The sequence below is a fragment of the Astatotilapia calliptera genome, chromosome 10 (assembly GCF_900246225.1).
Source record: "Astatotilapia calliptera chromosome 10, fAstCal1.2, whole genome shotgun sequence".
NCBI lineage: Eukaryota > Metazoa > Chordata > Actinopteri > Cichliformes > Cichlidae > Astatotilapia > Astatotilapia calliptera.
In genome coordinates, this window is record NC_039311.1 from 16,914,620 (window position 1) to 16,986,550 (window position 71,931).

Consider the following 71,931-nt stretch of genomic DNA (forward strand, 5'->3'; position numbering starts at 1 on the left):
ACCTACGCCCTGCCCGTGATCGGATACCCTGCTGGGGTAATAGGCTGGCCAAAGGAGGAGATAGAAGCCACTGACATAAAGACAAGAAAGCTCCTTACCATGCATGGAGGATTTCACCCCAAGTCCAGCACCCTGGGGCTGTACGCTAAGCGGAAGGAAGGGGGCCGGGGACTGGTGAGTGTCAGCACCACAGTCCAGGATGAGACAACGAACATCCAAGAATACATTGGGAAGATGGCCCCAACTGACCGAGTGCTCAGTGAATACCTCAGGCAGCAGAAACCCAAGAAAGAGGAGGGAGACGAGGAACCATCATGGAAGGACAGGCCCCTGCACGGTATGTACCACCGGCAGATAGAGGAGGTGGCTAATATCCAGAAATCCTACCAGTGGCTGGACAAAGCTGGACTGAAAGACAGCACAGAGGCACTAATCATGGCAGCACAAGAACAAGCTCTGAGTACAAGATCCATAGAGGCTGGGGTCTATCACACCAGGCAAGACCCCAGGTGCAGGCTGTGTAAAGATGCCCCAGAGACAATCCAGCACATAACAGCAGGGTGCAAGATGCTAGCAGGCAAGGCATACATGGAACGCCATAACCAAGTGGCCGGCATAGTGTACAGGAACATCTGTGCCGAGTATAACCTGGAAGTCCCGAGGTCAAAATGGGAGATGCCCCCAAGGGTGGTGGAGAATGACCGAGCTAAGATCCTGTGGGACTTCCAGATACAGACAGACAAAATGGTGGTGGCTAACCAACCGGATGTAGTGGTGGTAGACAAACAGAAGAAGACGGCCGTAGTGATCGATGTAGCGGTTCCAAATGACAGCAATATCAGGAAGAAGGAACACGAGAAGCTGGAGAAATACCAAGGGCTCAGAGAAGAGCTCGAGAGGATGTGGAGGGTGAAGGTAACAGTGGTCCCCGTGGTAATCGGAGCGCTAGGTGCGGTGACTCCCAAGCTAGGAGAGTGGCTCCAGCAGATCTAGAGGACCCGAGCTTGAAGGATAAACCGCCCGCAGTGGCGTGCTGGGTGTTTTTTTTATATTTATTTATATATATATATATATATATATATATATATATTGCATTTGTTATAATTCCTTTGTTATGATTCAGTGTAACACATTTAATATTGAAAGTTAGATAGAGGAAGATCAAACTTTGCATACACAAAAGAGCATAATAAATTAACAAAAAACAAAATCAGCCCTGAATAATTGCAAAGTAATAAAACTGATTATTTAATTTAATAATTTAATGAGGCAATGTTTCTCTTAATCTTAATCTGGTTCTTATGTTAATTCATCATCCATAATAAATCAGCCCCAAAATGTGTTTTTTTTAATTGCTTGATTAGCAAAGATATATCATCGTTATTACTTTTGTGCCACATGCACTGCTCCCTGCATTGATCCCTGTACAATTTTTTTCCATCATGTAGACAAATTCTGGCCAAAGTTTTATGTACTGAAACTGCGCTATATCTTCTGGGCTCTGACCCAAAGGATCCGTACACTCTTCCCCATCAATGCCAGACAGCTCTGCTGTTGATGCTCCAACTTTAAATTAAAACCAGCTGACCATAGCTGCAGATCTAAAATTTATGGAACTCAAGGATAGTCTGCAGAGACAAACAGCAAAGTGGCATCCAGGATTCACTTTAAGATTAATGTACTGTGACATCTAGCATTTACAAATGACTCCAAATATGTCACTGCTACTAATCATACTATGTGATTTCTTTCTGCTGTTACATATTACATACAAAGACTACTATGCTACATTAAAGTAAAGTGTTTACAGGTGGTATCTTTAACAAATGAGGAGTCAAACCAGAACTTGAAAAATTTAAATTAAGAAAACATCAAAAGGAAATGTCTTCACTTTTATGGCATAAACATCATAGATTGGTAGTAGAGGAGATATGAAATGTCATAACATTGGATATGTATAAGGTTGCCATATTATATGTGAATAGCAAATAAGTATAAAATGCATACAGTACATCTGTACTGTACACTGTGCAAACAGATCATCAGGAATATCTTTGATTGTGAAAATTTATCATGGTGCAAATAAATATAGAAGAGTAAAAACTGAGTCTTCCAAAGCATCTAAAAGATACATGTTTTTCGTGTACCCAAGAATATCAGGCCAAAAATGAAATACCCAGCCCCAACTGTAATTCAAACAAAAAATGAATTTAAACTATAATCATTTAAAGAAAACAACACTGAGTAGAGAAACATTTCCAGTCATAAACACTGCAGGTGCTGCAGCATTAAACCACATGATCCAGCAGATTTTGGAGAATGGATGCTGTGGTCTGTCTGGGAGAATTCCACATCACTGAAGGATGGCTATGACTGCCAAGACTCAACAGACAGTAACATGTGCAAGCTTCAAACTTAAGTAAAGCAGAATTTCCTGTGCAGAATCACTGGAGCCATTTGTGCTCCTGGCCAGTAGTTCCTCCATAGAGGGTGAAATTAATGTGATTGGTGTGACTGTGGAGAGGATGATGTCAGGCCTTGGAGATGCCCTTTGAGAGCACAAGCCAAAGAGGCTCTCTCTGTGTGTGAGCTGAGTGACAAGACAGGGAACGGAAACTTGAAACTCTCATGGACGTGTTTGTTGTTGTTTTTTATTTTGAGAGAAAGAGATAGTTAAATATATATATTTAGATGGATATTGATATAGATATATTGAAAACTTCCTTATAATTTGGCAATTTTCTCATTTAAATCTACCTTTACTGTGTAGAATGAAAGTTTATTTGATCTTACATCTAAGCCTTGACTAGCCTCTAACACAGAACATGCACAGTGAGCTCATCCATTACCAGCCATGCTCACAAGAACAATTTTCCAAGGAATCACAAGGGAGTTGGGCAGGAAAAGTGCAACAGATTGTGTAAGTATTATGAGGACACAGAGGAAAGAAGGAAGGAAGGTTGGGTGCTGGCTATCTCAGTTGCTAATAGCAGTGGCAATACAGAGACATGCACAGCACCTGTTTTATGTACGCATGTGAGCCGTTCCCACATGCACACATAAAACATAAAACACACGCATTTGTAAAAGTGTTATTCATTATGTATGGAATAACTGACGTGTTCCTTTTACCAAAATTATGTGGAAAACCACCATGGACTGTATAAAATGTAAATATTGAGGTAATAGACATTACCCATGGATTTTGGATGTTTTGAAATCATTCATTATTAGCATTTCCCATAAGTGGGCAAATTTGGATTAGAGGTTGAAGGCTGATTTATGTCATCACTTCAAAAATAGTTTCCTTAGCATAAACAAGAGTACTCAGAGAGTGCAACTCCCCCCTAAGGGCAAGGGCTATACTGAAACTGTGATGTTTTAGAATGTTGTTATGACAACATGCTGACGTCAGCCTGCTTTTATAACAATTTCCGGATGCCAAACCTATAACCTATGACCTTGAAGCATTACATAATAATTTTTTATCTTTACACATACAAGTGGAGGAGAATTCCCTGAAATCATTGGCTTTTATAAGCCGTTACAACATCAGATTTTAAGATATATTCATGCAGCATGCAATTTTGCAAAGCTTTGTGCTGTAATTGTAACACTGTCGGGCTTCATATTGAAAAAAATTACACTTGTGTGTACAGCTTTCTCTGTCCCCTTTCATGAGATATATTACTCTATATGGTTTCTAGAAGTTTTTTTCAAGGTCAACTTTAACCTTGGCAGCTAACAATGAGGATCAAGGAAAAATGCGAACCGACGCGATGTTCACCTAAATTAAATCAACTCAAGTTGTTATTGGTATCTACTGTTGCATAAAATTAGAACATCGTATCTTGAAAATTGTAGACACTGTATTTGCAGAAGAACAATACGGGTGCAATGCATAGACATAATGCTAAGCAACAGACTTTCATTCACTACAACAGCAAACGGCAAAAACGCGATGGAGTGATTCACTCCAGTGACTCCAGTCTACAGTCGTGAGGGCTAGGAGGCATTAATCAGCTACAGGCCCTCTGTTGGGACACCTTTCAATCAAAGCTGCCATATTCCTAACTCCAGTATCCAGATGGATGAGTTATAAAAAGAAATAAAATCCAAATAAGGGGGGCCACAATTTTTTTGGCATTTCATGTTGGCCTGGTTTTTCAGGAACTGTTCCAGTGCGAGCTGGAGGTTTTTCAGATCCAGAGGTTTCTTAAAAGGGAGGCCTCACAATTTCTACCTGTATATGTTGCTGGAGAAATTGAAACTAGATTAGCATTTTTTTCACATTTTCATTTTATTAGAATGGTATTAACTTTATTTGCCATTGTTGCACACTGTGTAATCTGCAACTGTTTTATTTAGTTGTATTTATTGGTTTAGCCTGTATCACCATCCATCCATTTTCTTCCACTTATCCAATTCAGGGTTGGCCGAAGCCTGCCCCCACCTGTAATAGGACAAGAGGTGGGATACAAACCTGAGTCACATTCACACCTAAAGAATCACCCACTAACATGCATGTCTTTATACTTTGAGAGGAAGCCAGTGCACCCTGAGAGACCCGAAACTGGGGTAGGTCTAGCATGGAAACTGCACACAGAAGGGTGCCAGGTAGGCAGCAGGTTTGAACCCAGGACCTTCTTACTGTGAGACATAATATACCACCCTGCCTGTATCCCCATGTCATTAAAATACTGAAGAAACAATTGCATAAATTCCTTGTCTTTACTTCTTGATTACACAGTAGGTTAGGGGGCTCCGTTTTTCTGTATTTCTATTTGGCTAGTGAGCAAATGTAACTTGACACAGGCCTTAATTTGTGTTTTGTTTTTCATTTGATCAGAAAAAGTGGAAATCCCCTCTATCCCTTTATATGACAGTTTCATTGGGTAGATCTGCGATTATTTCTTTCTTTTCTCTCATACCTCAGCTGACTTTGAGTTACGTCAATTACTCGTTGATGTAACTCACTGAAATAATCAGTTGTGATACAACCTTCTCTATTTGGCTAATATGTTACAACTCTCAGAAAGCTGTGGTCATAATTGCTGATTATTTCAAGGCATCTGTTTTTGAACTGTTTAGGTAACAGTAATGGTTTTAATTAGCGCTGTCAGCGTTAATCTCGTTAAACGAGATAACGAGACGAGAGATTAACGCTGACAGCACTAGTTTTAATACACACTATTTTCTAAAATTATGGATTTTTTCCATCATCATCTTTTTAGGGGGTTTTCTGCACTGGTGGATAGAGAGGATAATGTAAGTTGAATTGATAAATAAAAAGAATAACAAACAGTGCATACCAGCTCTCCAGGTCTTTCATAAAAATTGTGTCACGGGTTGCCGGGGCAAGCGTGTGAATTAGTTAGGACCCAGGAAGCGGCAGCTCTGGTGCAAGTGAGTTTATTAAACAGCGGTGGATACAACAGGGATGACGCGGGTGAAACATGAAACTAAGAAAACCTAAACTGGAAAACTAACAGAACTAAACAGAAACCAAGATGCAGGGAGGTACGGGGAAATACACAGAAAGACGGACGGAGAGACGCAGACAAACCAGCAACGAGGACGAGGTAACACACACTATGGCTGTGTCCCAATTCAGGGTCTGCACGCATTAAGGACGCATTTTAAGTGCGATTACGTCACCGCCACGCGACGATGGCTGTCCTAATTCGAAGTGTACTTCAACTGCATACTCCAACTGCGCCGTCGAGTTCCCCAAATATCAAGCGTGGTCCGGTGCACGCTTCGTGGTCCCATATATCCCACAATTCATAGCGCGGTGGTGGGTGTGGATCATTTTGCCGCAAAATACGGCAGAAGGGACCGGCCGAAGAGTGAACTGTCAAAAGTAAGTACTGAATATGATGTCACTTATTTATGTGCGAATGTTTAATAACGAAGAACATTAAAACTTTACTGTTGGCCACATGTCGGCAAAGTTGTGTGACATTAGTGATGTTTGTACTTGCAGCGTTAACTTGGGTTTAAAGCCTCTACTTCAAAATATATATATAGTCGACCTTACTCTTACAGAGAATGTGATGATTTTGTGGATAATTAAAGTCAGTCATATATCCACAAACACAACAAGCTGAAAGTCAGTGATGCTGCTCGGTTTGCAGTCCTGAATATCACGGCACAAGCAGGATCCACTGCACTGTTAATGTTAGCTATGTTATATTGCTGCCTCTGTTCGGTGGTGTTGAGCCAAACGGACTTTAACGTGTGTTTGAACGAGCTGACGGGTCACTCGTTAAGCTGAAAGAAAGATGCTTTAATCACAGGAGTCACCCATGTGTCCACTGTACCATCTGGGAATTCTTCTTGTTTAGCACTCGTAATAACACACACACTAAATCCTCCTTCTTTTGTGCCGTTTTGTAGCAGTGTGTGCACCTGAGACTGTCACCTGTCTGTCTGTCCTGCACTCTCTCTCTCTTTTTCTTTCTCTCTGATTGTGTAATAAAAGTATGAACATGTATTTATAAGTTACACTTGTGTTTGAATCCTGCAGCTTATCACACATTTGATTTCCATGTGTGACAACTGCAAGTGTGTCTGTCCAGAGTGAGGACAGACTGAGGGACCCACTGCTGCACATCATCTGTGAGGCTTTGCACCCCTGATGATCCACAAGGACAAACTCAGCAGTGTGTGAGGAAGAGGAGGAGGAAGAGCCAGCAGCAGCTGACAGATGGAGAGAATAGACAGACTGTTCCCTGTTTGTAAAGGACTGCTAGAAAAGTTTAAAATAACTAATTGTCTGTCCTGAATCAGTCTTATTAGGTTATGTTCAAATCATTTTATCATTCCAGTGTTTGCAGTGTGGGAGAAAGTACTCAGGGCCTTCAAGTTACACACTATGAAAGGCAGCAACAAGTTTAATGTTCAGAAACCTAAAGTCTGTATCAGCAGCAGAATGGAGCTAAAAATAAATGTTTGTTCCACTTCTATGAAGCTTTGAGTATTTTGGATTAGTAGCACTGCTGTGTTTGTTGCATCATATTGCTGTAATTGTTTATATGTTTTATATATTCTGAGCTAAGTTGATCTATAGTGTTACATCATATTCTATAAGGATGTTATGTGTTTGTAGACTTTCTGCCCAGTTTGACCCATTTAGCAGAAGTCAGCCTGTTTAAGGCTCTGATATCTATTCTGTATGACTTAAAGCAGTTATGACATGGTCTGATTTTCTCACCCAATAAAGGAATATTTCATATATCAGTCTACTGTTCATTCTATCAGACAGTTATCACAGCTCGCACATTTTTTTTTTTTTTTTTGTTTTTACACATATATGTAAGCATTGAGCCAAATGTAATAATGCCAACATACTGAAGGAACAACATTTGTCTCTTATATATAATACATATATAATACACACTGTCAAAGATACTTGTGTGTCTTTGAGTGAAGATTTAAGGTGATAGGACATAAATAGCTGCAACTTGAATCTTTACTGAAGCTCAGTATTTGACACAGAGTTCACTCACATGTGCTGTACCAGTGTACCTGCACATGTAATGTGACAATAGAAGTGATTTGATTTGAGTTCAAACTCATTGCTGTAATAACTAATAATGATTAATATAATAACTATAATATTGGCCATATCATATTTACACTGACTCTAGTCTCATGAACAACATTAACTATTTGTTATTTACTAGCTAATCTTAAATGACTGTTCAGTACAGAAATGAAGCCCAACAATCATGTTTTACAGTCCTGTGGTCTCAGCCTCAGATACTTATTAAATCACACAAAGCTCATGTAGAAACAAACAAACGAACAAAATATGTTCTCCTTCATTTCTGTCAACCACACGTTTCCAGCTATCATGGTTGCTAGGCAACCTGGGCAGCGCGACAGAGGCTAGACTGTCCCATTTCACAAGCCTCACACTTCCGGCCTCAGCGGTCTTTGAGTACGCGGCCCTTGAAGACCGTTGAGGCTGCGTACTTTAAGGCTGCAGACCCTAAATTGGGATACAGCCCCTGAAATACACACACCAGGAATCAAGGGATGGGAAACAGGAGGGGAACACACCTGGAAGACATCACAGCTGACGAGGCAGGGGCAACGTAAACAGAACACACTGACATAAGACAGACCTTCAACGTAAAACAGGAAACACAGACTCAGAGACGCGGACTAAACACAGAGACCTACTACACTAAGGGGATACACAAGCAGGGAAACACCAAACAGAGGGAACACAACAATCATAATACAAAAACTATCAAAAGTAAAAGTACACAACCAAAAACACTGGGTCACTGACCCAGGACCATGACAAATTGGCTTTTACGGCATCCTGGCAGAATGAGTTACATGTGTTCTTGGTTTGTAATCAACTTGCCAGTTCTCACAATTTGATGTAATACAGGAGTCCTAAAGGAAACAATAAACTGTCTTTGATACTTAGACAACAAGTTACACAGAGGTGTTACATTACTTGCATTCATATCAAGTAGCTTTAATTATTTCATATTTGCAGGACTCTCAGGGCATCGTGTTCAGAGCTTTTAATTGTTCCCAGAATAACATCCCAGTGTGCTGAAAGTGCTTTCAGTTATTGTGATCCTGTACTTTGGAACAACCTGCCTGCAGACATGAGATCAATTAGGATCAATTACATATGTTTTAATGCCATCTTCCTCCATGTAGAGTAAATGAGATTTGTGTTATATAAATAAAATTGTCATTGTTATTATCATTACTAAAGACATTGCCAGTGTAACGCGGTTAAAGGACCAGGGCGCCTGACTGCAGCTTCATAGACAATGAGCTATCAAAATTCATTTCGACTATGGAGCCTGAGTGTGTGAATAAAACACAGGAAGCCAAAGTAGAGCTCAAAATATATATATTATGTTTGTTATGAGAAATGTATAGACGGATGTACAAAATAATAACCAAAATATGCATATATATCACAAACAAAAATAATGTTGACAATACAAAACAGCTTATTAGGTTCCAAAAGGAGGTGGGATGAGGTGTAGTCCAGTATGAGATTTAGTTCAGTTCCATGGACCTGTGATAGGTCATGTGTCAACAGTTTAATTCAGTCCATAGGTTTACGATTCCTACCGCAACGTAGCGGTGGTAGGGTGGCTCGCCATCTCGTGCTGATCAGGGCTGATCGTGGGTGAAAAAAAAAAAAAAAAAAAAAAAAAAAAAAAAAAAACCTGACCCAAACAAGGTCAAAAACATAAATTATCATTCACCGAAGAAAATGAAACAGCATTCTACTGCTGTGACAAAATAAATACATAAATAACAAAGACAAGTAACTAATGCCATGTTTCATACAACAATCAATAAACCATCATCTCTTATAATGAATTTCATTCAAAATACTATTATGGAAAAACATTCTCATGGGTCCCATCAAAGTATATCAGCAATAAAGCTAATAAACATTATCCAAAGTTAATCAAATATATTTACAAAACTCATTTAACCACATTTAACCACTAATTTCTAATTTGTGTTGTACAGTTATTTCATTTTCAACTTTAATTTATATATTTTATCTTATTCTTTCCCAGTTAAATTTACCCTTCCATTCTAATTTGTGTTGTACAGTTATTTCATTTTTAACCTTAATTTATATTTTATTCCTTCCTAGTTAAATATACCCTTTTTAATTTTTCATATTTATTTCCCATCTTATTCATAGCCTTTTCCTTTTTTGTTTTCTTTAGGTCACGAGCAGTTGTCCAAGCATTTCACTACATATCGTACTGTGCATGACTGTGTACGTGACAAATAAAATTTGAATTTGAGGTGTTGCGCAACAGATTCAATAATCTCAATGGAATTTAACTCAATGCAAAATCTTAAAGGCCGTTTTGGCATTTCATCAGAAAAGTAACAAAAAACATCCAAAGCAGACAAAACTGCAAAAATCAAATCACTCGCTCAACTCTAGATACGTTAAGTCAACATTCGGCCATAATGGAATAAACAAAAACCACAATATTCAATAAATAAAACTAGTAATTGCACTTACTGTCGCTAGCCTAGCATTAGCTTTCCGGCGTTTTAGCATGTGCGATGGCGGCTCCGCATTTTCATTAATTGTGACAAAACAAAACAAACAAATAACTCACCGTTGAGTCGATTGTGAGGTGGTGTAAAGATGAATGAATCGGCCGGGTTATTGTACGCTGCCAACTGGTATGTAGTGTAAAATTTGTCGATATCGGACAAGTACGCCAACAGCAGCCAGAGGAGCAGGAAACACGCAGTTGCTTGACCCGGAACTTATGCAGGTTCATTCCCGCCACAATAAAGGGATTGGCGGAAGTGGGGTCAGAAGTTTAGCAGTCTTGGGATCAGACTGCTAAAGTTACCAGACATTATTTTTAGTAAAAACACTAAAACTATTTTTTAAATGTTAAATTTTTTTTATTTATAAAGCACTTTATGAGAAAAGAACAAAATAAAATGTGATTTGGTCATTGTCTAACAGTCAGAGACTGATATTTTGGCATTAAAAATCACAGGATCTTGATTTTTAATGTATCATTAAATCTATATTTAATCACCAAATGTATATTTGACAATTCACTTAGTAAAAAACAACTGTCAAGTCATTTGTACCATATAAAAATTTGAGATAAGAATGGCTATATATATGTTTTTCTATAAAAACAGTGCTTTACATAACTCACTTTAGACTACAGTATTTCTAAACAAATATGGCCTTAATTAGCTTTGTTTAGCTTTTGCTTTTCTTCTTCTTCGGCAGCACAGAAATCTAACAAGAGCCACAATAGAATAGAGCAGAGCAGTGACCACAGACAGCAATATGAACAGTACATCTAAACAGTAGTAAGAGTACCAGGGCATCTTATAAGCCTCTGTACGCAGGTGACGAGCCCCTTTGTGGCGCATCACATATTCTACCCAGAAGACTGCCTTCTCCATGGGTGTTATTGGCTGATCTCTGTGCAAACGCGACATTCGTTGCATGTTCTGCCTGTAGCTCTCTTGATGGAGCAGTTGTTGAAGGACTTGCTCAAAACTGTGGCCATTAACATCAGACAGGTGGATGATCTTTCCAGCTCCTCTCTCCTGCAGTCGCAGAAGGTTGTCATACTGGTCGAAGAACAAGGGTATGCCAAGCACGGGGACCCCATAGTAAATGGCCTCCTGGACACCATTAGTTCCTCCATGAGCTACAAAGACTTTGGTCTGTGGATGACCCAGAAGATCTTTCTGTGGCATCCAGTCGACCATTAAAGTGTTGTTTCCCAGTGTAGAGGGACGGTTTCCTTTGTGCCTCCATATCACCTGGTTAGAAAACAAAAAAATAAAGACCATTAGTATGTAAGTACCCCTGAAACAGACAGTAATGATAAAAGCTTTTGTTTCTGGAAAGAACTTACTGACTTGTGAGTAGTCTTTGTGTGGTTTTCCTGTTTTATTTTTAAAGTATTGCTTTACATGTCATTTCCACTCCTTTGTTTGTCTGCCCTCTCTTCACAGTTCACCTGCTGGACTTGTCCTTAGTTGTTTTTTTAGACTTTGTGCTTATTTGGATTTACCCTTAAATGAACTCTCCTACTTACTTCATATACTCTTCAACTGCCATGTTTTTTCAGTTGTTCCTCCCTTTTTGTTATTAAAAATGTTTAAGTTCAACAAACCTTTGGTTCTTTCTCCCTACCTCTCAGTCTAAAGACTTTCTGTCTATCTTAAATTATAAAGATTTACACTACCTCTGGGTCAGACAGAAAGACAGCTGAAATTATATTGTTATATGATTATAATTGTTTCATTATTCTGCTTCAGTTAGGCAGTTATTTGTAACGCTATTAAGTACCTACAACTTTCAGATTATAAATTGTATTTACAATAATTTAGCTGATTGAAAATTAATGCAACACCTATAATGAACGTAACGTATCAGCTTTAAAATTGTAAATTATAGGGGCTCTCTCACCTTCTGAGGCATCTTGGCAAACACGCTGGCGATTTCATCTGCAATCTCTTTGGGCAAAGCATCAACTAAGGTTCCCAGAGTCATGATGATCACTCCATGCTGCCCAGCACTCTGAACAAACTCCTCCAGCTCTGCTGGCAGAGGCTGAGCTGGTTTGCACTGAAATCCTCCTATATAGACAACATTTGGCATAGTGGGGCGAGGGAACTCGAACACAAAATCTGACCTGAACAGCCAAATGTCTGCTTCCTGAAGAAGTGAGATGATGTCACATCCACCCTCAATATACTTATCACACATCTCATCATAGACTGGGCCCACCAAGAATTTCTGCTGGAACAGCGTAATGCCATGGAATAATATGTTTTTGATCCTCTGGATGAAATTCATTTTGTCTGTTAAGCCGGATCCTGGCACCGGGATGTAAGAGAGGGGTGAGGGAGCTAACACAAAGTGGCCTTCTCCACTGGTGATCCAGCGTACGTTGAGCACTAAGGGAAGCTTGAGATATTTGGCTAGAATGACCCCTGGGGCCATAGCTGGATCAGTTAGAACCAGATCATACTGGGAATCTCTTAATCTTTTGACCATAGTTTGATCATTCAAAATATGTTTGGCCATCTCAGATATCAGCACGTGAGCCTTATGAATCATAGAAAGGAAATCCTTGGTGAGTTTGAGAAAAGTCAGCAGTGAAGTCCCTTCTCTCTGTGCCTAAAAATAGTTAGAAAAAAACGTGTTATTCATAAATAAATGCATCCATCCATTTTCTGACACTTATTCAGGTCTGGGGCAGCAGTCTAAACAGAAATCCACTGACATCCCTCTCCCCAACCACCTTATCCAGCAGCAAAGAGATACAGGGTCCAGTCAAATGGTCATTTTCCATTATGGAGGTTCCTAAGTGAAGTCACACAAAGTATCTGCAGGGCAGCCATAGTAAGGGAGGGTGCTTCAGCACTTTTATTTATTATCTCCTTTACCATAAAACTCACTGAATTGAGGTAATATTGTTCCTCAGTTCTGATATTTATCACTCACCATTCATAAAACTATAAACACAACTGTGGTGCAGATCATGTAGATGTTTATTTACAGTGCGTTTTGCATATTATGCTATTCACACAAAGAATTTTCCACTCCTTCCTTCCCTCACTTGTGAACAAGATCCCAACATACTTTAACTTCTCCTCTTAGGCCAGCAACTTGTTCATGGAGTTAGCACATGCAACATTCCCTAACCTGAAGGTGCAGCGAAGCAACCCTCTCACCCACTGGGGAAAACTAGAAAGTGGAGGCACTGAGCAGGAAATACAAATCTTGGTGGGAATTCAAAGCTCTTGGGATCAGACTGCTAAAGCTTCCACCTTTGACCGCTGCCCGACTCACAATGCATCACACCGAAATAAATACATTAAATCCATAGTCACATACCCTCATATGCTCTTGAAGGTACACCTCGAAGAAGTTGTTTACATCTTCACCCAAATCAATTGTAATGGATGTGTAAATATCAGACTTCTCAGGGATAAATAAGGTGTTTGTGGCCCTGATCACAGTGAGGCTGTGACCCCTGGCATGAAGTTCTTCTAGAACGATCTTCATATTGATCCAGTGGCTGCCATCTACAGGGAAAACTAGGACGTTTCCTCCATTGCAATGTTGTGTTAATGAAATGAGGCAAACAGTGAGTATAACAAACAACCCCCACCCACGATGTGAAGCCATGGTTCCTATAATGTCAGAAGGAGACAGGGTCATATCAGTCAATGTACCACGTATAAGATATATATGACAAGTAAAGGTTAAAAAGTTTGACTAAATATATATACAGTACAATTCAAGATTATTTTATACATTTGTAAACAGTAGAAACTTTCAACAACTGTCAACAGGAGAAGGAAGTTGTATCTGAAATGAACTTACCCACAGTAAAAAGAGGCAACAGTAGTCCTGCTTGCCCAGGGACTTGCCCAGGGACTACCAATGCATCATTCCTTACATATGGGTTCAAACTCCAATGTTATACAAGAGCAGTTCTTTCTCTGGTAAATTAGTTACCTGTGACACGTGACAAGTCACTTTTTTTTAAATTTAATTTAGTGATATCAGAGAACTGATACTGTTTCACTGTGAGCACCTTTGTGACTGTTGCTGTTACATAAGTACAATGCTTATAGCAGACTAACGTGTCAAAAAAGACAAACTGACAAACTGATAATAAATACATAAGCTATCATGCTCTTATGGAATGTATTTAGTTTCCTCAGGGATTTGACCTAGAGGTTATTTGACCATATTTGAACATTAAATCTAGTTGAAAGGCCTGACATTCCTCTTACGATCCACTTAGGATCAGTCAAAGAAAGAATTTAGAACCTTTACTAAAACCTTGATGTTTCAAGCTACACTACTTTAAAAAGTATAATTAGGTATTGTCCAGTGGCGTAAATGACACAAGTAAAAGTACTTAATACATAAAAATGAGTTGTGTAACCATCAAGAATATTATTAGATTTTAATATGTATTTTATGTACACTGTATTTTCTTATTTTTATACGAATTAAGGCTTCTAAAAAAAGAAAGAGCAAATACCAAGAAGTAAAGGGGAAACAATCAAAGTTGCCTCCTATTGATCATTTGTCACAAGACCTTTTAAATATGTTAATATTTATAAGAAAATACATGCCCAGTAATCACTCTGAAGGACTATTTTATGTGTCTTACATGACTGTCCACGGAGCTGTGCCTGTAGATTGCAGTAAAGTTAGTAAACTTTGAAATCGTAGGGCGTCAGCTACAGGTCCTTAATGGCTGCTCATTACATCCAAAAAAGCAGGGGAAGCGCTTTAAAATTATACTTCATAATAGCTGCACCGATCATGGCTTTGTGTAAGCTAATCATTAGTGCCTCTACGATTTGCAGATAGATTTTCAAGACAGAGTGCAAACTTGTGAGTTAATTTTCATAATACCGTTTCACTTGGTGAACCCACTCTTGCTGCTTTGGTTTTACATGCCAGAGAAAAACAACCATCTCAATTTCCTCAGGAAGGAAAAAAATGCAGGTATTACTGATGTCTCTGCTGGGTCCTAACACCTGCCGCTTTCTAGTCCCTTTTGGATTTCATTCAGGACTTTTACAGAATAAAAATTATGCTTGGCAGGTGAACAGTGAGAGTGGTTTGTCGTATGTTTAGTTTAAAACAATGAAAGTTTAACAGACTCAGTGAGAAGATTTATTTTGGATTTTTTTTTTTAATTATCTTGAGATAATTGTTTGAGAGACATATGTGCTCATGAGGTTTAAAACATTAGCAAGCTGACTGATTGCAACAGAATTACTTTGAAATTCAAGGGAATTTAAGACATCCCTGGCACTGGTCCATATTAGCAGGCAAGATGACACACAGCATGAACATCTCTAAATGCTTCTTAAAAAAAACTATTTGTTTAATGTGTTTGCTCTTTATAGAAACACTATCACCAGTAATTTAAGGGCGGTTTTTGCCTGCCTCAAGTTGCAGTGTATAACAATTACTTTGTAAAATCCAGCTGCTACACTTCTACAGTAAAACTGTAACGTTTAAACAGAATGAAACCTACCAGAGCTTAACTTTAGTCCGGTTATCTGTATGGCACATTCGTGTCTGGCATTTGTAAGAAAGTAAATTCACTGACAATTACTGGAACTTATTGTGAGTTGCGGTGACTTTAAATCTGGATAGATTATCTGTTTAAACCTACTGCTTTAACCCTGTTAACCCTTTCTGCCTGAACGGGTATTATGGTTTATCAGCCACTAACACTGACACGTGATGACTCCTCCCATACTGCTTACTTCTTCTCTGTATTTTCTTCCTGGTTTTGTGTAAAACACATAAGGAGTGGTAGAGGTCTAGAGGTGCCACACCTGTACAGGGTTTGGTGTGCCGGTCTTTTTTCTTTCTTTTCTCACCAGCAACAGGAGATCATTTAGTTTCAGGGTTTTAAATGCCTTGTTTACCTTTTTTATGCATACACATTGACATACTTGCATTAATGATATACTCATTTTAAATTTCTCAAATAAAATGTTGGTTGCTTCAGTTCAAAGTGATCTAATTGTTTAAGATGTTACAGATACTAAGAATGACTGCAGTAAATGGGAAATTAAAGTTTCCAAAGAATTATAAACTAAAGAATAAGGACGATTTTGAGAAGTGCTATGATGTTAAAAAGGATCACCACTGAAACCCTAACTTTCATAGATAATATTGTTCAGGAGGTAGTGTATTTTCACAAATAACTGTAGCAGATACATTGTAGCATATTCTAAAAACAATTACCCTATTTTTTGGTTTTTTATTCAAATTTGAAATCTATTTCTTTGTATTTATTGATAAAATTTGTGACTTTATAGTGTTTTGGCTTACACGTTTGCCTAACAATCAAATGACTCATGTTTCCAGGATGAGACACAAATCCCCTTTTGGGTTGTACCAGGAAGAGCATCAACTGACATACCGCTCAGTACAGAATTTTCCTGTGTTTGAAAAGTACCTTTTTGTCCATCAACAACCTGTCTATAACAAGATAGATTGAATTTTCAGGTCACCCCTGTAGTCTGTGAATGTTCTTTCTGGCAGGCCCTCCCCAACATAACTCTCCTGATACGGAGCTGTTCAGCTGTCCTGCTGTCCAGCTGCATTTCCTAGCTTTGGGCACAGGCCTGCCACTTCTCTTTGGATTTTTCCTGTTTCTTGCCCCAAGACTCAATGATGGGACCTCTTTTATTTTCATTTTAATAGAAAAAGCAATATTGGTTAAATTTCCTTTCTATTTGCATAAATGCATCTTCTATACTTTGCAGTTGTCTCAAACAGCATTCTCTTATTTTGCACCTTATTTTGAAACTACAGAGCACACTATAGCTAAATGCTTTTTTCTCCATGGGAGAGTCCAGAGGTCTCATTAAGACTTCTGTAAGTGAAGAGTGCAATAAGTTGGATGTTTGTTAGGCTAACTCTGATTTGTTTTATTTGGTTTTATTAGTTTTGATGTTGAATAAAGATTTAATAAATTAATAAAAAATGTAAAAAACTTCCAGTAGAGTGTTTACATGAGTATAAGTCATTCAATATAATTTTAAAAGGCATTCCTGATCAAATATGATGGATAGCTATATATAGACCCTTATAAAGATTATTAGATTTTTTGTCAATGGTTTAAAATGTCAAGATTTTACTTAGCAGTTTTCTTAAAAAGTGGGTCCAATTGACTTTTCTTTGTATTTTTTATATGTATTTTTTGTAGCAAAATCAAAGTATCACGTTCTTAAGAAAATGTATTTTTATATGTATTTGTAACTTTGTAAACTACTGTTTTGCATTTTAGTGAAAATACAAGGTAATACAAGATTTTTTTTCTCATTTTAAAATGGGTCTCATTTAGCTTTGTTTACTTGTTTTTCTTTCTTACTTTTCTACAAAACAGAAATTTGAAAATAACAAAAATAGAGAGGAGCAGAGCAGTGACTGCAGACAGCATTAGGAGCATTACATCTAAACACTAGTAAGAGTACCAGGGCATCTTATAACCCTCTGCACGCAGGTGATGAGCTCCTTTGTGATGCATCACAAATTCTACCCAGAAGACAGCCTGCTCCATGGCTGTTATTGGATGATCTCTGTGCAAACGTGACATTCGTTAAATTTTTTGCCTGTAGCTCTCTTGATGGAGCAGTTGTTGAAGGACTTGCTCAAAACTGTGGCCATTAACATCAGACAGGTGGATGATCTTTCCAGCTCCTCTCTCCTGCAGTCGCAGAAGGTTGTCATACTGGTCGAAGAACAAGGGTATGCCAAGCACGGGGACCCCATAGTAAATGGCCTCCTGGACACCATTAGTTCCTCCATGAGCTACAAAGACTTTGGTCTGTGGATGACCCAGAAGATCTTTCTGTGGCATCCAGTCGACCATTAAAGTGTTGTTTCCCAGTGTAGAGGGACGGTTTCCTTTGTGCCTCCATATCACCTGGTTAGAAAACAAAAAAATAAAGACCATTAGTATGTAAGTACCCCTGAAACAGACAGTAATGATAAAAGCTTTTGTTTCTGGAAAGAACTTACTGACTTGTGAGTAGTCTTTGTGTGGTTTTCCTGTTTTATTTTTATACTCTTCAACTGCCATGTTTTTTCAGTTGTTCCTCCCTTTTTGTTATTAAAAATGTTTAAGTTCAACAAACCTTTGGTTCTTTCTCCCTACCTCTCAGTCTAAAGACTTTCTGTCTATCTTAAATTATAAAGATTTACACTACCTCTGGGTCAGACAGAAAGACAGCTGAAATTATATTGTTCTTGCAGGCCTTCCTCAAAACTGTGGCCATCAACATCAATCTGTACCCTCATACCATCAGAAATGCAGGCTTTATAAAGTGAGAGCTGAAGACAAGCTCAGCGAATGCAACGTCCATGTGAAATGTGTCACCAGCCCATGATTATGCACGATTTAAATAAGAGAAATTGTATTTGTAACTGTTAAATATGGAATCATAATTTCTGTGATTTTGCTGATAGTTTATGTTATACATGTAACCAACACAACAAAAAAGAAAATATAACAATGACTATAATTTCAGGCCTCTCACTGAGATTCTATTTGGAGTGGCTTGGTTGTGCAAAGATGTGTGCGTGTGAGTGTGTGTGTGTATGTGAGAGAGAGAAGAAAAGGAGGGGGGAGTAACAGAGACACGGAGGAGGCACTAATCTAAGAGGATCTCTGACTTTAACATGTATAATTTGAAAAAGAAACCTTTGAGTGTATTGTGACTAACGAACACAGAGTTGTGAAGAGAAAACGTATTCCTACAGGGATTTAAAAAGAGATGGAATCATAAAGAGTCATGATACTCATGTTAGACTGAGCTGATGATAAATCCTGTTGAAGTAAATTAGTAAAAACTAAATTAAGTCTTAAGAAAATTATATTCATATGTGATGGAGTTACTAACATCAAGTGATTGGATATCACAACAGGTGAGACTAGATGTCATCTCACTGATGTCCAGAAAGAGAGGGGGGAGAAAGGAGGACCAGGTATAAAAGTTTTGTGCAGAAGAGATCATTTATTCATCTGTGATATGAGCAGTACAGAAGAATCAACCTAGTTCAACGTTTTAGTAGAGATGCCAGAGCGATCAACTTGGTTATGTATTATTCAGCTTTTTCTCTGCTTATTTGTGCTGTGTTCATTATAAATCCAAGAGGATTTGGATTTCTTTTGTTTTTCTGCTGAATTACAACTTCCAAGATTTTAATGGTTTTCCTGTGGATAAGAACTTTAAGATTTGGATTTTCACTGCATACTTGGGGATTGAATTTCCAAGGCATGCTGTTTCCCTGTTGGACTTCAGGGGCATCTTCATTCTGGATGTGCCCAACCTCCTGTCTCTGCTCCAAGATCAGTATCACATATTAGCATTAGATCAGAGTAGGTTAATTAGGTAGGTATAATTAAAGTCACTTGAGTATATGATTATTTGATTTGGTTTCAGCTTTGCTCCTGCTAAATTGCATTAACCTACCCTGCATTCAGAACCTGTAAAATTGTAGACGTTTGTTTTTGGGGGTTTTTTCCTTTTGTGAAAGAGTAAAGGTAAAAACCACCATATTACTCTAACATCACTGAGAGCTCTTGTAGATTATTCTAGCCTTAAAAATGAACATATCCTTGGGGCCTACTTTTCCAGACCACTACATTGAAATCTAGTTAGTTATCAAGCACACAGATTTAAAGGAGAGCTGCTAATAACAGGTGTGCCTGAGTGGAGCGCTTAAGTAGTGGGCCCTGTGGACATGCGTTCAGAGAGAGCAGGATCAACATCCTGAGGGTTAAGAAGCAGTTAGAGCTGGCCAAGTCTCCTCCCCGGCTCCTTTTCAAGCAGAGAGCCTATCTCGGAGCTTCCTGTATTAGAAGTTACTGGTTGAAATTCCACAACAGTCAGTGATTTCTCAAAGTGTTCCCAGGCTTTTGTAATAACTTCCATGACAAAAATCATGCCCGTTTTTTGCCATCAAAGCCAAAAAAATATTTTTCCATGCAGTAGAAATTAGAGTTTAAACATCTGATGCATTTCTTCTCTCCTATTGTGAATAAAATATGGGTTTAAGGTTTACAAATCATTAGATTCCATTCTTATTTAAAAGCAACTTAATTTCTTTCCAAATTCAGTTTTAATGCACGCACACAATGTGTGTGAAATGTAGTTCTAGAGGTTTTTTTTATTTTTATTGTCACTTTACTTAAGAAAAAAATACAGAGTCATAATTAGCATGTTTTGCAGTGAAACTACAACACTAGGGACAATATTTGGAATGTCCCAGCAAAATTAGCTTTGTTTAGTTTTTATCTTTCTTTGTCTTTGGCAGCACAGAAATCTGAAAACAGCCACAATAGAGAGAAGCAGCACAGTGACCACAGACAGCAATATGAACAGTACATCTAAACAGTAGTAAGAGTACCAGGGCATCTTATAAGCTTCTGTACGCAGGTGACGAGCCCCTTTGTGGCGCATCACATATTCTACCCAGAAGACTGCCTTCTCCATGGGTGTTATTGGCTGATCTCTGTGCAAACGTGACAGTCTTTGAATGTTCTGCCTGTAGCTCTCTTGGTGGATCACTTCCTTAAGGCCTTGCTCAAAACTGTGGCCATTAACATCAGCCAGCTGAATAATCTTTCCAGCTCCTCTCTCCTGCAGTCGTAGAAGGTTGTCATACTGGTCGAAGAACAAGGGTATGCCGAGCACAGGGACCCATAAATGGTCTCCTGGACACCATTAGTTCCTCCATGGGCTACAAAGACTTTGGTCTGTGGATGACCCAGAAGATCTTTCTGTGGCATCCAGTCGACTATTAGTGTGTTGTTTCCCAGTGTAGAGGGTCGGTCTCCTTTATGCTTCCAGATCACCTGAACAGAAAAACAAAAAAAAAATACATTTCAGCTCACAATGTTGAGTAAGAGCACTTATCTTTCTACATGAAGAGGCAACTTGACAAGAAGAATCATTCTGTTACATAAGCATAGTGTTAACCTGTGCAATTAAGAGACAAAACAAAGCCTGCAGCATTTTTTACCTTCTGGGGCATCTCCACAAACACGCTGGCGATTTCATCTGTAACCTCTTTGGGCAAAGCATCGACATAAGTTCCCAGGCTCATGATGATGACTCCATGTTGCTCGGCACTCTGAACAAACTCCTCCAGCTCTGCTGGCAGAGGCTGAGCTGGTTTGCACTGAAATCCTGCTATATAGTCTATGTTTGGCATAGTGGGGCGAGGGAACTCGAACACAAAATCTGATCTGAACAACCAAATGTCTGCTTCCTGTAGTACTGAGATGACATCACATCCACCCTCAATATACTTATTACACATGTCATCATAGATTGGCAGAAAAATAAAGTTCTGCTGGAACAAGGTAAAGATATAGAAAAATATATTTTTGATCCTCTGAATAAAGCTCATTTGGTCTGTTAAACCAGATCCTAGCACCGGGATATACGAGAGTGGCGAAGGGGTCAACACAAAGTGGCCTTCCCCTCTAGGGATCCAGTGTACATAAAGTACTAATGGAAGTTTGAGATATTTGGCTAGAACAGCCCCTGATGGCATGGCAGGATCAGTTAGAAGCAGATCATACTGGGAAACTACTAATATTTTCACCATATTTTGATCATCAAGGATTTGATTTATGAACTCAGACCACAATGAATGGAATTGAAAAATCATAGAGAGGAATTTTTTTATACATTTGAAGGAATTCAGCAGTGAAGCTCGCTCTCTTTGCATCTAAAAATGGAAAGAGTGTTTAAAACATGTTTATCACACACAAATTACTTAATTTCCCCATCAAATGGAGCCAAAGATGTCACATACCCTGATGTATTCCTCTATGGACCCATCTAAAAAATGCTCAAGATCTTCATCCATTTCAATTGTAATGGATGTGTAAAGATCAGACTTTTCAGAGATGTACCAGCTGGTAGACGGCCTGATCACAGTGAGGTTGTGTCCACTGGCATGAAGTTCTTCGAGAAGGATTTTCAGATTGACCCAGTGGCTGCCATCTACAGGAACCACAAGAATGTTTCCTCCATTGCAATGTGGTGTAAATGAAATCAGGAAAAGACTGAGGAAAATGGGCATCCCACAGGCACAAAATGACGGCATCGCTTCTGTAACAGACCAAAGCAAATAATGATCCCCTTACTCATAACAGACTTCTCGCTGCCTGACGTTCAAGTACAGGTAGTCTTATATGTTCAAACATGGAATGATTTCATATACTTGTATGACAAACGACAGTATACATACTGCAGCAAGATTCCATTCAAATTTTTCCTTACCTATCGTCAGCAGTTTAACTAAAGGAATCCTTGCTCTCTACATAATGTAAATGAGTTACCTGATGTCTTTCTCCCCTCACCCCAAATGGAAAAAAAATGTATTTGTTGTAAGTCACTAATTTAAGAAGCACATTTCTGTAAAGCAGACAAGGATTTCAATTACCCAACAAAAGGTAATATAAAAGCTGATCATTTCTCAAACCAAGAATACCTTAAAAATACAAAGCTGCATAAAACAGCACACTGGACCACCGACACATATTCAGCGAACACAAGAATAGGCAGCCTAGAGTGCTGTGTTAGCTCTGTGGTTGAGCAGATGACCATATGTCGCATGGCCTGGACGGAGGCAGGGAGTGAGTGGATCAGTCAGACACATACATACATCTGGTCAGAAGTTTTAGAATGCCCCAATTTTGTCCCTGCGCCCCTTTTGCCTACTTAAAAACACTCCAAGGTATTGTCATGCTACCAATGATATGAGTTACATACAGCGCATTTAAATCTTAAATGGGCCAGACCACTATAGTATTGCTAGTAAAATTCCTACATAATCCATTTCCATACCATGAGGTCAGCATGTCTACGTGGTCTTTATACAAGTTATCCTTTTCTAGGATTATCATTCCTTTCCAGCAGAACAGTAACATACCTCCTTACCCCCATACATCCCAATTGCAAATTTCAGCTGCGGATCTTGACACTAGAGTTAAATCCAGCGCAGACTTTTCCCCTGAGTTGATATTAATGTTTGTTCCTTGTCCATCATTTGAACATCCAAATTCCTTCTCATCTATTTGTTCTTCCATTACCTCACCATTCCCATCAGTTCTTTCTCCTTCCTAGCGTGTGCTAAGAGCAATGAAATCCCCAAGTCATTTTTCACCATCTTGACATGTCATGCAGTTATAAGAGTAAGGACCCTTTAAAAAAAAAAAAAAAAAAAAAGGATTATAGATCATTGTAATGCCTCCTTCTGTTAGCGTTATAAGAGGATTAAATAAAGTTGTTTTATTATTTTTATACACACAGTGCAGTGTGCTCAAGTTGGCGTTCCATGTTTGAGGGTCAGAAGCTTCATCCAGTGGTATGACTGGGCTGAAATATTGAGATGACGTAGTAGCGCAGAGGGTTTTGCAGCATGCTTACACATTACACTTGATAATGGTTATAGGGGTCAAAGGGAGTCCGAACAAAATGTCCTGAACTAGATATTAGTATCAGTAATGTTAAAATGATCAAGGCTAGGCAGTGAGGTGTTTGTGTGTCCGTCTTTGTGATTCCAGGAAAAAGGGGCAGATAGGAGGTCGACGAAGAGCAGACGGAGAGGACATCGAATGGAGACGTCAGGATGGGTTCTGGAAGAAGACTGGCATAATAATCATTTCTTATTGACGCAGTATAAAACCTGTACAGCCCGATGAGGGTCATCCTTTCTGTGAAGACAGGTGGCTGCACTCAGAGAGGTCCAGCGCTTTAACCTGTAATTTCAGCTGCTGAAGCAAATTAAATCTTTTAAACGACACATTTTTCCTGTACTTCCTTCTGAAAAATTTTGAACAAGGCACTTCCCTAGCCATATTTCTATTGCAGAGTATTCTAGTTTATCTCTTTTTCTGCCCCTTAGTAAGTTATATTTTACTTAAATATTGCATATCCACCACTAGTAGAAAAAAATCCCTCGTGTCTGACCACCATGCACTTACATACAAAAAAAGGCCTTCTCAAGCCACCTGTACCACCACTATGTTTAAAGTTTTGCCCAGGTGTCTGTATGCCAATTCATACCATAGCAGTAGTAGGAAAGATTATGAAAATCAGGATTATATATCTGACTTAACTGTTCAACTGTAGTACTCAGTGGATCTCTCACATCTTATATCAGGGCTGTCATTCCCACATGCAGAGCAGGTGCTTTCACAATCATTTGGAGTTGTTCTGCTGCGTGCCTCAGTTCACATGTACCATTGATCACACCAGCTTCTTAGGATCTGTGTTTGTCAAGTTCTCATTCCTTATTTTATTTACTCTTATCCTCATGAGCATCCATGCTTTTTTACATGTGTCATCACTTAAGCCATCACTTGACCTTGCAAACTTTCTCAAACCTTCCTTTCATTTCAAATACTCTTCAAAGTAGTTTTAAAATGGCTAACTGATCATCTGCAGAGGAATGACTCATTCAAAGAGTTTCACTCAGGTTTCAGTAAAGGTTACATATGTGCATATTAAACAAATATGTAAGACTGCTTTCTTGCATTTGCACATCATCTCTAAATGTAGAAGCATCCTGTCTCAGAGTGATGCAGAAAAATTAGATCACATATGTATTACCTATAGGATAGACAATTGTGATCTATTATCATTGTCACGGTAGTGGGTCGGGTCGACCCAGTATTTTGAGTTTCTTATGTTTTGGTTTATTTTGCATTATGGAATAGTTATTCTCTGGTGATACTGTTTTGATTACAATTATATTCTGATTCTTTAGTTATCTGATGATGATGTTGATGATGATTATTTCTGGTTTAGGTTTTGTTATCTTGCCCTTATGTTTGGTTTAGGTTGCCTGTGCTTAGTCTTCTCTGCCCGTATGTCCCTCTGTTTGTCCATGACGTCATTATGCCTGTTTACGAGTCTGTCTCTGTCTGGCGTGTGCTTCCTGTTTTATTTTGTAGGTCTGTGCCCTTTGTCAGTGCGTTCAGCTTTGTGCTCTCCCTGTCTCGTCAGTGTAATCTACGTCAGCCGTGTCTCCCAGCTGTTTCCTCTTTGCTCCGTTCACCTCTTGTATTTAGTGTCTGTGTCTTCCCCTACTCGGTGTCGCATCGTTAACGTCTGTTTACCCTCACTTCCTCCGTTTGCCAGCCAGCCTTCCTGCCTACTCATTCCGTTCTTCCAGTTTAGTTAGTGTTTTTCTGTTCTGCTTCTTACCAGCAATAAAGCTGTGTGTTTTGAATTACTTCCGCCTCAGTGAGTCCTGCATTTTGGGTCCTCTCTCCCTGCCTGCCCACACTCAGACATGACAATCATAAGTTATAAGATGAGATAAACCTTCATTAGTCCCACATGTGGAAAATATTTTGGTTATGGCAAAAAGTACAAGTTAAGACCAGTAAAAATAAGGAGAGAAAAACAATAGAATAGAATAAGATTAAAAAAAGTAGAATAAAATACTATATGCAATAGATCAAAGTACTAATTATACTGTTATATTGGAATATTGCACTTGACACTGGGATGTGTCTGTACGCATGTGTGTGGTCACCTGCAGAGACCATCTTGTAGAGTCTGACAGCAGTAGGAAGGAAAGACCTGTGAAATCTCTCCATCCCACACTGTGGGCAGTGTTGTTGAGTAACGGAATACATGTACCACCGTTACGTATTTAAAATACAAAATATGAGTAACTGTATTCCGTTATAGTTACCATTTAAAAAGGTGGTATTTAGAATACAGTTACTTTGTTGAAATAAATGGATTACACGGTGGTATTTTCCTGTTTCATATTGTCGCGGGTCAGGACTGTTTGGGTTTTGTTTGACAGCTATGTTCCAGGCGGCAGCGTTACGGTTGCCATGGTTACAGGGTGAGGCGCGCTCTCTGCGACTGTGTGTTTCCTGGGTGAGAAGGCGCCTTTTTGTTGTTGTTGTTGTGCTAAGCTACAGAATGCTACAGGCATAGCCCTAAAGAATGTAGCCTCATGGGTAGTGTAGTCCGTGCTGCAGGGAGAATGGACTGCCATACACGTTATGTCCCATATGGAAAAGAAATAGTAAAAACTTATATGTGATTACTCATGAAAGTGGCCACTTTCATGAGTAAATCATATAAGGCTTACATGATTTACTCATGAAAGTGGCCACTTTCTCATTACTTTCATACATTGTTTTAGTAAGTATCCAAAACATACAAGTTTCATTATATAATTTTTCAAGGGATCTTATATCTGTTTTCACTCTTATATGCTTTTCATACAAGTTTAACACAAGACAGATACAAACTTTATAAGATTTATATATATCTTTTATATATATCTTTTCCATATGAGCGCAAGGAGGGAGAAAAAGGAAGTAGAAAAGTACGAGCTGTCATCGAGCAGAAACGGGAGCTGGAAGTATGTAAATATAATAATAACCAGAGGTCCCTTTACTACGGTTCGAAGCCGTGGACCTTCAGTAATAGTAATAAATCACACAGCAATAGTACATTCATGCAGTTGTAAAAAGCATGATAATATATTAAGTAATCCAAAGTATTCAGAATACATTACTCTCATTGAGTAACGTAACAGAATACGTTACAAAATACATTTTCGGGCATGTATTCTGTAATCTGTAGTGGAATACATTTTAAAAGTAACCTTCCCAACACTGACCGTGGGTGCCGCAAGCTGCCACTGAAGGAGCTGCTCGGTGCTGTCAGAGTCTCCTGCATGGGGCGGGAGATGTTGTCCAACAGGGATGACAGCTTAGCCACCATTCTTCTGTCACTCACCACCTCCATTGTGTTCAGAGGGCATCCTAGAACAGATTTGGCCCTCCGGATTGCCCTGTCCAGTTTCTTCCTGTCCCCAGCAGAGATGCTGCCGCCCCAGCAGATCACACCATAAAAGATGGCTGAAGACATCTTTGGGGCCCCCATATTGCAGAAGACCCTGTCCGACACACAGCCCTGAGTTCTCACATACGGTGGTCAGTCGGTGAGGTAGTCCAGTATCCATGTTTTGAGGTAATGGTCCACTCCTGAGTTCTCCAGCTTATCCTTCAGAACTGTGGGAAGAATAGTGTTTAAGGCACTGGAGAAATCAAAGAACATGACTCTCACAGTGCTCCCAGCAGTTTCCAGGTGAGAGAGGGAACAATACAGGCGATGAATGAATGCATCATCCTCTCCAGTGCCAGGCTGGTAGGTAATCTGAAGTGGGTCCAGTGATGAGCTCACCAGGGGCCGAAACTCAGCCAGGATCAACCGCTCCAGGGTCTTCATCAAGTGGGATGTCAGAGCAACCGGCCTGTAGCTGTTGGGGTCCTTGGGACGTGGAATCTTTGGCACTGGTACCACACAAGAGGTTTTCCAGAGCTGTGGAACTGTCCCCAGCCTCAGGCTCAGGTTGAAGATGTGACAGGTTGAGAGAGACAGGCTGGAGCAGTGTGTTGGATGTGAACTGGATGCTTTGGTTGGGGGTGGAGAGTAGTGAGCAGTGTGAGTGGAGGAGGTGTGAAGTGTCTGAGGTGTCAGAGGTGGAACAGCAGCAGTGGGGGTGGGTGAGTCTGCAGCCGATGTTGAAGATTGCATTGTGGATTAATCAAACCTGTTAAAGATGGTTTGAATATTTTAGAATATTTTAAAGTAAAAAGGGAGACAAAGCCTTCAGCTTTAAATATCCTCTTCTGTTGAACCAGCTCCCAGCTTGGATTCAAGAGAGAGACACCCTCTACTTAGGCCTAAAACATTCCTTTTTGACATAGCAAATGAGTTAGGGCTGTATCAGGTGACCCTGAAACTTCCCCTAGTTACAATGCAATAGCCTGTGCTGCTTTCTTCCTGTTAAAAGGGCATTTTTCCTTCCCACTGTTGCCAAGTTCTTGCTCATAAGTAGTCATTTAGTTGTTGAGGTTCTATGATTGTAGGATTTAAATTACAATATAAAGCAAATCAAGATGTCTGTTGTAATTTGGTGGTGTACAAAAAAAAAGCTATGTCAAATCACATCCGCCTGCATCTTCTGATCAGCCTTTTATATTATTATATACCTTGACCAGTTCTTTCAGTGCAACTTTCAGCTGGCAGTAAAACTCATGCACTTTTTTCCCCACATCCAGCTCCACACTGCACACAAAAAAATAAAAATAAAAATAAAAATACTACCAGTTCCTTTTTAGAAATTCCCAGAACAACAAGGCCTTTGCTCCAGCCCTATACCCCTGCCAAAGTTCTTTAACAATTCCTGCTGACCATTAAACAAAGGCAAAAGCCAGTAAGATAAGACAATAATTGAAAGGTCACACCCAACTGCTGACATCACTCACCCGCGCCCACACATTCATCCAACAAGCAGGTAAACGGGAGACAGGGGCTGTATCCCAATTCAGGGTCTGCAGCCTTAAAGTACGCATTTCAAGGCCGATTACGTCACAGCGGCGCGCCGAAGGCTGTCCCAATTCAAAGGCTGCTCGAAATGTAGCCCTGAAATGCGTCCTTCATTTCCCTGAATTTTAAGGCTGTGGCAGTGTAGACTTCGTGGCCCAACATATCCCAGAATGCATAGCGCGGCGGTGGGTGTGGATAATTTTGCCAAAAAAAAACGGCGGATGAGGGGCGGCCGAAGAGTAAACTTTAAGTAAGTACTGAATATTATGTCACTTATTTATGTGCAAATGTTTAATAACGACACCGGCTCACTCATTGGCGGCCGCTTATCGGGGCCTGGAGCCTGGGGCTCGCTCGGGCCACTTCGGAGGTGGGGTGCCCCCGGCCTCTCGGCCTGGGGCTCGGTCACTCAGGCGCAGCTGGCTGCCGGCGGAGCTCACGGGCGCGTCACTGCAACTCCCCCTGGCTTCTGCTCCGCGGCTGCTGGGTGAGCCCTCATCTGGGACTCTCCTCAGCTCTTTCCGGGACAGTGGCACGGCTGCCCCTCTGTTGGTCTTCCTTGGTCTCTTGTGTTCTGGGGGCCTCTGGATGTCTGGAGTTTTGATCTCCTCCACACCTGCTTCACGCCCTGGAGGACGGGGCTGTGGCCCCCCCACACCCTCTAGCAGATTATTACATGAAGGAACCTTTTAAAAAAACAAAAAACAAGCGCGTCCATGCTCACAGGTGTGAGCACACGGGTGATCACACCCACAAACTACACCCTTTTTGGCTCCTACCTCAAAGCACACTGTGTTCTGTTGATCTTATGTGCTGCACAATAATGTTTAACATTTAGTATTTACTGTCATATTCCCATATATCATTGTGATGCTGTTTATTCTATTACTCTTGTTCTCTTCTGCTTGCTTTCTTTTTTCTTTCTCAGCAGGTGATCCAGGTGATTGATATATGCATGTTTTTTCTCTGCCCGTTCTGTTGGTTTTTGTCTTTTGCCCTTCTCCCCGTCCCTCTTCTCAGCTGTTTCTCTTTCCCTCTTTCTTTCTCCCCTTCTTTCCCCCAGTCAAGTCTGTCCCGTATTCATTAAGTGAAAATAAAATAAACAATAAAAGGTGAATCAAATGGACCATTACGGCAAGGCTGGGATGGTCAGTTTGGTAAAGTAAATCCGTTGGGCATCTTTCTTTGCCTTTAGACAACAATTCTGATGGCAAAAGAGCCAAACGGGACAGGCCAAAAAAAAAAAAAAAAAAAAAAGTTTAATAACGAAGAACATTAAAACATTACTGTTGGCCACATGTCGGCAAAGTTATGTGACATTAGTGACGTTTATACTAACTTGGTTTTAAAGCCTTTACTTTAAAATATACGCCGTTCAATAGTTGAGCTTAATCTTTTTTTTTTTCCTTTTTTTTTGCCTGTCCCATTTGGTTCTTTAGCCGTCAGAATTGTTGTCTGAAGACCAACAAGGATACCCAATGGATTTATTTTGCCAAATGGATCATCGTGGCATTGCCGTATTGGTCCATTTGATCGAATTTGTTTTTATTATTTATTTTATTTTATTTTCAGTTGTTACAGACGGGACAGACATGAGTGAGGGATAGGAAAGGGAGAAAGAAAGAGGAAGGAAAAGAAAAACAGAAGGGGAGAGGGACAGTGAGAAAGGGGGGGGGGAAATAAAAAAATAAATAAAATCTCCTGGATCACCTGTTGAGAGAGAAAGAATAGAAAACAAGCAAAAAAAACCAAAGCAACATACTAAACACAACACCATCGCATTAATCTAGCTAAGTGTAAACAGCATTAAATACTAAATATTCAGTGTTGTTGTGCAGCACGCAGGACAGACAGCGCACAATGTGCTTTGAAGTAGCAGCCAAGAAAGGTGTAATTTAAGTCTACGAACAGTGAACACCCGTGTGCATACCTGTGTAGATCAGCGCGCTTGTATTCAAATGGTTTCCACATGTAATGGTCTGTGTTACGTGCCAAGAGATGTGGCTTTGCTTTTGTGTTCTGTTTATCTTTCAGGTGTCAAGCCTCCACCTATTGGCCAGTTCGAAGTTGATTGGCATGTGTCTATTGGCTGGTCTGGGCCCAGTTGGCCAATCACAAGCCGAGGATTACTACAAATGAGCAGCCCCTGGCCAGCTGGTGGCTGTGGTGGTTTTTGTTTTTGAGAAGTATTGGTCTCATCAGGAGGCTCTGAGGATTCAGGTGTGATGGACGGTTAACAGCCAGGAAATGGCAGTAATGCAACAGTTTTGGATGCAAGCTGCCGTTAAACTTGACTGAAGAAGAAGAAGCTGGTGGCTGCTGGCTTCTGCTTTGACAAACATTTGCGAACAGGCTTCTTTATATTGTGTGTGGTGGGAGGCTGGACAGGTAAGCTGGGGTACCCTATACACTGGTTGTAGGTTTTACTCTGTTAGTCACACTAGGTTATGCGGTTGATGCCACTCTTGTATGTTTTTACTGACCTTTTGTCGAGTAGCTAGGTAGGCCTTTTGTTTTGCATTTTTTCTTTCAGTTAGGCCCTGGAAGCTATCGACCTCTTTTTGTTTTATTAAGTTCTTTGATTTAGATCAACCGCCCAGTCCTCCTCCCCCACCTCTTTTCTGTTGTTAAGTTTGACTATCCAGGCAAGCAACCAATAAATCCTGCCTGATACTTAACTGTTCTGTGGTCTTCGTCCTTCATTGATTGTGGTTGTCCAGTGTTGCTGTCTCCTTCCTACCTTTGCCTCCACCATGGTGGGGGGGGGAACGACGTAACAGTCTGCAAGAGGATGTAGAGAGCCATAGCCCTGTCCCCCAGGGCATGAAGCAGGCATGGAGAAGATCCAGGCCCCAGAGTGCGAGAGTCCAAGGAGGACCTCCGGAGGGGCATCCGTGCCACCCTCATGGGAAGGGCTGAGGATCCCCAGACGAGGTGTCACCCAGTAACCACCGAGCAGAAGCTAGAGGGGGCTGCACCGGCGTGCCCGCCGGCTCTGCCGGCAGCCAGCTGTGCCAGAGTGAACCGAGCCAGAGGCCTGAGGGCCCCCCGCACCCCGGAGGAGGCCTGACCAAGCAACAGGCGCCAGGCCCCGCCAAGTAGCCACCAATGCACCGACCCCTGAGGGCATCAGTCACCGGCAGGGAGTGTGGTGAGGGGAGATGGGCCTGGAAGTTCCCAGAGAGGTGGAGTCTAAGACCCGACCTGACATATAGACACAGACAAACAGGCACATATAGACACAGACAAACAGGCACACACAGACACAAACATGCATTCCCACCCTCATGCACACATATACAAACACTCAGCACTCACCCTACGTAAGGATTGACATAAATGGACATGTACACAATATCACACTCCCCAAACATACTCTATACCCCAGGTCCAGGTACCCTCGCCCCCAGAGGGGGAAACAGAACCCAGACCCAAGAGATGTTACCCTTCCCCCCGGGGTGGAAGCAAGCAGACCGTCCCAGGCTCCGCAGCAGCAGGGAGGCCAATCAGTCAGCCAACATCTCCTCCCAGCCCCCCTGCCCCGATGGCTAGTAGAGAACGGGGGTGTGTGAAGACCCCATACTTCCCTCCTCCCGCTCATGTGTAGTGTTGCTGCGTGTTGTTCTAAAGTGCATTTAAAACAAGGGAGAGCTGAGCTTAATCTTACAGAGAATGATCAAAGCTCATGTAGAAAGAAACAAACAAATGAACAAAAGATTTTTTCCTTCATGTCTGTCAAACAAAGCTGTATGACACGTTTCCAGCTGTTAGTATCATGGTTGCTAGGCAACCTGGGCAGCGCAACGGAGGCTAGACCGTCCCATTTCACAAGCCTCGCACTTCCGGCCTTAGCGGTCTTTGAGTACGCGGCCCATTAGGACGGTTGAGGCTGCGTACTTTAAGGCTGCAGACCCTTTAGAAGTCCAGAAGTTTACTTTGTATCACTACTAAATCACAATGATTAACAGACAATTTGTTATCTTCTAATTCAAATTCTATAAATTCTGGACTTCTATAAATAAAATCTATGTTTGCATGTTAATAGATGTGAACTCATTAAAACATTTTTATGAGTTCTATTGATGGAGCACTTCCTGAAGACCTTATTCCAAACTATGTCCTTCAACATCAGCCAAGAGTATGACCTTTCCAGCTTCTTTCCCCTACAAATCTATAAGGTTGACATATTGGTCAAAGAACAAGGTTATGCTGAGCCTGTGGTAAATGGCCTTTTGTGTGTAGGTGACCCAGATCATCTTTCTGTTGCATCCAGTCCATCGTTGAATGATGTCGTGCCGTGAATGGTAAAGTTCATGTGTATGTACAGGTAGACCAACATTACAATATTATAATTTTCATAAATGTTAAAGTTCAAAGCGCAAAAATACTTCACATTAAAAACAGAAGAACCAAGAATATCAAACCACAACATCACTAATTCTGGTGTTTCATTGATTCATGCAGTACCAGTCAAAATCGATGAATATGTCCAAATGTGTGACTTTCTTCTTTTTGCCAGTCTGAATTAGGCATTGCTTTTCTCCTTCCTAACAAACAAACCAAAAAAAAACAAAAAAAAAAAAACTTTCTGTATCGAAGAGTTTCCAGTAGCAAATTGAACCTTTTTAAAAATTATTTGCCAAGATGTTTGGGGTTTTTAGCATTTGCATGCACATCATTCTGAAATTGTTCTATTTCTAGCTCTTTTTAATCCCAGGCATGTCACAGACTTGATAATTTGTTGCAACATGTTAGTCTTGTTTTTTCTTAATACCATGTGTATAAAACCTCTCAGCTATGAGGGAAAGCTCTGCTCTAGAGCTGTTATACACCCAAGTGTGCAGCCTTGCCAATCAGCAAGTTAAACTTTTCCTCCTTTGCTGATGGCATTTCCTTGTTTAGCCTGTGGCAATAACCCCATCTTAAGTTCAAGCGATCTGCTGTTACGTTTTTTTTTTTTTTTTAATTAAAACCCAGTTTAATCATTTTAGCAAGTGTGCTGTAACACCACAATAATGGTCAGACATAGCACCATCTTCCAATTAAAAATTCATAGAAATCTAAAAAAAAAATTAAAGTCTGTTTTTACATGTTTATCTAGAATTCAAAAGAACTCATTGAAACATTTGCTAAAAGAGAACTCAGTTGTGTTTTTATTGTTTTGGTCTTTAGCTATACATACATCTCAAAATGCCAATAGAGAGGAGCAGCGCAGTGACCACAGACAGCAATATGAACAGTACATCTAAAGAGTAAAACTAAACCACAGTAACTAATAGACATAGTATGTCATCTCCCAAATGGAAAATATTTTAGCTTTGTTTAGTTTTTATCTTTCTTTGTCTTCGGCAGCACAGAAATCTGAAAACAGCCACAATAGAGAGAAGCAGCACAGTGACCACAGACAGCAATATGAACAGTACATCTAAACAGTAGTAAGAGTACCAGGGCATCTTATAAGCTTCTGTACGCAGGTGACGAGCCCCTTTGTGGCGCATCACATATTCTACCCAGAAGACTGCCTTCTCCATGGGTGTTATTGGCTGATCTTTGTGCAAACGTGACAGTCTTTGAATGTTCTGCCTGTAGCTCTCTTGATGGATCACTTCCTTAAGACCTTGCTCAAAACTGTGGCCATTAAGATCAGCTAGCTTAATGATCTTTCCAGCTCCTCTCTCCTGCAGTCGTAGAAGGTTGTCATACTGGTCGAAGAACAAGGGTATGCCGAGCACAGGGACCCCATAGTAAATGGCCTCCTGGACACCATTAGTTCCTCCATGAGCTACAAAGACTTTGGTCTGTGGATGACCCAGAAGATCTTTCTGTGGCATCCAGTCGACTATTAGTATGTTGTTTCCCAGTGTAGAGGGTCGGTCTCCTTTATGCTTCCAGATCACCTGGTAAGAAAAAACAAAAAAAAAGATTTCCCCATTAGCCCTGAGACTTTACAAAACACTTAACAAAACTACACAGAATTAACTTAGATGCAAATTCAGACTAAAATCTTAATGTTAATGAGTTTTAAGTAACTTTTCCGGGAGTTACATGATGGGATCACTGAAGTGTCATTTGCTGTTCCTTTCGATGTTGAGGCTGCTTACAGTAGTTAAAACGTCAAGACATCAAAAGCAAGTATGTTTACAACCTAATGCAAAAACAATATACGTCAAAGGAACTCTATGGGAGGGACACCTTACCTAATTCAAGTTACAGAAAAGAACCTCTTGTTAGTGTTTATTCTATTTTTTTCTTTTGGAGCATTTCTATGCTAAGTGTGACTCTCTCTTTCTTTATTTGTACTAACAGTCTAACCAAGGTATCTGTCCTAAATCTTGCTTGTGTTATTTTTTTTTTTTTAAGTGTAACTCTAATATTATTTTATTGGTAACCTGTGCCAGCATTAAATACACTATCTTTTTTGTGTAGACTCTTACAGAATTTAGCCTTCCTGACTAATAACATACCACTCCATCCTCTCATAAATTTACATACACTTCTGGCTCCAAAATGCACCGCAATGCTAAACTGTGGTTTCTGAATGGCAATACACAAACAATGGAATCTTTCACAGTGTATCTATTGGCTGATATGGACAAATTAAAATACTATAGGTTAACAATCCAAAACGCAGTAGTGGAAATATGAATCTTTGACTTTTTGTTACCTTCTGGGGCATCTTGGCAAAGACACCGGCGACTTCCTCTGTAACCTCTTTGGGCAAAGCATCGACATGAGTTCCCAGACTCATGATGATCACTCCATGTTGCCCGGCACTCTGAACAAACTCCTCCAGCTCTGCTGGCAGAGGCTGAGCTGGTTTGCACTGAAATCCTCCTATATAGACAACATTTGGCATAGTGGGGCGAGGGAACTCGAACACAAAATCTGACCTGAACAGCCAAATGTCTGCTCCCTGTAGTAGTGAGATGACGTCACATCCACCCTCAATATACTTATCACATATGTCATTATATACTGGGTCCACCACAAATTTCTGCTGGAACAGTATAATGCTATAGAAAAGAATATTCTTGAGCCTCTGGATGAAATTCATTTTGTCTGTTAAGCCGGATCCTGGCACTGGGATATAGGAGAGTGGTGAGGGAGCTAACACAAAGTGGCCTTCTCCACTGGTGATCCAGCGTACGTTGAGCACTAAGGGGAGCTTGAGATATTTGGCTAGAATAAGCCCTGGGGCTAAAGCTGGATCAGTTAGAACCAGATCATACTGGGAATCTCTTAATCTTTTGATCATATTTTGATCATCAAAAATATTTTTCAAAGCATCATACCAAAGTGAATGTGCAAAAGAAATTAAAGAAAAAAAAATCCTGGTGAGTGTGAAGGCAGTCATCAATGATGCCCCCTCTCTTTCCACCTAAGAAAAGTGAAAAAAGAATTTTTTTTTATAAATAACAGAGTATTTATATTCAGACTCATCACATACACTATTCACATACCTCCACCTGCTCCTGTAGACACCCACCAAAAAAATGCTCAAAATCTACAGCCGTTTCAACTGTAATGGATGTGTATAGATCAGACTTTTCAGAGATGTACCAGCTGGTAGACGGCCTGATCACAGTGAAGTTGTGTCCCCTAGCATGAAGTTCTTCAAGCAAGATTTTCATATTGATCCAGTGGCTGCCATCTAAAGGAAACACTAGAATGTTTCCTCCATCGCAGTGTGGTGTAAATGAAATGAGGAATAAACTGAGGAAAGAAAGCATCCCAAAGACATGATGGGATGTCATGGCTCCTATAATATCAGAGAGAAATAATCACCTCAGTGATCTCATAAATTATATCAAGTATCCACAATGTAAAGAAAAATTTTATTTGCTCTTCAGCCAAATATGTAGAGCTATACATCACTTGCAAGCACTGGAATATTTACATGATCCTTTTAACCAAATAGACACCAAAATTAAAGGACAGTGTTTTAGGAAATTCCTTACCTTGGGTTGAGAGATCCAACTACTGTCTAGCCTGCCCACAGAAAGACTGTTCTTGAAATCTAGTCCAGTTTGCCTAACTCTCTGAATCTGAAGTTCAAACTCCAGATTCAGAGGTTCTTTCACTTGTAAATGAGTTACATGCATCACAAATAATTTTACAATTTTTCTAATTTTTTCATAATTTTATGACTTCATGTTATTTGTCACGTTTTTATTTGTTTCCTAATTAAATTCATTCTTTTCCTGTTTTATTTTGTAATCATCTTCTCCCTAATTGACTTCCTTTTGGGTTTTTTCTTTTTTTTTTGTTCAATCATCCAATTAGTTATTATAGTTATTTTACAGAGATCAGTTAAGTTAATAATAAAATGTATCTTTCAGCTCAATGTAACATACATGTTTTATAACCCTTGATTTTGGTTCATGTGTAAACAGGCGCCTTCAGTGTTGGTAGGTGTAAATATTATTGACCTCCTGCCCACTTTCCCCTTTTCAGAAGAGTTCAGAGAGTAGACCACAGGAATTGTACATTGACCGCGGATTCACTGACTTGCACATTAATGAGTGTGTGAGAGAAAAAATACGGCATTTGGTTGTTTTTTCTCAATTTCAGCACAAGTGTTATCTTTAATTTAGCATGTTAAAGGCAGTATCTGGTCAACCATTTCGTACTTGTTTTCTATGCCAACAGCAATGGTCATTTATATAAAAGAGTTATAAGATTTTAGATATTTCTGATCTCTTTCATCATTATAGTGTCAACATAGCTCTGACCAGAGGTCACATAATAAAAAGCTAATGATAATGTTAGCCACACTAGTTGCACTGTGTAGTAACAGTAAACATTTTCCTGTTCTGATATTTTTAAAGAAAATCCCCATTATATTTCTCAGTTTTAATATGTGATATCCTGTGGTCTTATCAATAAATACGGGGTTTGAATAAATAACTTCCAGGTTATTTATTATCTACAAGTGTTGCAAAATTCCTTTTTAAGTTGTATTTCTTGTGTTTTCCTTATTCTAGTTATTGTTCTCATTTTCTTTCTTTCTCTTTTCCCCTGTTATCTCCCTGAGTTGCTCTGTTTTTGGATTTCTGTGTCAAACACAGTTTACTAGGTGCAGGATCTAGCTTGTGCTACTGAAGAGGAGGTGGCAGGAAGGGAGTGGCGTTTTTTTAAGTGGAAACTAATTTCAAATTCAGCATTTCTTTCAGTTCAATAAACATCAGTAAACACACAGTTTTGGCAGTTTGTCGTACATTTTGGTGATCAGAGAGGGGTAATCCAATTGCTATTGCAAAAAAGTAATTAGATTACTGTTACTTTCCCGTAAGCACACTGTGTTACTGCGTTACTAAACCCTTATTTTGTTTGTGAGAGTGTTTCATGGCAATGACGTACAAGCGTAGGACATCCTTGGCAGCAACAGACGTGTGCAGATCAACAATGGATAATATGAAATGAGGGAGAGAGTACGACCATGCAGCATTTAAAGCTTGGAAGTACTTACATTACTTTGAGTTTGATTCCGTAAAAAGTGACAAAAATATTAGCATCTGCTGTACACTCTGCGTGGGAAGAAAACTTATTTCTACAGCGGAAAATTAAACTTCAAATCTGAGCAAGCACCTAGCACGCTGCCACGGGAATTTGAAATTCACAGAGAAACTCCTGGATCCCCCCCACTGACATGACCGCTGCAAAACCAGGCGAACCTCCACCTGCCCCACTCCTGCTTTAAAGGTGAAAACAGATTTAAGAGCGACAGGACTAAATGCTGCTAAATCTTGGGATTTAAAAAAAAAAAATGCTGTGTTTTACTTGCACCTGTCAGCCGGTGATCAGCTGATCACGGGGCCGGGTTTAAAAGAGACGCCACCCACCTGTTCGCCGCTCAGACATCGTTCTCTTCATGTCAGGAGCTCCGAAACTTTGCCGACGTCAGTCTCTGTCTGATTCAGCAACCGTGAGTGTTTTTCCCTTCGATCCTTTTTCTCATCCCGGCTCCGCTCGCTCTCCGTCTGTAACGCTAGTGTAACCGACCCAGAGTTTGGGCCGGTAAAACAGATTAAATGTTCCTGCAAAACAGGGAAATGATGAGACAGAGACGACTGGTGAAGTTTCTCTTTGCCTCGCTTCTGCCATATTTATTTATATAATCACATGTATTTTTAATTTGCAGCATCACCATTCTCTATATACAACAGAAATAACAATAAAACCGTCTGTGTGTTCAAGCTGCAATACCACGATCTTTACATGGGAAACAAGAATACTTCACGTGTAGTGACCTTCAAATCATTTACTCGGTTATTCTCTCTGAATGACAATTCAAAACAATATGAAATGCATGTTCAAATACATTTTACCTCTCTTTAACTCTTAACCCAAATACCTATTGAAGGAAACGGTTTCCAGGGCCTAATCCGTGGATCGACTTCCTTCGAGGCGTGGACGTCTATCAGCAGAGAATGTACCTTCACCTATCAGCAGAGAATGTCCCTTAGTCTGTAACACAGTCAAATATATTCTCAAGTAATATTCAAGCATGCCATTCAGCGTGTTAGTACGAGCTCGGGAGCAGCTTGGGAGAACAAGAAAACAGAGACTGCTTCAGATTGTCTTCCCAAATTGACTCAACTTTATTCACAAGTATAACAGTTTATATAGAGGGTAAAATTCATGAGACAGCAGATTATCAGTTTAAACCAGTACAGACCAAGATAAGGCAGCGTCTTCCTGCCCATGGGTGAAGAAGCATCCTTTGTGTAGTTTATCAGTTCAGCTACAATTGTGATTATCTCAGCGACATATTTTCAAGGCACAAAACAAAGAGTTCTTTCATTAGTGAAATCTGAAACAAACCATTTGGCCTTCAACAGGCGTCTAAAAGATTAAGAAACTAATGTAGCTGAGGGAGTGATCTCTGTGGTATTTCAACCTTGTACCAGCCTGTGATTCTCACACATCAATTCTTGGGTCAAAGAGAAAAATAACTAAAACAAAGGGGCCTTATTGAATGACAGAGTTTTCCTGTATAATGTCACTATAAAACAATATCCAGTAAATGCTACCATGGTACTAAAATACCTAACATCTATGCCAACAGCAATGGTCATTTATATAAAAGAGTTATAAGATTTTAGATATTTCTGATCTCTTTCATCATTATAGTGTCAACATAGCTCTGACCAGAGGTCACATAATAAAAAGCTAATGATAATGTTAGCCACACTAGTTGCACTGTGTAGTAACAGTAAACATTTTCCTGTTCTGATATTTTTAAAGAAAATCCCCATTATATTTCTCAGTTTTAATATGTGATATCCTGTGGTCTTATCAATAAATACGGGGTTTGAATAAATAACTTCCAGGTTATTTATTATCTACAAGTGTTGCAAAATTCCTTTTTAAGTTGTATTTCTTGTGTTTTCCTTATTCTAGTTATTGTTCTCATTTTCTTTCTTTCTCTTTTCCCCTGTTATCTGCCTGAGTTGCTCTGTTTTTGGATTTCTGTGTCAAACACAGTTTACTAGGTGCAGGATCTAGCTTGTGCTACTGAAGAGGAGGTGGCAGGAAGGGAGTGGCGTTTTTTTAAGTGGAAGCTAATTTCAAATTCAGCATTTCTTTCAGTTCAATAAACATCAGTAAACACACAGTTTTGGCAGTTTGTCGTACATTTTGGTGATCAGAGAGGGGTAATCCAATTGCTATTGCAAAAAAGTAATTAGATTACTGCTACTTTCCCGTAAGCACACTGTGTTACTGCGTTACTAAACCCTTATTTTGTTTGTGAGAGTGTTTCATGGCAATGACGTACAAGCGTAGGACATCCTTGGCAGCAACAGACGTGTGCAGATCAACAATGGATAATATGAAATGAGGGAGAGAGTACGACCATGCAGCATTTAAAGCTTGGAAGTACTTACATTACTTTGAGTTTGACTCCGTAAAAAGTGACAAAAATATTAGCATCTGCTGTACACTCTGCGTGGGAAGAAAACTTATTTCTACAGCGGAAAATTAAACTTCAAATCTGAGCAAGCACCTAGCACGCTGCCACGGGAATTTGAAATTCGCAGAGAAACTCCTGGATCCCCCCCACTGACATGACCGCTGCAAAACCAGGCGAACCTCCACCTGCCCCACTCCTGCTTTAAAGGTGAAAACAGATTTAAGAGCGACAGGACTAAATGCTGCTAAATCTTGGGATTTAAAAAAAAAAATGCTGTGTTTTACTTGCACCTGTCAGCCGGTGATCAGCTGATCACGGGGCCGGGTTTAAAAGAGACGCCACCCACCTGTTCGCCGCTCAGACATCGTTCTCTTCATGTCAGGAGCTCCGAAACTTTGCCGACGTCAGTCTCTGTCTGATTCAGCAACCGTGAGTGTTTTTCCCTTCAATCCTTTTTCTCATCCCGGCTCCGCTCGCTCTCCGTCTGTAACGCCAGTTCCGAAGCCACGCTTCATGCACTGATCGTTACTAGAATAACTGCGTGTCTGTTCCCACCCACCGCTAGCCTTCGCCGCGTTTGGGTCTAGCCAGCACGCCACATGGGCACGCCGAACTACTGTGTGTAATTCGCCCGATCGTGACAGGATGTGTGAGCCGCATATAGACCCAGCGGAATTCGAACGGCTGAAAGCCGAAGTACTATATCTTTGCAGTGTGGTAGATCACATGAGCACAAAAATGGAGTCCCTCACCAAAACTGTCCTCCAACTTTCCACTTCCGTCACCTCGCTGCAACGTCAGCCAGCGCCGGTGAGCGCGGAGCCCCGGATCGGACTACCAGATAAGTGGAACGGAGTTGATGGCCGGCCTGATGGTTTGCTCGCCACTTTAGACATGCCACCGCCCGTGCAAAAGTTGCACTGTTAACCTCTCTCTTGTCTGGCCAGGCTCAGGAATGGGCCGCGGCTCTCTACAACAATAAATCTGCAGCTTGCAATGACTATGCCCTGTTTGTGGAGGAATTAAAAAAGACGTTTGTTCCCCCGAGCAGCGAAGTGGAAGTGGAGTCATAGCTGCTTCATTTACGCCAGGGCAGTCGACCCGTCTGTCACTTTGCCTCCCAATTCCGTACCCTGGCCGCTAAGCTAAAGTGGGGAGATGCTTCTCTGCACTCTATTTTCTGGAGGGACTGGCTGATTACATCCGAGATGAGATGACCGGCCGTGAGGCCCCAAAAACTCTGGATGAGGCCGTGGACCTCGCCCTGAAGATCGACCAACGAGTGATGTCGCGGCCTCGCCACACCCCTCGGGCCTTCAAACCCTTCCAGCCTCAGAGGGCCACGTCTTCGCAGCCTCCTCCCCCCTCTGACGGAGCCGCTGCTAGCCCAAGCAGTACATCCAGGGAGGAGCCCATGCAGCTGGGTAGACTCTCCAAAGAGGAGAGAGAGAGACGCTGGCGTGAGGGTCTCTGCGCCTACTGTAGATCAGCTCGACACCGTCGTCCCCAGTGCCCGCTACGTCCGTGAAACGACGACGCCAGGTAGACTGCGGGGGAGTCCCACCTGGCCCTTCCCACTCCTCTGACCCCTCTCGTTTTCTGTTACCAGTAATATTTCACCTGAAACACCAACAGTTCTCATCTGAAGCCCTCCTGGACACCGGAGCCGCCGAGAACTTCATCGACCAAAAACTAGCCTCTCGACTTCGCATTCCGTTAACTTCCGTCGATCGATTTCTCCCGGTGACCTCAGTAGATGGGCGACCCCTCCAACCCTACCCGATCCAGTTCCAGACCCAGCCGGTTCACATGTCTATTGGGGATCATCAGGAGGAGATCCGGTTTCTAGTAGTCTCGGCCACTTCCTCTTCTCTCATCCTTGGATTCCCCTGGTTCCGTCAACATGACCCCCACATCTCCTGGTCTTCCTGCCAGATCCTGGATTGGGGTCCCCAGTGTCCACGCCGCTGCCTTCTCTCTCGGACCAAAAAGAACTCAAAGTCAGAAGAGGCTTCACCCCCGGAGCCCATTGATCTGGATAAGATCCCTCCGGCTTACCACGACCTATCTGAGGTCTTCAGTAAGAGGCGAGCCTCTACTCTACCTCCTCATCGCTCCTACGACATGGCCATTGAGCTCCTCCCGGGAGCGGTCCCTCCTCGTGGTCGCCTGTTCTCTCTGTCACCAGCAGAGGACAAAGCCATGGAGGAGTACGTTGCTGAGGCTCTCCAACAGGGCTTTATTCACCCTTCTACCTCCCCTGCAGCTGCGGGATTCTTCTTTGACAAGAAGAAAGATGGCGGGCTCTGCTCCTGTATAGATTATCGGGGCTTGAATAAAGTCACCGTCAAGAACCGCCATCCTCTTCCTCTGCTATCCACCGCACTCGATTCCCTCTCCCAGGCCTGCATCTTCACCAAACTGGACCTACGCAGCGCCTACAATTTGGTGCGAATTAGGGAAGGGGATGAATGGAAGACAGCCTTCATCACCCCTAAGGGGCACTGGGAGTACCTGGTGATGCCCTTCGACCTCTGCAACAGCCCTGCTGTCTTCCAACATCTGATCAACGATGTCTTGCGGGATATGCTAGGCCGGTGGGTGTTTGCTTATCTAGATGACATCTTGATCTACTCCCGCACCGAAGTGGACCATATTCGCCATGTGCGGGCCGTGCTGAGCAGGCTGCTCGAGTAACAACTGTTCTGCAAACTGGAAAAGTGTGCTTTCCATCAGCGGTCCACCACCTTCCTAGGCTTCACCATCTCCTCCAATGGCCTGACCATGGACCCGCAAAAGGTCCAAGCCGTGACCCAGTGGCCTCAGCCACAGAGCTTCCTGGGCTTTGCCAGTTTCTATCGGCGCTTTATCCGCAATTTCAGCACCGTTGTCGCCCCACTGACATCCCTCACCAAACCAGCTAACCTGCCTAAGCCCTTCTGCCTCTCCCCAGGTGCGAAACAGGCATTCCGAGACCTTATCCACCGGTTCACTACGGCCCCCGTCCTACGCCACCCTGATCCTGCCAGAGATTTTGTGGTGGAGGTGGATGCCTCCGATGTTGGCGCTGGCGCCGTCCTTTCTCAACACGGCCCGGATGGAAAACTTCACCCATGCTGCTATTTCTCAAGGAAATTTTCTCCCACGCAGCAACGGTACGGTGTCGGAGACCGAGAACTCCTGGCCATCAAGTGGGCCTTAGAAGAGTGGCGGCATTGGCTCCTGGGAGCGAAAGACCCTTTTCTGATCTGGACTGATCATCAGAACCTGATCCATATTCGGACTGCCAAGCAGCTCAACCCAAGGCAGGCCTGTTGGGCCTTATTCTTTGAGCCTTACAATTTCCACCTCTCCTACCGCCCTGGTTCCAAGAACGCTAAGGCAGACGCTCTCTCCAGACAGTTCGCCCAGGACGGCCTCACGTCAGACCCTGGACCTATCCTACCTTCTCATTGCTTCGCTGCCCCCCTTCGGTGGCCCTTGGAGGACTCTATCCGGGATGCCCTGACCGCCGAACCACCTCCGCCTGACACCCCTGCTGGGAGGCTCTATGTACCATCCCGGTGCCGTCAGGAAGCCTTGCTCTGGGCTCATTCCTCCCCGCTCTCTGGTCACCTGGGGCCCGACAGGACCCTCCAACTCCTCCGTCGTGCCTTCTGGTGGCCCTCCATGACTCGGGACATCCGTGAATTCGTTTCCGCCTGTGACACCTGTGCTCGGGCCAAGTCCTCCACTCAGCCACCCGCTGGCAACCTTCGCCCTCTCCCTGTGCCGGGACGTCCCTGGTCCCATGTCGGCCTCGACTTTGTTACCGGCCTCCCATCCGTGGACGGTCTTGACACCATCCTCACCTTTGTAGACCGGTTTTCTAAGGCGGTGCACCTGGTCGCTCTGGCCAGCCTCCCTTCCGCCAAACGGACGGCCGAGCTCCTCCTGGACCATGTTGTCCGGCTTCACGGGTTCCCCAAGGACATAGTCTCCGATCGGGGACCCCAGTTCACCGCCAGGTTCTGGAAAGCCTTTTGCCGCCTGATTGGAGCGTCTCCCAGCCTCTCGTCCGGCTATCACCCTCAGACCAATGAGCAGGTTGAACGGACCAATCAACAGTTGGGGCGTTTCTTGAGGTGCTTCGTCTCCGCCCAACCGTCGCTTTGGCCTCGTTACCTGTTGTGGGCTGAGCTGTCTCATAACCTTCACGTCTCTTCTGCCACCGGTCTCTCGCCCTTTGAAGTCTGTCATGGTTTTCATCCTCCTATCTATAGCCATCAGGAGGCAGAGGTCGACGTGCCTGCTGCTGAACGGATGGTCCGCCGCTGTCGTCAGGCCTGGATCAGGGCGCGGGCTGCCATTTCCCGAGCCAACGCTCTGTACACCCGGCAGCATCGTCGCCGCCACCGCCCGGGTCATCCATTCCAGCCAGGGGATCGCGTCTGGCTCTCCACGAGGCACCTTCGGCTCCGCACCGAGTCCAAGAAACTCACTCCCAGGTTCGTTGGCCCGTACAAGATCACTGCCCGACTCAACCCCATGGCTTATCGTCTCCGGCTTCCACCCGCCATGAAGGGCCATCCGGTTTTCCACGTCTCGCAGCTTAAACGGCGCGTCACTTCCTCGCTGGCGCCCCCCTCCCGGGCCCCGCCCCCACCCAGGTTCGTCGATGGGGGTCCTGTCTACACTGTCCGGCGGATCTTGGACTCCCGTCCCCGGGGTCGGGGGGTCCAGTATTTGGTGGACTGGGCTGGCTACGGTCCTGAGGAGTGCTCCTGGGTGCCGTCCCGCTTCGTCTTGGATCCTTCTCTCATCTCGGATTTCCGCCGCCGCCGTCCTGGACCGTCGGGTGCCGGTCTTCGGGGGGGGGGGGTCCTGTCAGCCGGTGATCAGCTGATCACGGGGCCGGGTTTAAAAGAGACGCCACCCACCTGTTCGCTGTTCAGACATCGTTCTCTTCATGTCAGGAGCTCCGAAACTTTGCCGACGTCAGTCTCTGCCTGATTCAGCAACCGTGAGTGTTTTTCCCTTCAATCCTTTTTCTCATCCCGGCTCCGCTCGCTCTCCGTCTGTAACGCCAGTTCCGAAGCCACGCTTCGTGCACTGATAGTTACTAGAATAACTGCGTGTCTGTTCCCACCAACCGCTAGCCTTCGCCGCGTTTGGGTCTAGCCAGCACGCCACATGGGCACGCCGAACTACTGTGTGTAATTCGCCCGATCGTGACAGCATCTATCTGAAAGAGCGAGTGTAAACACACAAAGTTATATTTTTTTGTATGCTGGAATATACAGAAAATAGGTTTAAATGTTAAACAAATTTCTTCAAGTCAAAGACTGTTGCATATTGTGGAGATACAGAAATTCTTTTATTGCTGCCATATAATCCGCATCATTATAACTGCATTAATAACATTCTTTAAAGCATTAGTTCACCTAATAATATTTCTCACAGTCTTGATACTGCATTACAGTTGTTTATTGAAGATGTCCATTTGAGGATCCTTCCATTATGTTAACTTTTACTAAAAGTACGGTTAGAAGTATTTTATACACATTGCATATCTGTGCCTATTTTGAGTTGATGTTCAGCTCATTAAGGGTTTTAAGCTTCACTGGCGTGACTGTCCAGGTGATACATGCTGAGGGAAACTAGAACATAGAAGGATAACTGCAATGCATGCTTACAGTACATATAATACATATAATCTAGGAATAGGCCTGAGCAGAGGCCCAAATGTTTCCAGCTTCTTGTTGCAAACTTGTTGCATTTTATTCTACTTGGTAACAGATGAGCAGAGTCAAGAATTAGCCTCAGAGACCCTGAGGGCTTAAGATTATTACCTTGTATGGAAGGTGTTATCAAAATGAGAAGTTCTATGTCTGTTTATAGCTATTAAAGATGTACAAGATGTACAATTAACTGTGACTAAGGTCTGGAACCTATTTTAATCTGTCATTGACGCCATGGGGGGGCGTGTACCCCACTGCTTTATAAGTGTCCACAACATGTATTTTGGTCAGAAGACATATGTTGATGTTTTCTCCGGGCTGTTAATAAACTCAACGTTTGATTGCACTTTCCTGGGGCCTCCGTGGTTTGTGACACTGCTCTACATTGATTGATTTCGCAACAATATAAATTAATTGTTGCTTGACGCAATGTGCATAAAGTTAAAAGATTAGAAAAGAAAACAATTCTTAAAAAGAGACTTTTTCATTTGATTCCATTTTATATGATGGATTATGCAGAAAAAATATAATTGGGCTGAAAGGTCTATTAGTTTATTACGTATTCAGGTTATGTATCATGTTTTTCACAAGTAACTAAGTAATAAAGTAACTAATTATTTTTGAAAATGTGTAATCGGTAAAGTCATGGGATTACTTTCTTCGGGAAGTCATCATTAACTATTTTCAAGTAACTTGACCAGCACTGGTGGTGATAGCTAAACATCCAGCTGCTGTATTTCACAGGGAGAGAAAAGAGTGCAAGTGTCTGTGAAGGTTCTCAGTCATCCAGGACATCGTAGTCAAAGGAGCTTGCAAAGAAAAGCGTCTGGACTTCTTTAAGTTGCTTGAAGACGTTTCACCTCTCATCCGAGAAGCTTCTTCAGTTCTAAGGTCAAATGGTGGGGAGTCCCAGACTGCCACCTGCAGTCCCAGACAGTCCCATCTGGGACTCCCCACCATTTGACCTTAGAACTGAAGAAGCTTCTCGGATGAGAGGTGAAACGTCTTCAAGCAACTTAAAGAAGTAAAGATGCTTTTCTTTGCAAGCTCCTTTGACAAAAGAGTGCAAGATTAACTTCACTCAGAGATGCTGAAAGATGTAGACAGACAGGACAGGAGAGGAAGAGGAGAGGACTGCTCAGTGATAAACTTCAAATTAAAAGCTTGCGTGTAGTGTCATCACAAATGTTTAATCACATATTGTATTTGCAAATGATATGTCTTGATAAACTATGTACTTTCATTTTATTAACTTACTATTTTGCTAACTTTGTGTTATTTAAATGTTGCAAATACTGGGTAGTTTTGTGCAGGATAAAAAGGTTAGTTTGCATTCATGTGTTGAATTCACAGTAAATCTCTGTGTTGGACTGTTGCACAGTGTCTGTGGTGCCCATGGACAGAGTTAGGTTACATCAAGTGTAGAAGAGATTCATTTGATTTAAGATGATGCTTGGATTCATTCACTGAATTCCAATGTCATACTCTAGTATAAAGACAGTATAACAGTGTAGTGTCAGTATAGAAGATGGACATCACCCATGATAGGTTATCAATGTGTGTATAGATACAGCCACTCAAAATTGCTACTTTCAGCCAGAGGTCAGCCAACTGTCAGCTTACAGTCAGCCGGTGAGAGTCCACCCTTCAGGTGCATATCTACTTTCCAATATAAACACGCCCAGTGTTGGGAAGGTTACTTTTAAAATGTGTTCCATTACAGATTAGAGAATACATGCCCCAAAAATTTATTTTGTAACGTATTCCGTTACGTTACTCAATGAGAGAAACGTATTCTGAATACTTTGGATTACTTAATATATTATCATGTTTTTTACAACTACATGAATGTTACTGAAGGCTACTCGCCATACCAATACCAACTAGATTTTTTTTTAAATCTTAATATAAAATGAGTAACAGTAGAGTGGACATTAGGTAATGCTGCACTTTTTGCAGAGATCTCGTATAGGAAACTATTTCTGTATCAGTGATATGTTTTCTTTTTGTCTGTGTTTAGAACTGCACATGATTATTTGCAGCTAGCAGGTTGTAATGCAGCCTTCAGTAATAGTAATAAATCACACAGCAAAAGTACATCGAAGATACTGAAGTGGCACATAACCCAGGTAGCTACCACAACTAAAACAAGGTAGCTGCAGTAGGCTAACATTAGTTTTTTAAAAAGAACTTCCAGCTGAGAGAAGCTTGTTTACTGGCAGAGTTTGCCCATCCATTTGTTCTTTAAATGTAAAGTGGTCTCCAAATTTCCAAGTAAGAAATGCATTCCTGCCCATGCACTGCTGGCCCAGGGTCCACTGTGTAACTGACTTCACCAACATTAACAAGACGCTTACATTAGAGCAGCGGTCTCAAATTTAATTGAGCTGTGGGCCACTGCTGGCACTGTCATCTCACTGTAGGGCCACTTTAGTGTTCAAATAGTATAAAAGAAAAAACCAAACAAACAAGAAAACACCCACAAAAATGTATTGTTTTATTTGTTTGTTTGTGTTTTTAATTTCAAATATTGTATAACTAGACAAAACTGCAAACGTGAACGTGAATTCTTAAATTAAGCTTTTCATTGAAGTACCAAATAAACAAATTGGTACTCTCTTTTGGCCAGACATGTGACAGCACTTCTGCTATAATTTTGTTTGTATTTAACAAAATAAAAATGCAGCTGTAAGTGTACACATTACCCATATGGAAAATATATATATAAATCTTATAAAGTTTGTATCTGTCTTGTATGAAACTCATATGAAAAGAATACAAGACTGAAAACAGATATAAGATCCCTTGAAAAATTATATAAATGAAACTTGTATGTTTTGGATACTTATTAAAACAATATATGAAAGTAATGAGAAAGTGGCCACTTTCATGAGTAAATCATATAAGCCTTATATGATTCACTATATGAAGCAGGCCACATGATATGCAAGTCTTTTATAAGTTTTTAGTATTTCTTTTCCACATGGGTAGTTTATGACTGCTAGTAAAAAAAATAAAAATAAATTGTTTTCACTCTCTTGATACCTCAGAGAGGTCCACGGCTCCAAATCATAGTAAAGGGATCTCTGGCTAATACGTCGGGTTTTGTGTCGGGCTCATAGCCGAAAACTAGCTTCACTATCTGGGTCAACTTTGCTAGCAAGAGACAGAGAGAGGCGTTGAAAGGCTGCTCCAACAGAACTTTATTGATTTGGCAGTCTGTTTCCGGGTGAGCGTACGCTGGCGTGTCTTTCTGCCGCTGCTCTCCGTGTGTGTGTTCTCTGTGCGTAGCTCTGTTTTAATCTTTCACTAAAGTATTTAATTTAACTGTTTTAGCCTTTGAGCACGGCTTTTTATTTGACCCTGGAAAGCCTGGATTTTATCGTTTTTCTGTGAAAGACTCTCCTGGGGACCTGACTCACCAGCCTAACGTAGCCCTCGCTGCCCCCTGCATGTACTACTGTTTGGCCTGTCACCACATCAAGTATCTGCCTTCTCAAGCTGCCAATGGTGTGCACAGTGCCAGGTAGGTAATCACAGCTACTTTTCTGGCACTGGGCTGTAATTCGTGGCTGTGGCATGCTGGCTAACGTGGTTTTAACCTGGCTGTGTGAACAAATGGAGAAACTATGATTCCCCTTTTAACTATATGCTTGATATGCCTACCGTTGCTCAGCTTTATTATTGGACTATGCAGTGTTTTTATGGCCGTATCAAAGGCTCGGACCTTTATGCAAATGACAGAATGCACTACTCAAAATTGGAACTGCTACATCTTAACACAAGGACTCGGCTACTTCCCCAAACTTATGTGCGCTGTGTTGCTTTGGGGATAGCTCGCCGTCCGTGCTACATTCACTGGGGCTGCCGTCATAATCTGCATGTATATAATTTTCCTGTGGGAAACGGACTTTCTCACCAAATACCATCTATCTCGACAGCTTCCTGTTGTCTCTCAACTAGACTGGACGGGAAAAACAGAGGTGCCAACACCACCAATTTTCAGCATCTGGAATTTGTACCATCTGGTGCTGTCACACATTCCTCACCACTTAAATTGGCATTAATCAATGCAAGGTCCATGGTGAACAAATTTTCATATACCGTGACCTGTTTGTCTCTCATGGCTTGGACCTTCTTTTTATTACAGAACCTTGGCTACCCACTGATGATCTAGCTGCTTTTGTGGAATTGAGTCCTGAAAACTGTAACTTCCTTAACACATCGTGGAGGCGGCTTGGCAACAGTTTTCAGAGATCACTTTAAATGCAGAATGCTACCCAGAATGCTAATCCTTGGTGACTTCAATATCCATATGTGTTGCCCCTCCAAACCTTTGGTTAGGGAATTTTCACAACTCTTGGACTCATTTATCCTGACCCAGTCTGTCAACGGCCCTACACATAAGCAGGGCCACACTCTTGAGCTCATCTTGTCATCTGGGCTCTCGGTGATCGGCGTTGAGGTGATTGATGTGTGTCCATCTGATCATAATTTCCTTTTTGTTTAATATTCCCACTGCTCACTCATCCTTCAAACAAACCCAGGCCCCCTCTCTTATACGTCCTATAACACCTGAAACTGCTCCCCAATTCTCAGCTGCCTTCGCTTCATCTCCTTTAGCCACCTTTGATGAACGTTCTCCTTATTGCAATAATCCTGATGAGCTACTTGCATATTTTAATTGTGCTTGTACCAACATAATGGACTCAATTGCTCCTCTAAAATGTAGATGGAAAAAATTTAAAACTCAGCCTTAGCTAAATAAGGTCACTCGTGCCGTCAGGCAGGAATGCAGGAAAGCAGAACAAAAATCAAAGAAAGATAAGCTCCACGTTTCTTACCAAGTGTTTAGAGATTGTCTAAATAACTATCAGCGCACCATCAGAGCAAATTATTTATCCAAGATCATTACTAAGAATTCTGGTAATCCTAAAGTTCTATTCAACACAGTCAACTCTGTCCTGCATCCCACCACTTCAGCCATATCTGAGGCTGCCTCACACACGGCAATTTTTTACTGAAAAAATTGATAATATCAGAGCAGCTGCTCCCATCCCAAGACCCTTCTGAACCACCTACATGTTGATTCTTTTTCTCCGAATTTAAACCAGTTTCATTATCCCATCTTACTGATACAATAATGCACATGAAACCAACTACATGCCCCTTGGATGTGTTACCTACACCATTTCTCAGAGATGTGCTGAAGACAGTTGGCCCTAACATCCTTGCTATCTTTCTTTGCCTTTAGACAATAATTCTGATGGCAAAAGAGCCAAACGGGACAGGGGGAAAAAAAACAACAAAAAAACCCATCCTTGCTATTGTAAATGGCAGTATCTCAAATAGAACTGTTCCTCGTTTGTTTAAACAAGCTGTTGTCCAGCCGCTTCTAAAAAAAAAAGCTGCCTAACCAGGTTCTCAAGAAAGTTGTCCTCCACCAATTATCCTCATTCTTAGATATACATAATATTCTGGATAAATATCCTTCTGGTTTCAGAGCCTGCCACAGCACAGAGTCTGCTCTACTGAAGGCGTTCAATGATGTGCTTCTAGCTGCTGACTATGGAAAAAGTACAGTTTTAATTCTTTTAGACCTGAGTGCAGCATTTGACACTGTCGACCACACAGTCCTATTAAACGGTCTAAAGACATGTGTCGGCATTCAAGGCTCTGCTCTAAAATGGTTTGCATCTTACCTGGAGAACAGAACATATTCTGTGATGCTGGGTAACAGATACTCTTCCCCAGCTACACTCACTTGTGGAATACCTCAGGGCTTTATTCTGGGCCCTGTCTTATTCTCCTTATACATGCTCCCATTAGGCTCCATTTTTCAGAAACACCAGATCTCCTATCACTCTTATGCAGATGATACACAGTTGCCAATAGTACACTGCAGAAAGTCTCAGAAAGTCTCAGAGAGTCTTAGCGACATACATTGCTGGATGTCTCTGAACTTTCTCAAACTAAATCACGACAAAACTGACATTATATTTTTCGGCAAGCAGGACTCTATTAGTCTTATAAGAAACAATTTAGGCCCATTATCAGCTAATGTACATCACCATGTAAAAAATCTTGGTTTCATTTTTGATTCTACCCTCAAGCTGGACAAGCAAATAAATTCGGTTGTTCGCGCAGTTTTTTCCAACTCATCTAAAGACCTGGAACTGTTATCCATGCTTTCATATTATCACGTCTTGACTCTTGTAACTCTCTCTACTTAGGCATCTGTCACTCAAGCCTGTCCCGCCTGCAATTTGTTCAAAATGCAGCCACAAGGCTCCTGACGGGTACCAGAAAGAGAGAGAGTATTACTCCGATACTCGCATCTCTACATTGGCTGCCAGTTAAATTGATTTTAAGGTTTTATTATTTGTTTTTAAAGCTCTCCATGGTTTGGCTCCAGGTTACATTTCAGATCTTCTTAGCCTGCACTTACCCACTCGAACTCTGCGCTCCTCCAGTCAGATGCTGTTATTAGTTCCAAGTTCCCAGTTCAAAGGTGTCCCACACTGTTTAAAAAAAATCTTTAAAAAATGGTAATATTCTGGCAGCTGGGGCGCCAAAATACTACCAGAAAATAACAGAAAATAACTTCCTCATAAAAATACGGTTATTTCCAGTAATGAAAATACAGTTTGTTGTGCTAATTTTACATGGGATCTTGCCTTTTCAAGTGAATTTTAAACATTAAATTAGGAACATGTTAATGTGATTAAACAATGAAATTATCTATAAATAGGAAAAAAAACAAATCTTAAAAAAACAGTAATATTCCGGCAGCTGGTGCGCCAAAATACTACCGTAAAATAACAGAAAATAACTTTCTCGAATCCAGTGGCGCAGGCCAAGCTGGTTCGGAGGTCGGACGCGTGGCAGGTGCACCCAGCGCGGCCGGCACAGTCGTGAGCCCCAGCTCACAGGTGGCCGGGCAGAGGTGTAGCGTGTACTGGCCTCTGGTGGTGGTGAGGCCGGTCTGGCGAGCACGGCGATCTCAAGCGTGGCGCACGCCTCGCTCGCCTGTTCCACTTGAGCAGGCTCCACTGGCACGGGGACCTCCAGCTCCTTGCGCGGCCCCTCCGTCGCTCCCCGCCGGAGCAGCCCATCGCGCGACTCCTCCATCACTGCTACCCCCTCCGCCGCCACTCCCGGCTCGCGCAGCCCCTCGCAAAGCTCCTCCTCCGCCGCTGCTGCTCCTGCTGCTGCTTCCGGCTCGAGCAGCCCCTCCCGCGGCTCCTCTTCCTCCAGCCGGCACAGACCCTTGCGCACCTCGTCTGCCGCCTCCGGTTGGAGCGGCTCATCCACCGCTCCCGGCAGGAGCAGCCCTTCACCCAGCTGTTCCCCCTCCTCCGGCAGGCGCAGATCCCTGCGCGCCTCGTCTGCCACCTCCGGCTGCTGAGGTGCCTCACACGGCTCCTCCACCGCTTCACTGTCCTCGGGACACACCTGTGGGGGTGGCGCCCAGGCCCAGAGCAGCGCCGCCAGCTCCCCAATCCTTTCCAGGTGGCACTCGGGCTGGTCCTGCAGCTCTTCCTGCTGGCGACGCACCTCCGCCGCCTGCTTCCGCTGGGTGGCCGCTATTTCGGCCACCATCTCGGCCAGCTCTTCCCTTCCCTGGCTCTGGTCAGTACCCGCCATGCCGCCTCCTGGGTTTCGGCACCAATGTGGCGTGAATAAGGCACGGCGGGACCACGGAGCAACGTTCAGAGCCATCTTTATTTAAGTCACGTCACACCACAACACACCCAAACCCCTGAGTCCCCATGTTTTTAACTAGGCGGGCGTGATTAAGGATGCCGTGCAGGTGTGTCCGCCCTCCCTGCATGGCACCACAGACCACGCCCCACCACAGTGTGAAACTGGGTGTGGGTCCCAATCAGCCAGGGTTTCGGGTGAGCTCATTGTGAAACCTGGCCCCACCTTATCATGCAAATTCCTGAGGTCAGATGGCCCACGATGTGAATGGGCGTTAAGGCGTCTGGGGAGGGAACTCAAAACTGGATTATAGATGGCAGACAGTTGGTGTCGTAAACCACCGCCTCTGTTCAAAGATGGTCGCTCACAGTGGACATAGATGGCTTCTTTCACTCCTCTTTCAAACATCTGTTCTCTCTGTCCAAAATGTGAACATTGGCATCCTCGAAAGAGTGTCCTTTATCCTTAAGATGCAGATGGACTGCTGAGTCTTGTCCTGTGCAGGTGGCTCTTCTATGTTGTGCCATGCGCTTGTGAAGTGGCTGTTTGGTCTCTCCAATGTAGAGGTCTGGGCATTCCTCGCTGCACTGTACAGCATACACCACATTGTTAAGTCTGTGTTTTGGAGTTTTGTCTTTCGGGTGAACCAGTTTTTGTCTGAGCGTGTTGCTGGGTCTGAAGTACACCGGGATGTCATGCTTGGAGAAAACTCTCCTGAGTTTTTCTGATGCACCGGCTACATAGGGGATGGCAATGTTGTTGCGTCTGTCCTTCTTATCCTCCCTCGCTGGTGTCTGATCTTCTTTTCTGTGCCTCAAGCTGAGGTGTCAGGATGGGTTAGAATGGGTGCAGAAGTGAATAATTGCTTTGATTTTACGAAGGCTGCATGAGCTTCTGGGGGCGAGAAGAAAGGTACCATAGACGAGATGAGCTGGGTGAGAGGCGCGGCCACTTGGCTGTAGTTCCGAATGAAGTGGCGATAAAAATTCCCGAACCCGAGGAAGCATTGGAGCTTCTTCTGTGACTCCGGGACCGGCCATTCCAGCACCGCCTTGACCTTCACAGGGTCTGTCTTCACCTGTCCTCCTGCCAAAATGTAGCCCAAGAAGGAAATAGATGAGGTGTGGAACTCACATTTCTCTGCCTTGATGTACAGTCTGCTCTCCAGCAGCCGCTGTTACACATTCCTCACATGGACGTGATGCTCTTCGAGAGTCCTGAAGAAAACCAGAATATCATCCAAGTACACAAAAATGAACATGTTCAAAAAATCCCATAACACATCACTGACTAGGGCCTGAAAAACCGCTGGTGCGTTAGTTAAGCTGAATGGCATCACCAAATATTCAAAATGCCCTAATGGAGTATTGAAGGCAGTCTTCCATTCATCACCCTCTCGTATCCGAGCAGGTCCAGCTTAGTGAGAACTGTGGCTTCCTGGAGAGATTCGAAAACAGAGTTGATTAATGGGAGAGGATATTTATTCTTTACAGTGATGTCGTTCAAACCTCGGTAATCGATGCTGTCATGGTCCTGGGTCGGTGACCCAGCGCTTTTAGTTTGTTATCATTTTCTAGATGATGATTGTTTAAGTTCTGTGTTATTTTCGGTCTGCCTCTGAGTCTGCGTCTGTATCTGTCTGTCTATGGTGTCACCCCATCTGTTTGTGAATCTGTCTGTTTAGTTCAATGTCTTGTCTGGTTCCATGTGTCTGAGTTTCCTGTTTTATTGTGAAGGTCCGTGTCGTATGTGAGTGTGATCAGTTTACGTTTCCCCTGTCCCGTCAGCCCAGATTCCTCCCAGCTGTGTTGCCCTCCTGTCTCTCATCCCCTGATTACTGGTGTGTGTATTTAAGCCCTGTGTGTTCTCCTGCCTGTTGCCGGTTCGTCTGTATTACTCAGTGTCAGTCTGTGTATCCACCGTGTCTTCTCCCTGCTGTTCATCGTCATCCTCCTCTGCTCGTTTTCATTCAGGTTTCTGCTCTGTAGTTTAGTTGTTTCCCAGTTTAGTTTAGTTCGAGCCCCGTTTGCTGTTTGTCCACATTCTTTTCGTGTTCAGCTTCCACGCCAGCTGCAGCCTCCGTGTCTTCACCCATGCCGTCGCCTGGCTCGGCCTCTGCTGCAGCATCACCCACGCCTGGTCCGGCTCCGGCTTCAGCATCACCCACGCCTGGTCCGGCTCCGGCTTCAGCATCACCCTCGCCTGGTCCAGAATCAGCATCACCCATGCCTGGTCCGGCTTCAGCATCACCCACGCCTGGTCCAGAATCAGCATCACCCACGCCTGGTCCGGCTCCGGCTTCACCATCACCCACGCCTGGTCCGGCTCCGGCTTCAGCATCACCCACGCCTGGTCCAGAATCAGCATCACCCACGCCTGGTCCGGCTCCGGCTTCACCATCACCCACGCCTGGTCCGGCTCCGGCTTCAGCATCCCCATCAGCTGCTTCGCCTGGTCCAGCTTCAGCATCACCAACAGCTGCTTTGCCTGGCCCAGCTTCAGCATCCCCATCAGCTGCTTCGCCTGGTCCAGCTTCAGCATCCTCATCAGCTGCTTCGCCTGGTCCAGCTTCAGCATCCTCATCAGCTGCTTTCGCCTGGTCCAGCTTCAGCATCTTCATCAGCTGCTTCGCCTGGTCCAGCTTCAGCATCCTCATTAGCTGCTTTGCCTGGTCCAGCTTCCGCATCTTCATCAGCTGCTGCCTCGCCTGGTCCAGCCTCCGCTTCTGCTTCAGCCTCGCCTGGTCCAGCCTCCGCTTCTGCTTCAGCCTTGCCTGGTCCAGCCTCCGTGTCTTCATCCTCATCAGCATCGCCTGGTCCAACTTCAGCTTCAGCATCAGCATCGCCTGGTCCAGCTTCTGCTTCAGCGTCCTCATCAGCTTCGTCTGGTCCAGCCTCAGCTTCCGCCTCGTCTGGTCCAGCCTCAGCTTCCGCCTCGTCTGGTCCAGCCTCCGCTTCGCCTGGGGCTGCAGGGGCCACGCAGCCTTCAGGTCCCCTACTACCAACTCCACATCGTCGGTCATCTGCCAGGCCGCTTGTTGGGCATCTCCGCCACCGTGGACGCCCTCCTGAACGCCGCCACTGCCTTCCGCGTGGCCGGCCTCTGGACTTGTTTCCACGCCGCTGTTGCCGTCCGCACGGTCGGCCCCCAGAACTGTTTCCACGCCGCTGTTGCCGTCCGCACGGTCTGCCCCCAGAACTGTTTCCATGCCACTGCCTACTGCGTGGCCGGCATCCGGACCTGCCCCGCTGCCATTCGCATGGTCGGCCTCCTGAACTTTTTTTTTTTTTTTTTGTGTCCCGTTTGGATCTTTAGCCATCAGGATTGTTGTCTTAAGGCCAAGAAAGATGCCAAGCGGATTTATTTTACCAAGTGGATCATCATGGCCTTGCCATATTGGTCCATTTGATTGACCTTTATTATAATTATGAATTTATTTTATTTACAGTTGCTACAAACGGGACAGACATGACTGGGGGATAGGACAGGGAGAAAGAATGAAAGAAAGAGAGGGAGAGAAAGAAAACCAAAGGGGAGAAGAGACGGTGAGAAGGGGGGGAAGAAAGAAAAAAAAAAAACAAAAAAAAAAAACACCTGGGTCACCTGTATGGAGAAAAAAAACAGAAGAGAAAGCAAACAACAAAGAGCAACATAATAACAAAAAACGGCACCATCACAATAAACTAGCTAGCAGTAGATATCAGTAGATACTAAATAATAAACGATATTGTGCAGCACGCAAGATAGACAGCGCACAATGTGCTTTGAGGCAGCAGCCAAGAAAGCTGTAGTCCGCGTCTGTGAATACCCGTGTGTACACCTGTGTGCATACCTGTGTGGATCAGCATGCTTGCATTCCAAAGGTTTCTCCATGTAACGATCTGCTAGGGAGTGTGGGGAGCCACAGCCCCGTCCTCCAGGGTATGAAGCAGGTATGGAGGAGATCAAAACTCCAGACATCCAGAGGCCCCCAGAACACAAGAGACCAAGGAAGACCAACAGAGGGGCAGCCGCGCCACTGTCCCAGTAAGAGCTGAGGAGAGTCCCAGATGAGGGCTCACTCAGCAGCCGCGGAGCAGAAGCCAGGGGGAGTTGCAGTGACGCGCCCGTGAGCTCCGCCGGCAGCCAGCTGCGCCTGAGTGACCGAGCCCCAGGCCGAGAGGCCGGGGGCACCCCACCTCCGAAGTGGCCCGAGCGAGCCCCAGGCTCCAGGCCCCGATAAGCGGCCGCCAAGGAGTGAGCCGGTGTGTACCCGGACGCCCACCCCCAGACACAAAGAACCACCAACGCACCGACACCTGAGGGAGTCCGCCACTGGCAGGGGAAGTGGTGGTGGGTGGAGATAGGCCTCCAAACCTTGGAGGGCCTGAGATGTCCCCGGCCTCCTGAACTTGACCATCTGGGCCTTTTTGGACTCTGTCCCTCCGTCCTGGGCCCCCTCCGCCTGCCCTGGTCGGGTCCTTTTCTGTTTTGTTTTGGTCGGTTTTTGTGTTTCTGCTGGGCTGTCTGGAGCCAGCCCTTGAGGGGGGGGGGGGTACTGTCATGGTCCTGGGTCGGTGACCCAGCGCTTTTAGTTTGTTATCATTTTCTAGATAATGATTGTTTAAGTTCTGTGTTATTTTCGGTCTGCCTCTGAGTCTGCGTCTGTATCTGTCTGTCTATGGTGTCACCCCATCTGTTTGTGAATCTGTCTGTTTAGTTCAATGTCTTGTCTGGTTCCATGTGTCTGAGTTTCCTGTTCTATTGTGAAGGTCCGTGTCGTATGTGAGTGTGATCAGTTTACGTTTCCCCTGTCCCGTCAGCTCTGATTTCTCCCAGCTGTGTTGCCCTCCTGTCTCTCATCCCCTGATTACTGGTGTGTGTATTTAAGCCCTGTGTGTTCTCCTGCCTGTTGCCGGTTCGTCTGTATTACTCAGTGTCAGTCTGTGTATCCACCGTGTCTTCTCCCTGCTGTTCATCGTCATCCTCCTCTGCTCGTTTTCATTCAGGTTTGTGCTCTGTAGTTTAGTTGTTTCCCAGTTTAGTTTAGTTCGAGGTCCGTTTGCTGTTTGTCCACATTCTTTTCGTGTTCAATAAATCACCTTCACTTCTCCACGACTGCCTGCGATTGGATCCTCATTTATTCCACACGGCTCGCCTCGGCAGCCGTGACAGATGCATGGAGTGACCCGTCCTTCTTTCCCACGAAGAAGAAGCCCGCGGCGACGGGGGAGGAAGGCGGTCTGATTTTTCCTGCTGCCAGCAACTCTTGGATGTAGTTCTCCATCGATTCTCTCTCGGGACGAGACAGATTGTACAGTCTGCTGGAGGGCAGCGGAGCTCCCGGGAGTAAGTCAATGGCGCAGTCATACGGTCGGTGAGGTGGGAAAGAGAGAGCGCCTTATCTTTATTGAACACTTGTTGTAAATCATGGTATTCTGGGGGGATGGAGGAAAGGTCTGGTGCTTGTGACAGGGCTGGAATCCGCTCTGCAGAGGCGGGGGGAACGGCTGATCTCAAGCAGTTCACCAAGCAAAACAGACTCCAGCTGGTGATTTTTTTCCCTGCCCAATCAATGTGAGGATTATGTCTCTGTAGCCAGAGGTAACCTAAAATAAGTGGGGTGTCAGGGGAAGGGAAAGTGAAAAAGGAAAGTAGCTCATTGTGGTTTTCTTGATGTGACTAATTTTACTGGCGCGGTCTGGTGAGTGATAAAAGCAAACACCTGATTATTCAACGTAGACGCGGGGATGGGTGGTTCGAACGGAGTAAGTGATAACTCTAATTTCCTTGCCAGTTTCTCATCCATTAAGTTTTGCTCCGCCCCGGAGTCCACCAGCGCAGGGCATGTGAACGTCTCGTTGTTAGTAATAATAAAACTTTACAGCCTGAGGCCTATACTGCAAAGCAAGATTTTGGCTTATCCAGGTGCATTATAAATAGGGATGGGTAATGGCACTGGATACCGGTACCCATTCTAACATAAACGGTAGTAACCAGACCGAAAAGCAGCGCACATTTCGGTGCTTTTTTTTTCCTGAGATGTCATACACTTTGGATTCCAGCCAATCATTTTACCTTTGCGAGCGTAGTAGGCGGGTCCAGGTACGTACGTTCTTTTGGAGCAGAGCTACAGATTAAAAATGCCCAAGGCGAAGTGGTCAAAGTCTGGCTGTACTTCACAGCAAAAGATGCAAAAGAATCAAACTCAGCAGCCTGCAACAAGTGCTTTAAGGTGATACTGTGCAAAGGAGGTAACTCCTTGAATCTGATGAAACACCTGTTGACGTATAGCATTTTGTTAAAAGCTGAGAAATGCACCATATTTGATAGCTTGCTGGGAGACCTCACACCGAGCACATCTACTGCGGGTGGGTTGCCTGTTATCTGACCCGGAGTTAGCAACATCCCCCAAAAACCCAAAGAGGAGAGTCCTGGCCCCTAGCCCTGCCAGTGTAGCAGAAATGATGACGGATGATGATGGCAGCAACAGCCGTTCTTCTCTGCATGAGTACCTTAATGTTGTTCGTGTGTAATTTACGTTGAGTAGGCTAACCACGTTATTACATTAATGCATGTAAGGTAAACTAGCAAACACCGTCGTAGTTACATGCGGCTGTCTTCTTGTTTGATGGCAGATACTCCCTTCACCCTTGCCAAAAAGGCTAAAATGACCAAAGAAAAAGTGGAAAACAGCTAAACATGAGAGGTTTAGGACAAAGTTTGTGTTTCACCATTTCAAAAGTACCGGTTTGGTACTGGTATCGGATAAAACCTAAACGATACCAATCCCTAATTATAAACATTGCATTTTGTACTTCAAACAGATAATGAAAGAAGAAAACCACAACAAATAAATCAGTGTTAAATATCATAGGCGAAACGTGTTACTGGGAAAGATGTTCACATATTACTATAATATGACAAATTAACATGTAAGAAACAAATAAACTGAGACTGGAAAGTGTGTCACATTGTGTTGTGCGCTATTAATGAGGCAGATTGTTCTACAGTTCATGACAATCGTCTCAATAAAAATCTCAAATGATAAAACCATAAATCCAAGCAATTTTCTTCTACTTCCATCTGAAATCAAGTCGAAGGGCAGCACGTTTTCCACTTCTCCTTTATTAGGCTGTGTTATAGTATGTTTTAATGGATCCACTTTAAAGTGTCAGAGCTCGAATGTGCAGCTGTCACCTTAAAAATGATTAGAATGTTTATTTTACTGCTCTGTGCATGACCATTTACCCTAATCCAATATTAGAGTGAGTGAATGCAGATAATGGAAAGACGGCCAGGGTATGTTGTAGCACAGCCCTGTGCCCTGATTCAAACTTATCAGTATCCACATGGAAAAATTAAGCCGTTAGATGACTGTTTGGTCTGTTGAAGTCGGACTGTTGGAAAACCTTTTTTTTTTTTTTTTTTTTTTAAATATCTTCAAATAAAATGCAATAGATGTCCAGAAGGCAGGTTGGTATGTCCAGTAACTCAAAAGCACTTTTATTCTGTTGGTACTGAACAATATTTCCTTTCACTGGCTCGCTGGGAGGTGTTTTTTTTTTTTACCTGCCTGAACATCAGCACTTGAGTTAGCTGTCAAGCATTAATGGGAATATGTCTGATGTGACTTTTCCACTTGCATAACACACAATTATAAACACAACTAAGGCCAAAGGCTCATCACCCATAGCGTGCAAAGTTTGACAGGGCACTTACAAAGACAACTGGTACACATGTGAAATTTGATATCATTCTTTCCCCCATGCCTTTTTATTCTAGAGACTTAGAGGCTTTTTCAAGTCCCCATAGAAAATCAGTTTCAGCACAGCTTACTAAAATGAAGAACTTGCTTGTAAGTCATCTGTTAAAGGCTGAAACAACAAAACCTTCCAAAAATGAATTCCTTCTCTCTTTATGGAGGTCAGTGATTCAAAACCTCCCCTATAGCATTTTTTATTGGGGTTGCAAAAGAAAGAACTTAAATTTATACATGTGACACATTTATTTTAGCCATGACAATGACAGAGTGAAACGTTTTTGATGTTTATTAAAGAAAAGAAAAGTGCTGGTATTTAACTTACCCCCTACAGTAATGAACAGACATTACAGGAAACTGCTCCCATCAGCTTTTAGAGTCTGTGTTCCTTATTTTTTCAGGTGGTTCCTCTTGATTCTTTCCTCAGCTATTCACGGAAAGCAAGCACATCCTTTAAACTAGAACATAATCTATTTGTAGATTTGGCTTCATCAGCTGTCAAATGATTCAAAAGAAATAACAAATTCAGAATGACTAAGAGGGTAATTTAAACAAAAGCAACGGCAAACTCTGCCAGAAGTGCCATGCATCTTAAATGACAGCTTGAGTCTGAGTAAGCAGATGTTGGCATCACAGTATCAGAGAGGATTGTGACCATGTGGAAACTTTAGCTGCTGTAAGAGAAACATGAGAAGAAAGGTTTAAAAAACAACATCGTAGATAAATTATAAAAACTGTTTCTCCTGATATTTACTAGTTGGTAAAAATTCTGATTTGAGCTGAAGATGCACAAATTTATTTGCATACACCTAACAAATAATAGTTATGAAATTGTCCATTGCTGGACTGTTTTATGAAGTAGCCATGGTGAAGGTGAAGCATGACTGGAAAATGACTTAATGGCCCTTAAAGTACCTCACATGGATACATATAGACAAGAAATGGCATACATTCCTTTTTTTTTTTTTACTTAGAGAGCATGTATAGACACGCCAAATGACTCTCTCATTACAGTGACACTCTTCATGCCTCTATTTGAATGTAAGCCTTTGTCAAAGTTCATGTTTCCCTAGGGGTGGAAATGAGGATGATCTCAGTGGGCTATGGCAGGATTCTGCAACTGACAGATGAAAATCTTAAAACAAACACAAATGCAAGACTCACTCGATGAAGTTACTCTCTCATGTGCCAGCCTGCTCACAAGAAGGATGTTTTAGTGATGGATGGATTTTTTTGAGGAGGGAAAAAAATGTGAGACCAATCTTGGTGGGTTTGTTTGTTCATATAAGGCCTTAGTTTACCAGTCATATGCATGAATCCACACTAATGCACAAAATCAAGCTGTTCTTTAATTTTTCTGCCTTTTCTAAACAACAAACAAGCTAAATTAAAGAAAAGATAAGATCACAGAGGCAAAATACAAAAACTGATTACATCCTCGAGCTCCGCCGGCTGCTTTTGATTTGTCTTTGTTTTCTTTTAGCCGCTTCTTTTAATTTTACATCGCAGTCGCACTTAAGCTAAACACACCAGAGGAGCCTGTGTCATTATGGAATAACGCAGGAATTTCCCACCTCACCCCAACTATAAACTGACATCTGCCACCAACTATATAAACAAACATTTGACACTGTAATTAATTTAATATATAGAGACGTCCACAACATAAAAACCAATGTTTGCAACCAGTATTTGTGTTAGTAATACTTTTCACTACTATGCACTACATATTTGGGATGACGACTTGTTATTTATGCACTTGGTATGGAAGCCACACCACCCTGAGCACATCCCTTCCCACATCCCAGATAAACAGCAAAAAACGGATGCATGAATAGTAATGCATTTGCCAGCAAGGGCTGATGCACTTCATTTGAAAGTTAGCTGGTTCCAGTAGAAAGACAACAAACAAAATAAACAAAATAAAATAAACAAAATAAAATAAAATAATGTAATTTTTATAGACATTTGTTACAGTATAAGATCAGATAAGATAAGAACAGATCAGTTGGTCATCAACTGAACTGCAGTGTAAAAGCAAACTTGCTCTACAGAGACCTCACACAGTCACACATGAAGCACACATGAACCAATTCATTTACAGTTTAGATACAAATACTGATAATTTGCTGAAAAGACACATCTGTGATGCTTTTGGCTTTCCGACTCACTATCTTAAATGTACAAGTCAGTACTTGACAAGGAAATCTTCTCATCAAGATCCAAAATGAAGCAGGTCTGACTAAAAATAAAAATAAATTTAAAAACTCATGTTTTATGGTTCTGTCCTGTTTCCCCATCCTCACTGATTTGGCATAGTGCCTCAGCAACCTCAGCAGATGTGACACATGTGCACTGTTTATTTTTCCAGCACTAACCTTGTCTTTCATTGTGAACAAGTAGAATGTCACTGGCAGCTTTCTGGACAGGAAATTCATTCATTCATATTCATATATTTAGCTGTACATCTATCTGAAAAATGTATCTCATAGTCAGATTGAAAGCAATTCTAGTTATTTTGTCAGTTGAGTGACAGCAGCCAAAAATTGTTCGTACATGGGTCTTTTGTGGATGTGGAGAAAAAGCCTGCAGTGCTGCACTAGCAGATCTTTAAGTCTGTCAGTGACTCTCAGTGCTAATAAGCATGCAAACATCCTTTTGGTAACACGAATGTCTGCACAAAGTTCTGTCCCTCTGGGCAAGATATTCAGCAGTTGGGGGGAAATGTTAGTCTGGACCAAAGTAATAGACTGATTGTCAGTCTCATGTCAGCCACAGTGAAGATTGTAAAAACAATGTTTCTAGGAGAAAACGTCCATTGAAAACAAAACATGTCTTTTGTAAGAAAACAAGAAGTTAAAAGTTAATCATACAAACATCCATCAGAAGTCGATTGAAAGAAGCATTCAAGGGCGGGTTATTGTTTCACTGCATAATCTTCATAGAGGATGTTGAACTCTGTTGCTGCTGCTCTCTGGCAAACAAAGAATAAACACGGAAAAAGGAAGGGACGTGTCTTATGTGCACCAATTCCTCATAGAGATAACGTTTGCTCTTTGATCTTTTGATTTCTTTGGTAAAATTCCACTATGTTGAATTTAATGTGATTATCTGTATAGAGGAAGACAAAATTCAGACTCAATAGAGCACTAGGTTATCAACTTTTTATTATGTATTGCTTCTTGCTATGTTATATAAGATTGGGATAGATGTTGTCTTTCTATGTCTTTATAGCCTGAACCACAAAATAATTGCCAGATTTTTTTTTGAACCTTCAGATGAAATTTAAAAAAAAATAATTAAATATTAATTTGCGTATTAGAGTTAACATTTGTATCATGTTTCCTTTTTTTGCAATTTATTCCTGAAAAAAATTATCATGCAGTTTATTTATTTCTTTAATTATTTTGTATTGAATGTGATGCACTTTGTTTTAAAGGGCTAATATGCCAATATTTTATTCATGGGCTTTAAAATGCAGTATTTGGATTCCATAAATTCTCTCAAAAGGTTTCTAATGACGAGCAAGTCAGCCACTTGCCTGAGGAAAGACTGTTATATGACACACTGTAATGGAGAAATATAGAGAGTTATAACACCAGTAATAAACTTTTTAAAAGGCCCTGGAGACTCGTGTCTGCGTGCTACTGACAGTTATAGTCAGAAATTCTTTACATGAACCAGGCCTGTGTTTAGCCACGAGGACCTCATGCAGAACACAGAAGAGTTCAGTCACACCTTGTTAAAAGATCTCTGTATCCAACTGTTTACACTGGAGAGAGTCTCTTTCATAAATACTTATAAACACTGAAGAGTTCAAGGTCACACCGTGAAATAAGCAGTGGAGCAGTCAACTCATAGTCATGCCCACCCAAGGCCAACACAACTATTGCAGTAGGAAGCAAAAATATCTTTTTCATTATGAAAACACTACAAAACATGCTCTGGCTTTAAAAAAAGAATGGAGGTAGAGTAAAGCACAGTGATGCAATGGGTTAAACATGGGTCTTTAAATTGGGGGAGTAGTTTTGAAGACAAAAGTCATCACTGACCTTATAATATGGAGAACTTAGAATAGAGAAGGGCAATCTAATCTTATCCTTTTCTTTATTTTTGCATACTTTAGCATCCATGTGCATCGTCTTCCTCAGATTTTTGTTTCACTTGCTACGACTACTGAATAGATACCCTGTTTTCTCAGGGTGCAAGTTCAATACGGGTCTGCAAATACAAGTACAAGTCAAAGTGGGTGTCAAGGTTTAAAATTTGACACTCGAGTGTGAACAGGAGTCAAAATAAACTTGTATTCCTTCCAATCCAAGTTTTGTTTTAGCAAATAACAGTAATATTAAGAGGAAAGTTAAACATTTGTTTGTCTTGCTTTGCAGAGCGTCTCTCTGTCTATCTGTCTTGCCAGCAGCTACTTCTTGGATTTTCTTTTGTTCTGGGACTTTGTGTTACGGCTCTTTTATGCTATACAAATGCCAACAATTGGAATAAGTGCTGGGTGGCAAAAGATAATGGGTTCTTGTGTGAACTTGTGTTAAATATGCGAGCAAAAGAAGAAACTAATGCCTGTGCAGCAATCTCTGTAAAGACCAGTCCAGACATTCAATGGACATAAAAGCAGTCCTCACAGGCACATGTAATTTTAAAGCAGTTGTAACTCAAGTCTTTTGGCCAGGACTGAGTTACAGCTTTCGTTGTCTCTATAAATGGTTGTCAGGTCAACACTTTCCTTAGTGTCAAAAGTTGTTGAGTCATGCTGCACTCACTCTTTTACCACCCACATCAGTAATGTCTCACCGTATTATACAACCCAGTGTCACGGCAAAGCATGTAATAGACACGCCAGTTCACACTTTGGAGAGGCAAAAGTTGAAATGAACATGGATGTAGGATAGTGAGCAAAAAATGTATAAAGTACATCCCAGGGTTCTTAATCATAGGAAACTGCGATCCATCTCATTATAAACCATCTTGACTGGGTTTAGGTCAGGTGACTGTGGAGGCCAGGCCATACGGTGCAGCACTCCATCACTCTTCTTCTTGGTCAAATAGCCCTTACACGGCCTGGAAGTGTGTTTGGGGTCACTGTGCTGTTGAAAAAAAACCAACTAAACATGAATTCTAGCAGCTGTTAAATACAGCTGTCAGCTGTGTGCCAACCAGGCTTCTGCACAACACAACTGATGGTCCCAACCCCATTAAGAAAGCCAGAAATTCAAATTCAAATTCAAATTTTTATTTGTCACGTACACAGTCATACACAGTACGATATGCAGTGAAATGCTTAGACAACTGCAACCACATCCTCCCAGACACTGTTCAGAGAGGTGTACTGTTTTCCCTCCTTGTAAATCTCACATTTGATGATGGACCACAGGTTCTCAATGGGGTTCAGATCAGGTGAACAAGGAGGCCATGTCATTAGTTTTTCTTCTTTTATACCCTTTCTTGCCAGCCACGCTGTGGAGTACTTGGACGCGTGTGATGGAGCATTGTCCTGCATGTAAATCATGTTTTTCTTGAAGGATGCAGACTTCTTCCTGTACCACTGCTTGAAGAAGGTGTCTTCCAGAAACTGGCAGTAGGACTGGGAGTTGAGCTTGACTCCATCCTCAACCCGAAAAGGCCCCACAAGCTCATCTTTGATGATACCAGCCCAAACCAGTACTCCACCTCCACCTTGCTGGCGTCTGAGTCGGACTGGAGCTCTCTGCCCTTTACCAATCCAGCCACGGGCCCATCCATCTGGCCCATCAAGACTCACTCTCATTTCATCAGTCCATAAAACCTTAGAAAAATCAGTCTTGAGATATTTCTTGGCCCAGTCTTGACGTTTCAGCTTGTGTGTCTTGTTCAGTGGTGGTCGTCTTTCAGCCTTTCTTACCTTGGCCATGTCTCTGAGTATTGCACACCTTGTGCTTTTGGGCACTCCAGTGATGTTGGAGCTCTGAAATATGGCCAAACTGGTGGCAAGTGGCATCTTGGCAGCTTTGGCAAGTGGCATCTTTTGCGCCTTGGTTTTTCCACACGCTTCTTGCGACCCTGTTGACTATTTTGAATGAAACGCTTGATTGTTGGATGATCACGCTTCAGAAGCTTTGCAATTTTGAGACTGCTGCATCCCTCTGCAAGATACAGTGGGGCAAAAAAGTATTTAGTCAGCCACCGATTGTGCAAGTTCCCCCACTTAAAATGATGACAGAGGTCAGTAATTTGCACCAGAGGTACACTTCAACTGTGAGAGACAGAATGTGAAAAAAAAATCCATGAATTCACATGGTAGGATTTGTAAAGAATTTATTCGTAAATTAGGGTGGAAAATAAGTATTTGGTCACCTCAAACAAGGAAAATCTCTGGCTCTCACAGACCTGTAACGTCTTCTGTAAGAAGCTTTTCTGTCCCCCACTCGTTACCTGTATGAATGGCACCTGTTTGAACTCATCATCTGTATAAAAGACACCTGTCCACAGCCTCAAACAGTCAGACCCCAAACGCCGCCATGGCCAAGACCAAAGAGCTTTCGAAGGACACCAGGAAAAGTATTGTAGACCTGCACCAGACTGGGAAGAGTGAATCTACAATTGGTGTGAAAAAATCAACTGTGGGAGCAATCATCAGAAAATGGAAGACATACAAGACCACTGATAATCTCCCTCGATCTGGGGCTCCACGCAAGATCTCATCCCGTGGGGTCAAAATGATCATGAGAACGGTGAGCAAAGATCCCAGAACCACACGGGGGGACCTGGTGAATGACCTGCAGAGAGCTGGGACCAAAGTAACAAAGGTCACCATCAGTAACACACTACAACGGCAGGGAATCAAATCCCGCAGTGCCAGACGTGTTCCGCTGCTGAAGCCAGTGCATGTCCAGGCCCGTCTGAAGTTTGCCAGAGAGCACATGGATGATACAGCAGAGGATTGGGAGAATGTCATGTGGTCAGATGAAACCAAAGTAGAACTTTTTGGTATAAACTCAACTCGTCGTGTTTGGAGGAAGAAGAATACTGAGTTGCATCCCAAGAACACCATACCTACTGTGAAGCATGGGGGTGGAAACATCATGCTATGGGGCTGTTTTTCTGCCAAGGGGACAGGACGACTGATCCGTGTTAAGGACAGAATGAATGGGGCCATGTATCGTGAGATTTTGAGCCAAAACCTCCTTCCATCAGTGAGAACTTTGAAGATGAAACGAGGCTGGGTCTTCCAACATGACAATGATCCAAAACACACCGCCCGGGCAACAAAGGAGTGGCTCCGTAAGAAGCATTTGAAAGTCCTGGAGTGGCCTAGCCAGTCTCCAGACCTCAACCCCATAGAAAATCTGTGGCGGGAGTTGAAAGTCCGTGTTGCTCGGCGACAGCCCCAAAACATCACTGCTCTCGAGAAGATCTGCATGGAGGAATGGGCCAAAATACCAGCTACTGTGTGTGCAAACCTGGTAAAGACCTATAGTAAACGTTTGACCTCTGTTATTGCCAACAAAGGTTATGTTACAAAGTATTGAGTTGTATTTTTGTTATTGACCAAATACTTATTTTCCACCCTGATTTACGAATAAATTCTTTACAAATCCTACCATGTGAATTCATGGATTTTTTTTTCACATTCTGTCTCTCACAGTTGAAGTGTACCTCTGGTGCAAATTACTGACCTCTGTCATCATTTTAGGTGGGGGAACTTGCACAATCGGTGGCTGACTAAATACTTTTTTGCCCCACTGTATCTCACTATTTTTGACTTTTCTGAGCCTGTCAAGTCCTTCTTTTGACCCATTTTGCCAAAGGAAAGGACGTTGCCTAATAATTATGCACACCTGATATAGGGTGTTGATGCCATTAGACCACACCCCTTCTCATTACAGAGATGCACATCACCTAATATGCTTAATTGGTAGTAGGCTTTCGAGCCTATACAGCTTGGAGTAAGACAACATGCATGAAGAGGATGATGTGGACAAAATAAATCAAATCAAATCAAATCACTTTTATTGTCACATCACATGTGCAGGCACACTGGCACAGCACATGCGAGTGAAATTCTTGTGTGCGAGCCCCACAAGCAACAGAGATGTGCAAACACAACAACACAAACGAGCAAAATACAAGAATGGCCAACCTGAAACTAATAAATATATGTACAATATATAATAGTGTATGCATTTCTGGATGTGTATACTAAATATTTTCCTACGTGTGTGTGTGTGTGTGTGTGTGTGTGTGTGTGTGTGTGTGTGTGTGTGTGTGTGTGTGTGTGTGTGTATACACATTTTTACAAATTAAATAGTAAAAAAATAAAAATAAATAATAATAATAATAATAATAATAATAATAATAATAATAATAATAATAATAAAATATATAAAATATACAGAGTTGAATATGTGCAAAACAAGTGGCATTTATATACAGTGTGGAGTGCATAATGTTGAAGTTCCAGTAGTGAAGCTGAGGTGTCTATGACGTGTTCAGCAGTCTGATGGCCTGATGGAAAAAGCTGTCTTTCAGTCTGCTGGTACGGGACCGGATGCTGCAGAACCTCCTTCCTGATGGAAGCAGTCTGAACAGTTTATGGCTGGGGTGACTGGAGTCCTTGATGATCCTCCCCGCTTTCCTCAGGCAGCGCTTCCTGTAGATGTCTTGGAGGGAGGGAAGCTCACCTCCAATTATCCGTTCAGAGCACCGCACTACTCGCTGGAGAGCTTTGCAGTTGTAGGCGGTGCTGTTGCCATACCAGGTGGTGATGCATCCAGTGAGGATGCTCTCAATGGCACAGTGATAGAAGGTCCTGAGGATGCGGGGGCTCATGCCGAATCTTTTCAGTCTCCTGAGAAAGAAGAGGCGCTGCTGCGCCTTCTTCACTGTTTTGTTTGTGTGTACTGACCACGTAAGATCCTCAGCCAGATGTACTCCAAGGAACCGGAAGCTGCTCACTCTCTCCACAGCAGCGCCGTTGATGGTGATGGGGGTGTGTACTTCTCTGCACCTCCGGAAGTCCACTGCTCCTCCTCAGTCTCTCTGTGTTGGTCTTCAGGGAGCGGAATCGCTTTCCTGACCTCAACAGAGAGAACAGTCCATTGTTGGGATGATTCCACAGATGACCCCTGACAATGCACACCGGTGAAGTGAAAACCATTACAGGTGACTACATCATGAAGCTCATTGAGAGAATGTCATGGTCCTGGGCCATGTTGGCACAGTGTTCTTAGTTTCCTTGTACGTTTGTATTTTGTTCCTTGCTTAGGCCATGTTTTCTGAGTTGCCCTGTTGTGTTGTTCCCTAAGTGTTTTCCCTTCATGGCTTTTACCCCCTGTGTGCCCCTCTGTGTATCTGTGAGCCCTCGTCTCTCCTTATGTTTTATCCCATGCTTCCCCTGCCCGTTATGTCTGTGTTTTCCCCGTGCTCTCTCTCCTCCTGTCTGAACCTCTGTGCACTTCCTGTTTACCTTGTGACTCTCACGCCCGTACATGTCATGTTCAGTTCACCCCGCCCTGTCTCGTTATGATTATCAGTGTCACCTGTGTTCCCCGTGTGTTCCCACTTCCCTCGTTAACCCTCTGTGTATTTCTGTCTGCGTCTCCCTCTGTTCAGTGTGACGTCGTCCCTCATGTTGTGTGGATCTCCCTGTGTCTCTCTACGTATGTTAGTTTACTTTTCCCAGTTTAGTTTTTGTATTTCCCATGTTCTGCCTTCCCAGCATTAAAGCTGTGATTTTGAGTTCATCCCCGTGTCTGCGAGTTTTGCGTTTGGGTCCTCCTCCTGCCTGCCACACAGCCGAGCCTTGACAGAGAAGGCCAAGGGTTTTCAGCGCTGTCAACAAAGCAAAGGGCGGGTACTTTAAGGAATCTAAAATATATTAGACATTTAAGACTTTGCTACATAATTCCATACATCTTGCTTCATATATTTGATAGTAGTGCAAATAAAGATAAACCATTAAACGAGACGGTGTGTCCATATTTTTGACTGGTAGTGTAATGTGTTAGTAATGTCTTTTTCAACGCTTTCCTGTTGTTATTTTCACATTGGCTTGAAATAAAACATCTCTCTCTGCTGTTACTGCAACTTTTGCATGCATGTACATTTCACGATTTGGAGAGGCCAAGCATGAAATGGACACGGTGGACCGGTGTGTTTGCCACGACACTGGGTTGTATCATAACCTATTCTCATCCAGGTTCATTTGCTCTCCATTTCCCAGTGTATCCAATACAAATCCTGCTTCTCACATTCAAAGCTGTCACTGACTGGCAGTCCCATATCTTTCAGACCAGCTCTTTCCCGTGGCCTGTACTCCTGATTGTGCCTCGCTTCAGAATCAACACCATCAGAGTAGCAAAACCACAGAGAATCTTTACTAAAGTAAAAGAAAAGAATCTTGTGTT

The 71,931-nt window shown here is 42.6% G+C and overlaps 2 protein-coding genes, 1 long non-coding RNA gene and 1 pseudogene across 5 annotated transcripts; all 4 read right to left on the reverse strand.

Annotated features, from left to right (window-relative positions):
- Positions 1 to 8,870: 8,870 nt before the first annotated feature.
- On the reverse strand, positions 8,871 to 10,280 carry LOC113030880 (uncharacterized). The gene is made up of 2 exons (XR_003273663.1): positions 10,140 to 10,280; positions 8,871 to 9,162 (listed from the first exon to the last, which is right to left on the reverse strand). It is a non-coding gene; the product is annotated as an uncharacterized LOC113030880 (long non-coding RNA).
- A 354-nt stretch (positions 10,281 to 10,634) lies between these two features.
- On the reverse strand, positions 10,635 to 15,012 carry LOC113031196 (UDP-glucuronosyltransferase 2A1-like). 3 transcript variants are annotated; one of them, XM_026183161.1, is made up of 4 exons: positions 14,954 to 15,012; positions 13,412 to 13,710; positions 11,978 to 12,691; positions 10,635 to 11,325 (listed from the first exon to the last, which is right to left on the reverse strand). In XM_026183161.1, exons 2-4 carry the CDS (start codon positions 13,703 to 13,705, stop codon positions 10,741 to 10,743), a joined length of 1,593 nt encoding a protein of 530 aa, XP_026038946.1. In that variant the 5' UTR covers positions 13,706 to 13,710; positions 14,954 to 15,012; the 3' UTR covers positions 10,635 to 10,740. The 3 variants fall into 3 exon arrangements, with proteins under 3 accessions (XP_026038946.1, XP_026038945.1, XP_026038944.1); XM_026183160.1 differs by lacking the exon at positions 14,954 to 15,012 and adding an exon at positions 13,904 to 14,331; XM_026183159.1 differs by lacking the exon at positions 14,954 to 15,012 and having other exon boundaries at positions 13,412 to 13,839.
- Positions 15,013 to 20,346: 5,334 nt separating this feature from the next.
- On the reverse strand, positions 20,347 to 26,799 carry LOC113030560 (UDP-glucuronosyltransferase 2C1-like; annotated as a pseudogene).
- A 6,802-nt stretch (positions 26,800 to 33,601) lies between these two features.
- Positions 33,602 to 37,755, reverse strand: LOC113031156 (UDP-glucuronosyltransferase 2C1-like). The gene is made up of 3 exons (XM_026183092.1): positions 35,916 to 37,755; positions 35,120 to 35,833; positions 33,602 to 34,352 (listed from the first exon to the last, which is right to left on the reverse strand). Exons 1-3 carry the CDS (start codon positions 36,207 to 36,209, stop codon positions 33,768 to 33,770), a joined length of 1,593 nt encoding a protein of 530 aa, XP_026038877.1. The 5' UTR covers positions 36,210 to 37,755; the 3' UTR covers positions 33,602 to 33,767.
- Between the last annotated feature and the right edge of the window lie 34,176 nt (positions 37,756 to 71,931).

Excerpts from the sequence above, each read along its gene's own strand:
- LOC113031156 (XM_026183092.1), bottom strand. The coding sequence starts at position 36,209 with ATGACATCCCATCATGTCTTTGGGATGCTTTCTTTCCTCAGTTTATTC. Across the intron at positions 35,834-35,915 it reads GTCTACAGGAGCAGGTGGAG|GTGGAAAGAGAGGGGGCATC; the intron begins GTATGTGAATAG and ends CACTTTTCTTAG. Across the intron at positions 34,353-35,119 it reads TTGCCAAGATGCCCCAGAAG|GTGATCTGGAAGCATAAAGG; the intron begins GTAACAAAAAGT and ends TTTTCTTACCAG.
- LOC113031196 (XM_026183159.1), bottom strand. The coding sequence starts at position 13,738 with ATGACCCTGTCTCCTTCTGACATTATAGGAACCATGGCTTCACATCGT. Across the intron at positions 12,692-13,411 it reads ACCTTCAAGAGCATATGAGG|GCACAGAGAGAAGGGACTTC; the intron begins GTATGTGACTAT and ends AACTATTTTTAG. Across the intron at positions 11,326-11,977 it reads TTGCCAAGATGCCTCAGAAG|GTGATATGGAGGCACAAAGG; the intron begins GTGAGAGAGCCC and ends TTTTCTAACCAG.